Source organism: Chenopodium quinoa, unplaced genomic scaffold (genome assembly GCF_001683475.1).
Source record: "Chenopodium quinoa cultivar QQ74 unplaced genomic scaffold, ASM168347v1, whole genome shotgun sequence".
Classification (NCBI taxonomy): Eukaryota; Viridiplantae; Streptophyta; class Magnoliopsida; order Caryophyllales; family Amaranthaceae; genus Chenopodium; species Chenopodium quinoa.
In genome coordinates, this window is record NW_018743331.1 from 5,860,625 (window position 1) to 5,932,713 (window position 72,089).

General features: G+C 40.1%; 2 pseudogenes; both read right to left on the minus strand.

Annotated features, from left to right (window-relative positions):
* Positions 1 to 11,232: 11,232 nt before the first annotated feature.
* Positions 11,233 to 27,249, minus strand: LOC110737574 (annotated as a pseudogene).
* Positions 27,250 to 62,590: 35,341 nt separating this feature from the next.
* Positions 62,591 to 72,089, minus strand: part of LOC110737575 — a 21,673-nt pseudogene continuing 12,174 nt past the window's right edge.

The window sequence follows — 72,089 nt, forward strand, 5'->3', positions numbered from 1 at the left end:
CCTATCTTAAAGATGGAATTCTTCCAGACGACTCGAAGGAGAGCTGGGTGATGAAGAAAAAGGCGACATGGTTTGAGATGAAGGGCGAGAACTTGTTCAAGAAATTATTTGTTAAACCATATTTGAAGTGTGTTATGCCCGAACGAGGGCATGAAGTTTTAGACGACCTCCATCAAGGGCATTGCGGATCACATATAGGCGGACAGGCCTAAGCTGAAAAGGTGACCCATCTGGAGTATTACTGGCCGAGCATTAATTCAGACGCAAGAGAAATGGTGAAAAATTGTGATAAGCTTGTTGGCCATAAGTAGTCCACTTCCTTTTGCAAAATGGGGCATGGACATCTTGGGGCTGTATACTCCTACATCAGGGCAATGACGGTACGTGTTAGTAGCATTTGACTACTTCACGAAGTGGGTATAAGCCGAGGCCGAGGCTATCCGAGGGATCAAGTGGAAAGATGTATTTGTCTTCATCTGGAAGAACATAATCACATGTGGTGTTCGATAATGGGCCACAATTCGAGACCGATCATCTCAGAGATTGGCTTAGCGACCAGGGCATAACACACTGCTTTGCTTCGGTCGGCCGACCACAAGCTAATGACCAAGTTAAGGCCTATAACAAGTTGATTTCTAATGGAATCAAGCGAAAGCTTGAGAAAGCAGGCGGCCTATGGGTTGATGAGTTGGTCAATGTTCTATGGCCCATTCGAACAACAACCAAAATTTCAATAGGAGAGACCCCATTCTTTTTGGTCTATGGTGCCGAGGCCGTGCTCCTAATTGAGATGTACGAGCCCACTCTACGGGTGATGTTATATGATGAATCGGCCAATTGGGAGACCATGAAGACTGCCTTAGACTTCCTTCCGGAAGCTAGGGGCAATGCGGCGCTTAGGCACGAAATATATCGTCTAAGAACGACAAGGGCATATAATCATAAAGTGTCAAAGTGGCCGCTTAAAATGGGAGATTTTGTTCTGAGAAAAATGGAAGCGGTAGGTCGAGAAAAAGAAGATGGCAAGTTAACCCCTAATTGGGAAGGCCCCTACCAGATCAGAAAAGAAGTGCGAGATGGTACATACCGTCTCGAAGCCTTAAATGGCCGTCCTATTCCTCGTACTTGGAATACGGACAATCTCAAAAAATATTATGTATGAAGTTTTTTGTACTTAGATAAAAAGTTGTAAATACAACTAGGTCTAGCAACCGAGCTATGTAATTAAGGCCGTATGGCCAAACAATGTAATTTTGACCGAATTAATGAAAAATTCAAACATTGTTATTTAAATTTTTGCATAACTGTTGCGTACGTCTAACTAATATTAAGTAGAAATGCCGCCTAAAAACAGAAACAAAGGTTGCTAGCAACATAGCAGTTCGACCCCTAAAAGGGGAGAGGTTGAACGACCGGGAGAAAACCCCAACAAGGTCCCTTCCATCCTAGCAGTTCGACCCTTAAATAGGGGAAAATGTGAAAAGTCGGGAGAAAAGTCTATCAAAGGTCTTTCCCAGTAAAGCAACTCGGCCACAATGGTCAGGTTGTTATTCAATCCATCCGGCCATGAACCTCGTCAGACGGATAAGAAATAAGGTAGCCTAAAATTGTCAAAGGCATTTTAAGTCCAAGGGCAAAGGCATACCTAAGCTATTAAGCCATACAAATACTTAGAAATTATCAAGTTGAGATCATATATGAAATTTCATGAGTACAGCTAAAAGATAGCGTAAAAGGACGACTTAGCACAGATTAAATATAAAGCTAATTAAATGGGTGCATATAGAAATTCATTCGGCATTTTCCTAGTCCAAGGGCAATCATTATTATGATTTAATTAACTTAATAGCCGTCATACCCTTCAAGGTATAAGATCTATCAAGTTAATCAAACCTCTTTGAATATGGACTAGACAAAATGTCGGATAAAGGGGCATACCCCCAGTTGATATCCATTTGTACGCAAAAATGCAGGCATGAAAAATTACAAAATATGCTAAGTATGAATAAAGTGAAAAGAGAAAACTTGCATAAATAAAAAAATGCTTAAATAAGCGGCAAAATATAGAAGTAGTACAAGACCGCTCAAACAGGCGGCAGAAATAGAAATTATTTAGAACAAAGAAATAAAAAGCTAAGTACAAAAAGTTGATAAACTGCAGCAGAAGACCGGAGCCCTTCACTCAGCCGGCGCCATGTCACCATCAGCATTGATAGCCCCGTCCGTCTTGGCCGGCTCCTCTTACTCGGCCGGCTTCTTTCCCTCCTCCTCCTCCTCCTCCTCCTCCTTGTCATCTTTTACTTCATCCTCATAATCGCTTGGAAGAGGAGAGGAAGTCTCGACGAACTCGGGACGAGGTAGTTTGATAGCTTCGACCTCCTCCTTGAGGGAGACATGGTTTAGCCGATGAACAAAGCGTTCCTGATAGTAAGGCACCTTACTGATTGGAAACATCATGGAGAACGCTTCATAGAAACGGCTCTTCAGCCAATCCTCGGTCGCATGCTCAAGTGGGACCGCCTCATGAGGGTCAGTCGACCGTGACGCTTTAAGGTGTTCGGCCAAGTTCGCAATAGACTTGTTCAACCGCTCAATCTCAAGCTTGAGGTAGGGGTGAGCATGGGACGAGTACCCGTACCGTTAGTACTAACGATTCAGGTAACCAATAACCAATATCACTAAAAGTGATATCCATAAACCAAACCAATAAGTTCGGGTACCCGGATTTTCGAATCGGTTATCGAGTACCTAATAAGATATTCAATAATGATGATTAAACTTAATAATTTAGTTATTATGATATCATTTAACACTATTTAACAACAATGCCACATGATCTTGGCCAAATTATTAATAATATCACTAATCATTGATATTATAAAGTGATTATGAAGTAAAGTAAGAGTTTAGATTTTGGAAAAATAGATTTAAGTAGGAAGAAAAAAATAAAAAATTGCTTATCGGATCGGATCGGGTGACTATTAATTTTAAAATGATACCCAATAACCATAATTGATAACAAATTATCGGAACGGGTACCCATACCGTTATGGCTATCGGATTGGGTACCCTAATTTTCGGAACGGTTACGGATCGGGTTTTCGGTATTTAAGGTAGTTTTGCTCAGCTTTAGCTTAAGGGAGTCCACTTCGTCCAAAGCCACCTGAAGAGCCTGGCGGCCGGAGTCCAGCTCAGTCTTCAGCTTCTCAGACGCTTTGAATCCCTCCTTCCACTAAGAAGCGTTAGCAACCGCCTCGTCCTTTTCTTTTTGAAGGGCCTCCCGAGCGAGTCGCTCTTGCCTAAGGGCATCGCCCATTTTAACAGTTTCCTCAGTCTATTTAGTCGACTTCTCGGACAGTGCGTTAAGGGCGGCTTTGTGTCGGATCTCCTGCATTGCCAGTAAGTCGGTGTTCTCATCCTGGACCTTCTTGATCATGTTCCAAGCGGCCTTGATCTTCTCCTAATCCTTAGAGCGCCAATCCAGGAAGGCGCTGAGTCTGAGGAAGAGCTGCATTCGGACAGAAACAAGTTAACAAAAGCAAAAATGTGAAAATAAACTAAGTACCAAACCTTAGTAAGAGTATAGTTACCTCGGCGCTGCAGTTAAGCATGGGACCGAGGAAGCCCTGGCCAATCCCGCGGAACTTTTCCCGCTGCTCCTAAGGGACGGCCTGCAGCATGGCCTCCTTAATGGCCTTTCGGTCAGCGCCAATAAGCGACTGGTCGAGTAGCCGCATGTTCATCTCTTTGGCAAAATCTGTACCAATCATGAAGGAAGTTAGATTACTGAAATCGAAGTACAAGTACTAAACACACAAGTGCCATATATACCCGCCGAAAAGGATGGAGGAGATGGTATACGAAACTCGCCGAATGAATATTGTTTAGGGGATTTTTCCCCGCCACGTGGACCAGTCAGCACCTTCCATGTGTGAGCCACGTGGACCATTCAAGAGCTCCCACATGTCATGCTTCAGGAGGTCCAGCATGGACTAATCGCGCCACGCCACGTGGCCCACTATCTGCCAACTCGAAAAAACGACCACCTGGGCCCGAATCCCGAGGCAAGCCCAATCAGTCCTAGGTTTACCATTTAACCTAGTATTGAGCACGCACTTTGAGGCTATAAATACAGTAATCAGCCTTCATTAAAGTGATCCACAACTAATTAATCATCTCGCCTAGAGAAGCATAAACACTCGTGCATACTAATCGCTAGACCAGACTTAGCATTATTTGCACTCCCCGATCACTCCTCCCTTCTGAGGATCTAGATTACCCTCTTTACTTTCCGCACCTTTTACTCCACATACAAGTACTAACTTGATCATCGGAGGCGGAGCTCCCACCACCCGGAGTCTCCGTTGTTTTGCAGGTGAAGGCGCACGGATCCAGTCCCGGAATTGTAACTCTCCCGCAGGACATCAAAAAACCCCGAAACATTTTGGCGCCGTCTGTGGGGAGAGTACTTTCGAGATGGAATCACCGTTTGTACCGTTCTAAGTGAGAAGCGTCCCATCGACGACCCCCTGGTTCAGACGGACCAGGATACTGACAATGAAATTGAAGTCGAGACTCATACGGCTTCTGACGGGACCTTAAGAGCTCGACGCACCCGTCCCACCAAAAAGAGGGAACGGGAGGACTGCCTAGCTGGATCTAGTAAACCAGTCGACCCGCCGCTTGATCATCAATAGGCGGCCGTGGGATTTGCCCCCATCACTAAAAACGAACTTGACCTTCATGAATAGTTTCAAGGGGGAGATCCAAGAGCTTATCAACAAAAGGACGACCGTTCCACCAAAGGAACAGTCGGCCAAAAGACCCTCCCAATCTGGGAGGTAGAAGCTTGTAAAGGATCGGGAGGCGACTCCTTACCCTAAGCATAAAGAGAGGGAGACGCCAGTGATCGACCTAACAAAGTACCGCTTCCCCTCACCAGGGAAGAGAAATCCCATCCGTCATATTCAGCCGGACGGTTCAAAGAGAACATACTCTGATGTTTGAATGTTGCCAAGTATAGAAGACATCTTAGTGGGCATCACAATCGCAACCGACTGATATTGTTGCCCCTGGCCGACTGATTGGTTCTCAAACAGTCAGTCGTTCATGAGTTCAGTCGGCTTCCCATAAAAGCTTGGGATAGCAGACTTTCCAGACTTGGATTATTTTAGGAACATTACCCAGGTCGCCTGTTGGTTGCACTTGGGCACAGGCGGCTGTCTTGAGGGTTTTGAGCAATGGTCGTGGTAGGCGTAGTTCAGGTTGCCCAATGGTAGCCAGCGTTTGACTCGATCCATTGTGAGTGGTCGCCTAGTTGAGGAGCAGTCGCCCTATTTCAGTAGGTCTGGCGTTGTTTTTATCAGGGCTCTACCTAGGTGGTTGGGTCCCTATTTCTACTTTAATTGTTTTCCAAGTTTGGAGGAAACAGGCCGTTAGTAAATAGGACGCCTGGTTGGAGTAGCTACGCCTGTATTGGTTACAGGTGGTAACTTCTCTTAGATCTAGTAGGAATAGTGGTCGAGGGCCCCTGTTTGCCAAAAAACAAGCGGACCTCTTATACCTCTTAGGTTTCGTACTAGGGAGGGCGACTGGTTAACCTTGGGGTTAGTCAATCACCGCCACTTTGGTTTGAGTAGTAGGGAAACCCGGCGGCGGAGGCCGGCTGGTCCCCTTGATTCGCCAAGTTTTGCTTGGCGATTAACTCAAAGGTTGTTAACCTAGTAGGAATAGTGGTTTGAGTACCTCTATTTGCTAAAAATCAGGCGGACTACTCATACCTTTTAGGTTCCATGCCCCTCTAATGGAGTAAAATGCACTTTTGAGAGTAGCCACTTGATAGAGCTTTGCATCCTAGATTCCGGCCTATTGCTGCCATATAATTTGTGATTTGTTTGAGTAGTGGAGTTTAACGGCGTTTATATATATATATATATTATAATTGTAAATTTGTTATTAAAAAATGTTGTATATTGTTGTATATTAAGTAGGGCTGGCAAACAGGTCGGGTCGGGTCGGGTTCAGGTCGACCTGTTTACATAAACGGGTCAGGACCCCCCAACCTGAACCCGACCTATTTACTTAAACAGGTCAAAAAAACCAACCTGAACCCGACCTGATTATAAACGGGTCGACCTGAACCCGACCCGCCTAAACCTGATTTCTTTATACTGTAATTTTTTTAACCTGTAATTTGACTAATTTCTTTAACCTGTAAGATTCAAGTATTCAAGACTTCAAATTCAACACATAATTCAAGCAAACATAACTTAACAACATAATTCAAGAGTTACATGTCCAAAATACTTCCAAGTAGGCAAATAAAAGTTCAACTAGAAAACCAAATACATGTCCAAAATAACAGTAACAGTTTCATCAACTAATTTTAGAAGAAATTAACAACATAATCAGGTTTGACTCTCCATGACAGCAGGACTTTCTGGTGCACTTTGTGGAGGGCTGGGGCTGGGAGTATCCCCCACATCATCGTTGACTTTCATGGCCATGATTTTTCCACATAAATCTTGCAATTGCGGATCCATATTAGCTACAACCAAAAGAATACATACAAAAGTTAATTTCAGCCTTAAGCATAAATAAAATAGTACAAAAAAGAAACAAAAAAAATTGTAATTTTAAATACATAAACTATTTTCATACCTTCACCAAAAGTCCAATCTTTGAGGCAAATGATAGCTTCTGCTGTGTTTGGTTTCAAAGAGCTTCTATAGCAGTCCAAAACTCGACCACCAGTACTGAAGGCAGATTCTGAAGCTACTGTTGAAATAGGGATTGCAAGGATGTCCCTTGCCATCTTTGAAAGAATTGGATACCTCACAACATTTGTTTTCCAATGATATAGAATATTAATGTTGGTTGCACGAGGAATCAATGGCTCTTCCAAGTAGATTTGCAAGTCAGATTTAGCAGCAACATATGATTTGCTAGAAGAGAAGTTATCAAAGTCCTAAAAGATGTTTAAACAAAAATTACAATAAAGCATACAAAAAACAGAATTTAAAGTTGATTATCAAACAAAAAGCAAGTGTTCACAGTTACCATCATAAAAGAATCAGAAGCAACATCAACTTGCTCTTCATTAGGCTGTCTAGAAGAACGGCGCCTTGTTCGTGGTGTTGTTGTGGAAGCCTCAGTCACATAAGCACCATATAAATAATCCAACCTTTCCTTGAACTTCACCAACTCATTAGTACCCTCTATTTCCCCATACACCTTCTTAAAAGCCCACTCCACAAACTCATACTTAAATCGAGGGTCTAAAACAACAGCCACAGCCATGATTATGCTAAAGTTGGTCCAATATTTAGCAAATTTCTCATTCATTCTTGCTGCCATCTTATGCATGAAGTTATCAGAATTTTCAAGCTCCTCTTTCAAGAGTAAACGGATTTTCAACACATTTGGGAAGTATACATTAGCGGTAGGATAATTAGTACCCGAAAAAACATTTGTCACATCAAAAAAGACCTTCAAAAATCTAAATAACTTCTCTATTCTCCCCCACTCCTCATTTGTTGGACAATGAATGTAATTGGTATCAACCTTTTGAAAATGAAGAAAAGCTTTTTTGTAGTACAAAACATTCTCTAACATCAAATAAGTTGAATTCCATCTAGTAGGGACATCTTGTCTCAATCCTCTACTTGAGTCTAGTTCAACATGTGCCACACAAGTCAAAAAACGTTGCTTTCTAGCCTGAGACCCTTTACAATACTTCACAGTTTCTCTCACCTTAACAACAGCCTCATTAATTTCTTTTAACCCATCTTGCACAATTAAATTTAGGATATGTGCACAACACCTCACATGGAAATAATCCCCCCCACATACCAAATCAAGTTCATTTTTAATTACATCAGCAAACACATCATTAGAGGAAGCATTATCAAGAGTAATACACATGATTTTCTTTTGGATACCCCACTCTTTAAGAAAATCATAGACATGGTCAGACATATGGACACCGGTGTGAGGTGGAGGCAAAAAACGAAAGTTCAGAATTTTTTTTTGCAAATTCCATTGATTATCAACAAAATGGGCAGTCAAAGACATGTAACCATCAGTAGTAATTGAAGTCCAACAATCAGATGTAAGAGAAATCCTACCCTTAACTACACTCAACTCCTCCTTAAGTTTATCTTTTTCCCTCTTAAACATTTTCAGAACATCAGCCTTCAAAGTATTTCGAGACACAAGTTTAACATCAGGATTTATGTAATTAATCAACTTCCTAACAACACTATATTCAGCAAACTGAAAAGGCAAATCATGTTTCACCACAGCAATAGACAACATCTCACGAACAATATCATAATCAATTGTAGGAACCCTATTCATCATAGAACCAGAACTGCTTGAATCAATAATCATCTGACCCACATCTTTAAAGGTCCTTTTTTTACATTTCTTAATGTGGCGTTTTAAATTACCAGTTCCTTGCCTACTTTCAGCATTATATTTCTGCCCACATTTTTTACACATGCAAATGATGTTACCTTGTTCGTCAGGTTTATCAAGGAATTCAAAATTTGCCCACACATCTGAAGTGAGCTTTCGTTGGCGCTTGAAATGAATTCCAGGCTTATTCAGCGAGGTGACATTAGAGGTTTTCTTCTTTGATTCCGTTTGATGAGAATCAAAAACTTCATCATCTGAATCAGAATCCGGAAGATGAATGGGTTCATCAGGATTAGGGCTATTAGCCATCTGTGAATAAATTAAAAAAAGAATTACACTCATATCCGAAGTATAAACATGAAAAACAGAAGTATAAACTCATGAGTCATGACATAAAGAATCAAACTCATGAAATTGCAGAGTAAGAAAATCAAATCAGGGCAAAAAATCGCATAAACAAATCGCAAATAATCGCAAAATAAGTAAATAACAAATCAAATCTTCGAAAGAAATTGCAGAGTAAGAAAATAACAAACGAACAACATTAAATGATTAAATCACATAAACAAAGCATACATAAACCATAATAGCAAAAAATCGCTTAAAAAATCAAAGAAATCTGAAAATTGCATAACCAAATCAAGGAAATTGCATAAACAAATGACTCATGAGCAAACAAACTCATAAAAAATCGAATAATAGGATTATTACCTTCAGAATGTTTGAGATGAAGCTTCAATCTTCAAGGTTCAAGAATTTTTATTTCAATCTTCAAGAGTTAGAGAGAGAAAAGAGAGGAGAGAAGAGAGAGAAACTGAGAAGAGAGAGAGTTTGAGTGAAAGTCTGAAAGAAAGCGGCGAGAGAAAGAGGAAATTAGCTTAGGGTTAGATAATTTGGGCTTGGCCCATATTTTTAAATTAGGGTTTTAAGTTAAGCGGGTTGGGTTCGGGTTGACCCGACCTGAAACCGACCCAATTAAATAAACGGGTTTATGCGGGTTGGTTTCGGGTTGGGATTTTCAACCTGAACCCGACCCATTTAACTTCAGGTCGGGTTCGGGTTGACCCAATTACATAAACGGGTTGAAAATCTCTATCAAAACCCATTTATTTCGGGTTGGGTTCGGGTCGGGTTGTCGGGTCGGGTCAGCTTTTGCCAGCCCTAATATTAAGTCACAAATATTGTCACTAAGTTTATTCTAGCTAAGTTACTATATAATGAGTCTAAAATAATATCAAACAAAACGTTGACAAAAGGTAAAATTGGAAAGTGAAATACGAAGTATATAATAACTAGAGGTAACATGTAACTATTTAAGTGTCACTCCCACATTTGTACTTGGGATAAAGGGTCGCTTCCTACGGTTAGTGCTAAACAGTAATAGGATAATGTGAAAATGAATGGATAACTTGAGCACATGATCAATACAAACAATAGAAATATCATCAATGAAAATTACTACATATAATCTTTCCAAAGTCTTATGGTCCTATAATTAGTTAGCACTAATCAAAATAATTGCTCTAATGTTTGTCTTTTTTTGAAGGGGTAATGTGTGTCTTAAAACATTTTGATAGTTCAATGTTCTAATTTTGGGTATTGCTTTTAATTGTGAGTGGGAATTTTTTTAAATGGTAATTGTGAGTGGAAATTAGATTGTCTAACTAAACCATTTAATGAGATTGAGACGATGGACGTGCTTTATACAACAAATTAGATAAAGAAATTGATACCTTCACATTTTATATTCATATTTTGCAAGTCTCTTTTCATATTATATTCATGTTTAAATTTTAACTCCGATTTGAAGGACGGTGTTGAATTGAAATAAAAATGTATATAGTTTTTTTTTTTTTTTTTTTTTTGAAAAAACAAATGTATATAGATATAATATTATACAATATCATAAGTGATATTGTTTTAATTATATGTGTCTAGTTTTAGAAGATAGAATAAATGTAAATAAGTCTTTAAAGAATAAGGACATTAGTGAAATTGTATAAATAAATTAGTTAATGATTAAAGGTGGGACCATTATGAGACTTGGTATTGATTTCCGTTATAAAAAACTTTTAAATACGTAGTACTCCCTCCGTGTTTTAATAAGTGCTACACTTATTAAATATGGTCGTGTTTTAATAAGCGTTATACTCCTTTTTATGGCAAAAAATTACATTTTAATATTATATTTTCTCCTCTTATGATCCCACCCAAATGCACTACTACTTTTTTTTTTTTTTAATTTCTTTCCTCTCATATTCATTATTTTCAATAAACTATTAACCGCATTATCTTTACTTTAATACTCCAACAACCCCACTTACCTCTAATTTTAATTAAGTCAATAAAATTGCCTGAAATTAAGTGTCAGTTAAAGTGTAACACTTATTAAAACACGAAAGAAGTATGAATTTTACGTTATATCATATTAAATCCATAAAGCAGACAAATGAATGGCTCATTGAAAAAAAGTGTCGCCAACATATTTGTTTTTTTTTGGGTAAACAACTTCATTTTCTTTTTGAGTTATGTTCTTTTCATAATGGGTTTTCTTGTTAATCAATAACATGTTCTTTTCATATTATGTCATTAAGTAATACTCCGTACCGTGTTATTTCATGTTATTTTCATACCGAGTAATTTTCTATTTCATACAAGGTTATACTGTGTTCAATGAGGGAGACCCGCGTTTCGTCCGTGGGATTTTTTTTTGGGCATCATGCACCAATGCACGATGAACACTGTTACACACTTGCCTGCATATCTAATTTGTGCCTTACAGCTATATAAAGAAAGAGAAAACAAAATTAAAAATTTCTTAACTGTATGACCTACTTCATTTTTGGTCTATTTCTGTCAATTTCCTTGAATATACATTTGGACTTTTAATTAGACAGTGATCTCCTCAACAAACAATTCAACTTATCCTGAGGCAGTCTCCTGAGAACTCTGAATGCTATTACCACATTTGACAATCCGCGCTTGGACTGGTAGTACATAGGCCTGTCGAATTGCAAAGTGAAATCCAGAAATAGAGTAATGGTTTGTCTTTAATAAGGTTAAATAATATATGAAGGGGAAAAAGATCTTTAATGATAAAACAAATTATGATGAATCACTGGAGTAGTGTAGTATATGCAAAAGCAATATAATAGATTACCCAGTCAAGAAGAAATATGAACTCTTCCTTCGGCATATAGTTTGTGTTGCTTGTTCCGCTCACAAGCTCAAGTACGACAACTCCAAAGCTGTAGACATCTGCCTTATCTATGAGGTAACCCCTCATTGCATATTCAAGAGCCATAAATCCACTGTTCAAATTTGAAATAAATACATGAGTTGATTTCCATAACGTGTCATGATAAGTATTGAACTTATAAGCTATATTGTTCTGCCTACAGAAGGCTAAGATATCATTATTATCAATATTATGATTTGACATCCCAGAACCCTCTTAAGATCATATATCTAAATAATGTGTTATAATGGTTGATTTGTTGACAGTCTGCAAGATCTTGTTACCCATTGCCATGAAATCATGAATATGCTCTTTCTGAATTAAAAGTTTGAAGATTGGCCCAAAACCCATTAAGATTTAATAGAAGAGAAAGAAATACCGATTCACTTACAGTCTTCACAGCTAATTGCAGGAAGATGATGCTAAAAATGCACAAAGTATGGGAACATATGCAAGAAGCAAAAGGGAGAAATTGAACTTACATTGTTCCTGCGATTCTGGTACTGATATGAGTATTTTCCTCTTCATCAAGCTTTGCTAGACCAAAATCTGATATTTTGGTGCTCAAGTCCTTATCAAGCAACACATTAGTTGCCTTAATATCCCTCTGAACGATCTTTAGTCTTGACTCCTCATGAATATGCTAATCCTCTTGCAATTCCCAAGCATATCGTCATTCTTGTCTGCCAGTCTAAGTGCAACTTCCGATCCTCTTTACCTAAAATAAGTAAATAAAAAAAATACCAATTGGACAATTGATTAGTGTCTTAACAGGATATAGATCAATTTTACCATACAAAGAAATAACTTTCTACAACACATTGGGAAGGCACTTGCCAAAGAGCGCACGGGCAAGGGAGTTGTTTTCCATGTATTCATATACTAGCAATAGCTCTTTTCCTTCAATGCAACACCCATAAAGCTTTACCAGATTTGGGTGTTGTAGAGAAGAAATCATGCCTATCTCAGTGACAAATTCACGGTTCCCTTGTTTCCATTTAGAAGACAGCTGCTTTACAGCAATCACTTTGCCGTCAGGAAGTACACCCTACAGACAGAAAGTACGGCAAGTCACAATACTATTCCCATATATGCACTATTTACTTGTGCAAATAGACCATAGTTTACCATGTACACTGGCCCAAAACCTCCTTCCCCAATCTTATTTTCGTGACTAAAGCCATCGGTAGCAGCTTTTATCTGCCTTAAGGTAAAATAACCTGTATCTAGCCTCTGGAGTTCTGCAATATGCGAATAGAAACAAAAATTAGTAGCATTTTTAGATATTGGTTAGTCGAATGTAGAATTTTCTTTGTTTTCTGTAAAGCATCAAGAAGACAAGAATTTACAATTATGCTAAGACACTAAACATTATTTCTAATGTTGAGCAATTGAAAGAGGCTCAACTTTTTTCTTTCAGGTGGGGGTGGAGGCAGGGAGGGGCAAAGTTAGAAGAAAAATGTCCATTGTAAAAATAAAAGTATGTATGCTAGATCTTTTCAAACAGACACAAGTACGCAACATAAATTACACAGACCAGAACAACACAGGATGAGATAAGTGATACGCAGAGCTTTACCAGAATTATCTTTAAAATGTTACTGCACTGGAAGCAAAGACACTTTTAATTTATCACATCGGTACAAGCAAGAGAAAAAAAGGCTCTCATCTTCAAAAGTTTAATATTTCTTCAATCTCAAAAACAGTTTCACTTGAATTATCCCGAGTGAACTATAATTTTTATTAACTAGAGATTCCCGGTTCTCATCTAGTAGCTAAGGCTAAACAGAACTGTACCACTTCAAATTATAGAATAACAAATGCAGGCAAGAGTTCACAAAAATATTATTTAAAGAAAAGTACGAGCCACTCTAAAATAGTCATGGAAGTTCTGCTTTCACTCCCAAATAAAAACCACTATGATGTAGCCATATCTGGTATCCACTCTAAAATAGTGGCATTCCTGCTTTCACTCCAAAGAAAATTTTTAGGATTCAAATTCAGAAATCTTATACACAATATTTGTTTCAATTCAATGATAAAGAATAAGAGTAAGAAGTATTTTGTTTGTTTACAGGATATTATTATGTCTATTTAAAAAGCAAAGTAATTATGCAGGATCAGTCTCTTTAATGTTATTGAACAATCAATCTGACAAACGATGTTATCAATGAGGTCTTACCTTCATTTTCATGGTCTTTTCCACCTAATCTGTCATCCAGAAAATTACCAAGAGAGATACAAGAATGGTGAACGATGAAGCAAGTACTATTCCAGTAATGGCCCCAACAGACAATCTTGTTTCAACTTTAAAGTCTGCAAAGGCATAGAAACAAAAACATCAAAATTATTCCTTAAAATCTAAGCATGTTAACAGAGAAAAGGTAGTAATTTGTAATAGAATATAGACTAACTAGGTGTCACAGTGATCCCAGATATAAGAGGTCCATAGACACTTCTTAGGGGAACAGCCGTGGTCCCTTTTCCGGCCCAGTAGAAGAAGATTTCAAGTGTACCATCATTAACATAGACATTTTTAAACACCTTAGTGAGCATCTTGCCAGTCCAGTCCCTCCAGCTTCTGCCGCAATATTAAAATCATTAAGTACCTCATTTCCCCATCAAGCCAAACAAAAAAAGAAAAAGCAGAGAACAAAGCAGTTTATTAACACCATAAGAAGTCACATTTTTCAGTTATGAATACATCAGAAGTTGAATTCTTTCGTATAGAGCACATTTTGAAAATAAAACGTAAAATGAAGTTTCGACTGGTTTCTTGATTCACCTGAATTGACACATCAAAGATGCGTCTGCCATTGCTACTAAAAGTTTGGTCATCAGTGAACATAATTTCAGCAAAGTGTAGCTTCACTATGTAACTGCCTCGTTGCATACAAAAGCCATAATATTTGAGTGACAGAGGTGCCAATCGAGCTGTTTGGAAAATACCAGACACATTCGGATCAGAAGTCTGTGTTACAAAGTTGGCAGTGCCGTCAAACTGATAAGTTCCTGTACTGCTGTAAGCCCACTTTTGTCCAGATGCAAAGAAAATTGATGGGCCTTGAGAGATTGTATCTTCTTCATATACATTCCCTTTGAAGCTCATTTGGTTTCCTCCACAGTTAATAAACAACGAATGATCTGAAAAACACGTGGGAACATAAAACAGGAAGCTAACATTTCGAGTCAATTAAACAACAATGTCGATCCTTACACTGGGGTTTTGTGGAGCAAGGAAGGTCCTTCATCAAGCGCCAGTTTACCCTGCAGAATCAAAAGTTAAATTAGACCATTCTATCATTAGTTTTGCAAAATAAGATTTGCATAAATGAATTATTTCTCTAGATAAATCTCCCCAGCTACTCACTTCTGGATTAATGTGGTATATTGTAAATAATTTAATGACTTTTCTAATTGTGAAAGATGGAAGAATAAAATTTAATGAAAATGAGAACTATTCCTTGGGTATTAACTCAAATTTGTCTCCTCTCCATCTCATTATTAACAAGGTATATAGAAAATGAAATAACATTTGTTTTCGTGTCACTTTATTAAAAAGCTTATTACTTGAAAAATAAAAGAAAAAGATTTACTTGTGAGATAAGATATGTTTGCAGGTTTATCCCGGAGATAAACTTGGATTTTCTGATAGAAAATCTGACACAAATATTTGGTATCATAGGTAACCCTTGTTAAATTATAAATAAATATGTATTCCAACTTGGTCCAACCACAAGTCCACAAGTCTTCCATGTTGGGTATGGTGTATTGGTGTGGAGATGTTATTAATAGAAATGATTGCCGCGCCTATACATTTCTCCAAAACAATATTATAGACAAGAGTGATTAGGGTTGACTAAGTCTAACATTGTAATTAGCTAAATAAATATAAAAATACAATATTACAAAATATATACTCTTAACACACCCCCATAGTCACAACAGGAGGATTACGGACACTTAGGTTGTCTCGAAAGTCATCAAACAGAACGCGCGGAAGCCCCTCGGTAAAAAGGTCAGCAATTTGGTGAACACGTACCTCACCAAATTAGACATTTTCACGAACAAAATGAATGTCCATCTCAATGTGTTTGGTGCGTTAATCTATCATTCAAGCACATGAACCTATAAGCTGCACTATTTTTCAGCATAACTAACAAACACACCATCAAAAGTTTTAGGTCCAACATTTTCCTATTTGAAGGTAGGCTAACTTTAGCAATACGTCCCTACACTTTCTAAGTATTTATGACGCATAGCCTTTCCATAATTCATAGGGAGTGTATCAAGTTTTTTTATGGGGCACTTTGTTCAACACATAAGAAGCAAAAAGTATAGCCTCTCCCCATATATTATCAGACAAACCAGTACTAATTAACATTGCATTCATCATCACTTTAAGAGTTCTATATGCCATTTTGTTGGGGAGTATATGGAGCACAAAGTTCATGGATAATTCCATTTTCTCACAAAGTTCCTTTAAAAAGGTGGTTCCATACCCCCCCCCCCCTATCGGACCTATGTCTTTTAATCTTACGGTCCATTTAGTTTTCAACTTCTGCTTCATAAACCAAAAACAATTTTTCAGCCTCATCTTTGGTTCTCAACAACTACACTTTGGTATATCTAGAATGGGTCATCAACAAAAGTAATGTCCGTTTAACGCCTTTGCTATCGGTATTCTTAAAGTCAACTAAGTCGGGCAATTCAGACTGTCTATTATTTATTGCTTTGAAAGATGTCTTGGAATGTTTAGTTTCAACACAAATTTCACATTTATGACCATTATCGGCTAGACTAGGAATTAAGGACATGTATTGCAAGCGTTTTATTGAACCATAATTTACATGTCCTAATCTAGCACGCCAAAGATCAATAGACTTAATCATATAAGCAGAAGTAGAAGCTTTATTAATATAGTTAAAAACAAATTCAGTCTCTAAAATAAACAATCCACCAGGCACATATCCCTTCTCCACAAGTTCCCCATTACAAGATGAAACTAACTTATCACCTTCAAAAACATGTTTCAAACAAACTTTGTTAAGAAGAGCACCAGAAATTAAGTTTCTATGAAGGGAACGGACACACAAAACATTTAGCAAAGACTAAGTTTGTTATAAGGTTTTGATGATTGTGAACAGATGATGATTATCTAACTAATATGGGTATTGAGATGTGCATGAACATTGTGGAGTACGATTTAGATCATTGTTGAAGATGGTTCCCAACATACAATGTAACAATGTATAGATCGTGCTTGAGTTCCCGAGGGAGAACACGAAGAGAAGAAGAGTTCTTACAGGGGAACACAAAGAGAAGACGTCTAAGCGTACAAACGTATTGTTGGACTTTATATGCAGTCCCCAAGAAGAATGAGAAGCAATTCTTTGCAAGGAATAAGCATCAGTTCCTTCATGGGAATATTGGCCATGATTGTTCTTAGTTGAACAAGCAAAGAGAAGTTTCAAGAGGAACGCCGGAGCACATAAAGACAAAAAAAAAAAAGGAGTATATTTTTCGAGGAATCATGTAAGTATGTTGCTATATTGGAACTATATTGGAACTTCAGCTAGTAAGGAACTCAGTGTTGCTAACCAGTAAGGAAATTACAATCAGTCAGAATTCGTTTCTAGGAGGAACATGAGTTTACACAGCACTTGAAGTTAGTTTTCCACGTTAATGGGCATTGCATTATATATGCCTAGTCTCTAGGGAGTTAGTTTTGACTTGGTATTATTATTTTCTATTAAATTATATTTTATAAAGTATAAGTTTTTAAAATATAATCTGATTTTTTTTTGGTAAAAAAAAAAAAACTTATTTTCCTAGTTTCTAGGGATTTAGTTTTAGCTTAAATTATTTTCTAAAATGATTTTATTTTGTACAACAAAATTTTAAAAATAAAATCGTGGGAAAAAGAATTCCTAATGTAAATGTAACAAAAAAATTTTTGCCCTAATGTACATGTAACAATTAACGTTGATCAACTGTATTACTGATAACTCACAGATACTTTAAGTTTTCCAGCTTGCAAGGTTTGGGAAAGGTATACTTGCAGTATCGAGATCTAAAATTCTCCTGGTAATCAAAGTCAACTTCATCATTATTTTACCTTCCAGATGTATTTTCCTTAAGATAAGCAGATACTAGGAGATGAAAAGGAATTACTAGGGAAAAATTATAATAGACTATACTCACAAGATCTGCAAGTTTGTCAAAAGCGATAAGCTAGATGGAATAGGTCCCTCCATAGATGTACCTTGAATATCCCTAGACACAAAAAAAAAAGGTTACCATGTATCAAAATGAGTAGTATAGATATCAGCAAATGGAATCGTGCATGAGTAATCTACTCACAATGAGACCAGGGTGGTTAAATTGCCAATAGAATCAGGTATTTTTCTAAATATCATATTTCCGTTGAGCCTCCTGGAAAAAGCACAAAATTCTTAGCTAGCAGAGCTGGAATCTGGTTAAAGATTGAAATAAACAAGGGTGACTTACAGTTCAGTAATGTTCTTTAGATTGACGAATGTTCCAGGTATTGTTCCATTAAAGAAGTTTGAAGCAAGTACTCTACAAGAAGAAGCAAGTATTTTGCAAATGAATCTTGAGTTGTATAATATGATCATATGAAATAGGAACTAGGGCAACAAGAAATTAGTGCAATAGCTGCAACTTGAAAACATGACAAGTAGGTAACGACAAGCTGAATAATCCTATATTGAAACATAACAAGAATTATCTTGTACTGACACAATCTTAAAAATAAAACTTAGTTAAGTGCTTCAAATATTAGTTAATAGAGTTCACTGAAAAATAGACTCACAAGATTCTCAAGTTTCTCAAATTTCCGAGGCTCTTGGGCACAAATCCTTCTAGTTGGTTATCTTCCAATCCCCTGGAAAAGTCAAATTTGAAAAATAAAGAGGTCAACTATAAAGATTAGCTGTCAAGCCATTGGAATAAAAGAAACAGCCAGAAACAAGACTAACAACTTCTGAAGGGTGATAATCTGTCCAATTTCGTCAGGAATTGGACCAGTGATTCGGGTTTCTGAAACTGCTCTGCAACGCAAAAAGGATTCAGATAAAAACTTAGAAAATATTCTTGTAAAATAATGTCAAAACATGTGTTTAAAAATGTAAAACATACTTACCGAGTCACAAGCGGAATCTTGGACAGGTTTTTTGGGATTGTTCCATTAATATAGTTCCTGGTGAGATCACTGGATCATAAAGATAAACTCCTTAAAATCTTTACCAGTTAGGAGTGCTCAACTTGTAATTCACACTCGGAAAAACAGTTAACTATCTTTTGTTACATATAAAATGCAATAACTTACATTTCTTGCAGATGAGCCAGGTTTCCGAATTCTTCAGGCATAAATCCAGTAAGATTGAGACCCTTTAACTGACTGTAACCTCGAAGAAAAAGGAATCCAACAAGCCAAAGAAAATTCACAAGAAACCAACTAAGTTCGCCCCATCACAGCCAGATAGCTCTGACAAAAGTCTGCTGAATGCTACCACAATTATATACAGAATCAGAATATTATTGTGAAAACACCAACATGATTTAGAATTGCAATAAGTTAAAGGCACCGACCAATATGAGTCTCAAATTGTGAGTAAGAGATTGCACATTGGTATATACGAAAAAGAAGACAGCGTGATGGGGAGCGAGAGAACATATATGTTTGTGACATGGCATACAGTGCCCCTGTTAAATGAACAGTCACAAATGACATTGCTAAGAGCAATACGGTCAATGAAGGTTTTATTGAAACTCTGACCCCTATCACTGCAGGATATTCAGCTGATATTCCAATGCGAATTCTTCAGCTTTTGAGAGATTAGTTGAAGTATTTTCACTGCTAGGCAACAAGTAATAAAGTCAAGCAATATCAAATCGACAAGTTTGAACTACATACCGCAAGTGTGTAAAAGACCAAGTGACCCCCTAAGTTATGTTGGTAAGCAAAGTGACCATATGAACGGTTTAACTCAAAACTCGACCCAATTTAAAGTGCATTCAATTTTTTTAGTAATGAAATGATGGCCTACGCTTTATTTCATGTAGCCCTTATCATATAAAGCCAACATCATTATGTAAACTTAATTCATGATGGCACATGACATTTATTGTAATAACAAGTGTTCTTTTGAACTATAGCTGATTGTTCAACTATGCTCCATATGCAAATTCCCATATATTTTATAGCTTCGACTCTATATATTGTAATAGCTCTTTTTCCTTTTAGTAAAAGTTTATTCCCTCCTTATTGTCTTGCCCTCCCATGCTTTCCTACTTTCTCCCCCTTCCCTTTGCCCTCTTTTTCCCCCATCTCTTTTCCCCTTTTCACCCTATCTTTTATATTGCGAGTGATGAGCAAACATACGATAAGGTGGAAGAAAGATGGAGTGTAGGGTCATCGACAAGGATGAAGTTATAAATCTCTCTCAAGGATTGGTTAAAACCATATATGGTATGATTTGTTCACCAAAGTTACACTAATCTAATATTAATTGAACTTATTGGAACATATTGTATGCCTTATTTGAATTCTGGTAACCCTTATTGGCCCAAACGGTAGTTTATCTTACTGTAATGTGATAGTGTGATAACTAATAGTTTTAGGGAAACATTTCTTATTATTGATTGAAGTTAAATATGTTTATATCTAGGGTTTATATAGGAAAGCATAACCTTAGTGTAATAAGATGTATAAATACTAGTTCTCTAAACCAACAAAATTCTTGTTTCCTAAACATATCATAATTCAAAGACTACCTACATGCCCTCAATCAAGATCAAACCACCCGTAGTCTCATTTAACTTTTCATGTAATACCTAATATGGGACAATTTTACACAATTCCAAACAATATATGAACTTGCTTCCTATCATAACATTCGTTAACATGTTTACATAAGAGAAATACTACCTTTATGATTGAACTTGCTTCCTACTGGGTCACGTGACCTAGAGAAAAAAAAAAATCAAGTTCCAAATTTTATTAAAATAAAAAAAGAAAAAAAAATCCTCACACTGAACACTCTCTCACTGCCTCTCTTCCTCTCACGCTCCTTTCTTTCTCTCTCTGACCTTTTTTCACTCTCCTCTCTCTCTTCCTCCCTTTCTCTCTCTTTCCCTCTTTTTCACGCCCCTCTCTCTCTTCCTCTCTTTCTCTCTCTTCCACTTTAGGTGACTTATAAATAATACTTAATAATACCTAAAAGTTGCACATAATATGTAACAGAGGCAGTATTTTCTTTTAGTTTAGTTTTTTCTTTTTAATGGTTATGTAATTTATTGATTTTCATGTGATTATTTGAATTTTTTTTCCTTGATTCTTTTAATTTGTGTTGTATGAATTTTTTATTTTATGTTTGTATATTTAACTTGGGTATTTTTTACAATATTAGATTGTTTAATTTAATTAATATTGTGACTTAATTTTCATAATGAAAAAGGAAAAAAAAAAAAGTATGTTAGAACAAGTTTCATTAGTCCCAAAATGCATCATCCTCTATCACAAAATCATCCTTCGCAAAATTCACCTCCTGGACCGATAGGTATGCGGTCGATGGGTGATGAGACAGTGACCCAGTTGATACAAAATTATACAGAAAAGTGGGAAGATGAATATATCTTTATTGCATGTTCATATTACAAATTACAAACAAGACAAATTTATAACAACATTACAAAAAATAAGCACCTAGTTTTAAGGAATCTATAATTTTATCACCTATTAAAATAACCATTAATATTATTAGCATATCTTAATAAGGATGTGCTTTAAATAACCTCAACATTGCCTCCGCTGATAGTGGTACAATATCAGTTTAACATTCATTAGTTTCCAAAGAATGAACACCCAACAAATTTATGAGTTTTACAAAAAGATCTCTTTTAAGAGCTTTTGTAAAAATTTCTGCAAGTTGATCTTCATTCTTATAATGCACAAGATCAACTATTCCATCATTGCATAAATCTCTTAAGAAATAATAATTGACATCAATGTGCTTGTTTCTTCCATGTAGCACTTAATTCTTTGACAACTTAATTGTTGAGGTGTTGTCACAATATATTTTAGTGGGTTGAGCTTGTGTGAACTTTAGTTCATCTAATATTCGCCTTACCCATATGGCTTGACAAGTACAAGTCGTGGCTGCAACAAACTCTGCTTCCGTACTAGATAAAGTAACAATGGGTTGCTTTTTAGATGACCAAGATATAGCGCCAGTTCCGAACATAAAGACATAACCAGAAGTACTTTTCCTATCATCTTGATCTCCTGCATGATCGCTATCGGTATAATCCTTTTTGTAGTATAATCCAAAATGTCCGAGTTCCTTGTAGATAGCGAAGGATTCTTTTAGCAGCTGACAAATGTAATTCTGTCGCATTTTCCATGTATCTACTTATTAGGCTTACAGAATATTGTATATCGGGCCTTGTTGTAGTAAGATACATTAAGCTGCCTACAATTTGTTTATAAAGTGTACAGTTAACTTTCTTCCCATCAATGCCTCTATGTAGCTTTATTCCACATTCAATTGGAGTACTTACAGGATTACAATCCTTCATTTGAAATTTCTCCAATATATCCCCCACATATTTCTTCTGAGAAAGAAATATTCCATTAGCTGATTGCATGATTTCTATGCCTAGAAAATAGTGCATTAATAACATTTCAAATTCTTCCATCATGGACCTTTTAAATTCATGAAATGTTTTCTCATAACAATTTCCAGTGAATATTAGGTCATCAACGTATAAGCAAGTTATGAGCATTTTTCCATCTTTTCCAATTTTAATGAATATGGTGTGTTCATATGGACACTTCACAAAACTAGATTTAAGAAAGTAAGTCTCAATGCGACTATACCAAGCTCTTGGGGCTTGTTTTAACCCATATAGAGCTTTCTTTAATCTATAAACCTTTTCTTCTTTTCCAACCTTTACTTGTTCATCCAGGTACCCATTCAAGAATGCCAATTTGACATCTAATTGGAAGATAGACCAAGAATTTTATGCTGCCAAAGATACTACCATTCTGATTGTGTCATGTCTTGCTACTGGAGCAAATACTCTATATCATTAACCTCAAATTGTTGTTTATATCCTTTAGCTATTAATCATGCCTTGTACTTGTCTACCTGACCATCTTTGTTCAACTTTGTTTTAAAAACTCACTTCACACCTATGGTTGTATGTCCTTTGGGAAGATCACACAATTCCCAAATATTATTCTTTTCAATAGATGCTATCTCATCATCCATTGCTTTACACCACTTAGATTCTTTAATGGCACTTTCCAATCTTGTAGGATCACAATATGCAAATAAAGCAAAATGAGAAATGAAGTTCTCATCTTGATTAATTCCTGTTACGTCGTAATCTTTCATCCATTCTGGCCTTCTATGATTACGGCATGGACGTCCTTCATTTTCAGCATGATTGACAGGTGGATTTTCACTTGGTGAAGTTTCAGTTTGATTAATTGGTTCTTCGATATTATGTGAAGGAGGCTGCCTTGCTAGTTCATCTTCGACATCATCATCTTCATCGCCATCAAAAGGTAATGGGATAGATGACTTCTCATTCCAATTCCATGTACTTTCTTCATCATATACCACATCTCTACAAACTTTTATTTTGTGTGTGAAAGGATTATACAATTTATATGCCTTGAAGTTTCACTTACACCTAAAAATACACATTTTTCGCCCTTGTCATCGAGTTTCTTTCTTTAAACATTTGGGCATAAGCAACACACCCAAATACTCGAAAGTGATCAATAGATTGTTTTCTTCCACACCATTCTTCTTCTGGAGTCATGTTCAAAACAGCAAATGTAGGGCTTCGGTTTAAAATGTGAACGCTCCAATTTACTGCTTCAGGCCAAAATGTCTTTGCCATTCGCCCTCTTGCCAATAAACTTCTCACCATATTCAGAATCGTTCTATTTTTCCTTTCCGATACACCGTTTTGCTGCGGTGTATATGCTGCTGTAAGCTCTCTTCGAATACCATGCCTTTGCAAAAACCTTCAAATTCTTTTAAGCAATACTCACCTCCACGATCAGTTTGGAGGGTTTTGATAGTTTTTCCAGATTCATTTTCAACAAGAGCTTTGAAGCATTTAAAAGAAGAGAAAGCTTCTGATTTTTCTTGTAGAAAATAAATCCATGTTTTTCTTGAAAAATCATCAATAAAGGTAATCACATATCTTTCACCTCCATTTGTAGACGGATTAATGGGACCACAAATGTCTGAGTGTACTAATTCCAAAACAATTTTTACTCTCCAAGACTTGCCTTTTGGAAATTAAGAACAATGTTGTTTGCCAACAACGCATTCTCACAAACTTGAGAGGGAGCCGTGATATGAGGAAGTCTTATCATCATTTCTTTTTGTTAAACTGTTTTATATCCGCTAAAACTTAGATGTCCATAGCAAAAATGCCAAAGCCATATTGGATCTTTTAATTTAGCCAACAAAGAAGAATGAATGCCTTCAATCTTCAGAGGAAACAACCTATTAGAGCTCATTGGAATTACTGCAATAATAATGTCTCTAGTAGGCAAATAATTTGTATGGTTATTTTATAACCCTTTTCTTGTAATTGTCCCACGCTCAATAGATTAGTTTTGAGGTCTGGAACGTACATTGCATTTGAAATTGTTTCAATTGAACCATTCTTGGTTTTTATCTTTATATCACTTTTACCCATAACCTTTACTGGAGAACAATCACCAAACGTTACTGTAGAAAGAAAATCTTCATTTAAATGTGAAAAAGATGACTTACATCCGCTCATGTGGTTACTACAATCTGTATCCACATACCAAATGTTGATATCTGCATTTAATTAGCCACCAAAAAAGTTTCCACTTCTTTGTTTTCAACAAAATTTGAACTTTCTCCTTTTTCCCTATTATTTGTGGGTAACTTCGTGTAACATTCAGAAGCATAATGACCAAATTTATGACACCTATAACATTCAATCGTTGATTTTTCTGATTTTGATTTTTACCTCTTGAAGATGGTCATGATTTGTTTTATAATTCCTACCATCATCTTTATATCCACGATCTCCTCTACCTCTTCCTCGACCTCGACCTCTACCTCTATCTCTTCCTCAACCCCTTCCTCTGAAGTTACTAAATTGGGTATTGGTAGAAGCCTTTAATGCTTGATCTTCTTTAGATGAATTTATATTCATCTTTTGTTCATACACTAATAACGAGCTTTGCAATTCATCAATTAAGAGAGTATCAATGTCTTTTGATTCCTTAATTGAACATACAACATAATTGAAGTCATTTGTCAATGTTCGTAATATTTTTTCTACGATAGTCGTATCTGTCATAGTTTCTCCATGAAAACGCAACTTGTTGGATATTTCCATTTTACGAGAAAAGTAGCTAGTGATAAATTCGTTCTCCTTCATTTCTAATATATCGAAATTACATTTCAAGGTTTGAAGTTGTGCTCGCTTCACCCTTACAGAGCCTTGATATTTCTTTTTCATTGAGTCTCAAATATATTGAAATTACATTTCAAGGATGGATCGATGATTAGCCTGAAATAGAAATTTTTTTGTTTTAAATCTAAAAGCTTTTTAGCTTCAAGTTCCTTTTTTTCAGCGTCCGAAAGAGCAGTGCCTTTGGTTTTGGAACTCCGGACTCCACAACCACCCAAAATCTTTGAGCGCAAAAAAAATTCCATTAACATACTCTAATGATGATAATGACCATCAAAACGAGGGATGGCTGCTTGGACAAAACTGGGGTTCGTGTCAAATGCCATTGAATAATATTGTGTTTAATAACACTTTCTTTCTCTCTCTCTCCCTTAAAATAACTTGGCTCTGATACCACTTATACAAAATTATATGTAAAAGTGGGAAGATGAATATATCTTTATTGCATGCTCATATCTAGGATACATACACTTCATCCAACTGTCGTGTTCATATTGGACACCGTGTCAGATACCGACACTCGTGGGACACACGACGATACGTCGCGGACCATATCCTATTATGATATGGATTGTTTAACTTTTTTTTAATAAGAAAATTTAAGTAAAGTAAGATAAATAAGGTAATTGTTAAATAATATGGGTGCCTTCATATATAGCTCATTGTTAATATGATATAGTATGATCTAATAAGAGGACAGAATGACAAATATATGGTCAAATTTTTTTAAAAACATATATTATATGAATTTTAACATCCCGTACATGTGTCCCTTATTTTAAGATAGACGTTTTCCCGTATCCGTTTCATATCCATATCCGTGTTAGTACCCGTTCTACTTCAACCTAGGCTCATATTACAGATTACAAACAAGACAAATTTATAACAACATTACAAAAAATAAGCACCTAATTTTAAGGAATCTATAATTTTATCACCTATAAAAATAACCATTAATATTATTAGCATATCTTAATAAGGATGTGCTTTAAATAACCTCACCACCAGCACCCTTAAATCCGCCACTGTAAGTAGGTTTTGCCACCTAGGGCCTCTAACATATCGGTTATGCATCAAGTTTAGTTTTATGGGAAAAGGGTTACTTTTTATCACTCATGTTATCCTTATTTAGTATACAACTTTAAACCATTCCCACGTCAATAAAACTTCAATACAAGCACTATCTAGCAATAAGAAAAGATAATATTCCCTGTGTCTCAAAATGATTGACGTAATCAAAATTGACACACCTGCCAATGTAATATTTTGACTATAAATGTATAATTAAATATTAATAAACAAATATAAAAATTTAGATAATATGAAACATTATACTAGTAATAACAGTTATTTATTAACATATAATATGATAAAATTTGTTTTTAATAAGTTACTAAAAAAACTATTGTCAAAATTAGCATATGATTAGTGAAAAAAAAATTCTAATGTGTCAATTATTCAAATGAGTAACTTCGATTTCAACTAGCTTAGTCAGTAAATTTCATGAGCAGGTAGCTATCACTCTTGAAAAAAATATGGAAAAAAAAAATTAAAAAAACATGATTCATGGGTTTCTTTTGAAATAGCTAACAAGCAGATAAAAACGAAAAGAGAGTGATGAAATCAACATACCTTCGTCTTCGGGAATAAGTTGAGCAATAAAAGACCCATATAGGCCATATTGAATGAAGCAATTGCTGAAATTGATTGCGAGTAGGATAATTGGAAGATGCTTTCTTAACCAAGCCGCCATTAATAGATACTCCGTCCTTTAACTTTACCAAAGCAGAGAGAAAGCGAAAGAGAAGAGGGAGTGTTAGTGCAACAGAATTAAGTAAAATGAGGGTGGCTTGACCATTTTAAATTCGGAGTGGCTAAATTTCTGGTTCATCAAAGTCTGCTTTGGCTATCAAATTAAGATGGGTTCCATCTTTTGAGATGTTGAAAAAAAAAAAAAATCTATACTTATCCTTTAGCTACATATAGAATAACAAAAAAAAAATGAGTTCAAAAATGAATAATTGCTACAGTACTATATCGTCTGTCAATTGTATCCTTTATTTAGCTAGGAAAAACAAATATGAAGTAATCTTGGGCACCGTGCCGTGTCGGGCTGCCACGGGCCGTGCCTGACGGGCCACGGGCTGGTTCGTGCCGTGCCGGTCGTGCCGGCGGGCCCAGGATTTCGTGCCGTGCCGTGCCGGCCATTTTCACAGGCCAGCCCACGGCACGGCACGGCCCTCGTGTCTGGCGGGCTCGTGCCGTGCCGGCCACGTGCCGGCCTGCGGGCTGGTGCAGTTTTCATTTTTTTTTTTTTTTTTTTTTTTAATGGCAACATTATAAATTAATAAGTTTATAATGTATATAAGTTATAAAATTATAATTATAAGTTTTATAAGGTAACTTATAAGTTTATAACTTATAAGTTATAAGTTATTAAGTTATGAATTTTATAATTATAAGTTGAATATTTATGTTTTATAATTTGTATATTCAATATTTATATTTATATATTTACTTTATACTATTACTTTAAAATTTAATGTTTATGATTTATTAGTAATTGGTATAATTTTATTTTTTTTTAATATGAATTTACAAATTGTAACAAAACGGGGAAAAAAGGCAAATTGGACTTTGGATGTGAATAATGCGTACTTTATATTATTATTACTTGAGTTGAGAAAATTGTACAATGATAACAATGATAAAAATCATACAATGATGGTATTAAACAAAAATTGGAAAATGATAAAATTGATATTTTTAAAATCGTACAATATACAATAATTGTCTATTCTTCTTCTCCTTCTTCTTGCTCGTCTTCGTCTTCGTCTTCGTCTTCGCCTTCGCCTTCAAGGTCATCGGCTAGTTGCATAGATTGGGAACTAGCCGAACCCGAACCGGAAGCGGAGGTTCCTTCTTCGTTGTCGTTGTGGTCGTAAGAACGGTCTTGTGAGCGATTTTCCGCATCCAACCAATCTTTGAAACACACGCACATTTCTAGTGTTTCGGGTTTTAGACTTGTTCTTCTATCGTCTAAAACCCTTCCGGATGCGCTGAAAGCTCGTTCGGAGGCGACGGAGGAAACTTGGATAGCAAGAATGTCTCGTGCCATTGCCGCCAAAGTTGGATGCTTCGAGCTTTGTTGTTTCCACCATGCAAGGAGGTCGAGGCTGTTTATCTCATCGTCGTCCATGCCTTTGGTGAAGTCGTAACTCAGGTACATCTGCAACTCCGAGACGTCGCTTTGCGTTCTCCTGATTGATGAATCACCTGAAAACCTTGAAATCAAGTTAGTAGCTTGTGAAAATAAATGTTATGCCTTCTTACTTACGTTTTTGGATGGTTGGGAAGGCCCTGAGCGAGGAACGGTGCCATATTTGGCTTCATAGACTCTATATAAAGCAAAAAACTGATCCTTCACATTAGTCTTATAGTTTTCTACATCATCGTCAAGAAACATGCATTGAAAGTAAATGTCAACTAACATAAATGTGTTTTCATACTTTTGCCTAGGATCTAATATGGAAGCAAAAATATAAATCAAAGGAATCTCACTATAATATTTACGCCACTTTTTTTCCATTGCTGGAAGATACTGATCATAATCACTTTGATCGCGATGATCAGCGAAAAGTTGGGCGAGTAAGCATGCATTAGAAAGAAAGTTTTGAGCACAAGGATTGTAAACAGTAGAAAAACAATACGTCATGTTATATAATAACTGTAAAAATTGCATATATCTTTCACAGTTTTTCCAATCATCATCATACAAAGCATTTTGTGGAAATTTTTGGTTGTAAAATAATGTTAACGGGCCCTTGTACTCAATTGCCTTTGTTAACATGTCATAGGTGGAATTCCACCTAGTTGGGCAATCGGTTCTAATTTTTATTACCCTTATCTTTTGTTGTTTTAGAAAACTCTTCCATTCTTGGTATCTCATGTTAGAGCTATTAATAGACATAATAGCATCTCTGATTTTGCTGTAGTATGGGCCAATTGCCCGAACTCCATCCTGTACACATAAGTTAAGTACATGGCAAACACATCTAGTATGAAGAGCTTCACCGTCTAATAGTACATCGGTTAAGTTTTGTTTGATAAGATTAGCTGTGTATGTCATAGAAGTTGCATTATCAAAAGTCATAGACATCATTTTATCTCGAAGGTTGTATTCGTCTATTGCTTGCATTAAATGGTGAGCAATGTTAATGCCGGTGTGTGGGTATTCCAGCATTTTGAAATGTATTATTCTTTTTTGTAACATCCATTGATCATCTACCCAATGGCAAGTCACACATAAATAGTGATATTTATAACCACTATCCCAAGAATCGGCTGTTAAAGATACTCTACAGTTAAGGTTACTCAATTCGGCTTGTAACCGGACTTTGTACTCTAGGAAATTTTTCATTGCGGCGGAACGAACGGTTTTCCTAGAGATTCTTTTATGTTGGGGTTGTAGTACTTTGTTAATGTAGGTGTTGAATGCGTCACTTTCCGAGAAAAGAAAAGGTTGTTCGGCGTGTACTATCATTTTTCCTAGTTCATCCCTATCCCTCTCATAGTTGTATGTAAAGTCGTATGGATGGAATTGGGAAATTTTGGGCTGGGTTGGATCACTAGCTGGTTTTGCACAAGCTTTCATGTGTCTAGATAAGTGTCCCGTCCCGTTTTTGGTAACTGCCGTGAATACACTATTACATGTTTTACATTTTGCCCATTGTTCACCATCTTTACTTAGGACAAAATAACGCCATACCTCACTCCTTCGGTTTTTCAAAAGTAGCATCTCAGTTTCGGTTAACCATTCATGATGTGTGTGATGGTTAGTAGTGGGACTAGTGGGAGTGGCAGTAGAAGGGGTAGAACCGGAGGGAATTCGGGTACTTTCTTGGCTACCTTGGCTAGAACAATAGTTTTGTTGATCACCGATATAATTAGGTGGAAATTGGTTTAGTGGTGGTGAGGGAAATCCCGACGTATTATATGGCTCATAGCCCGGGGGAAGTAAATGGGGTCATTGGTTTGACTCGTAATTTGGGGGCTCGTTGTATTTGGTGGTTCCCTAGAACTACTACTACGGATAAGTCGGCCTTTCCCCCTAGACTCTAGGAAATTTTTCATTGTGGCGGAACGAACGGTTTTCCTAGAGATTCTTTTATGTTGGGGTTGTAGTGCTTTGTTAATGTAGGTGTTGAATGCGTCACTTTCCGAGAAAAGAAAAGGTTGTTCGGCGTGTACTATCATTTTTCCTAGTTCATCCCTATCCCTCTCATAGTTGTATGTAAAGCCGTATGGATGGAATTGGGAAATTTTGGGCTGGGTTGGATCACTAGCTGGTTTTGCACAAGCTTTCATGTGTCTAGATAAGTGTCCCGTCCCGTTTTTGGTAACTGCCGTGAATACACTATTACATGTTTTACATTTTGCCCATTGTTCACCATCTTTACTTAGGACAAAATAACGCCATACCTCACTCCTTCGGTTTTTCAAAAGTAGCATCTCAGTTTCGGTTAACCATTCATGATGTGTGTGATGGTTAGTAGGGGGACTAGTGGGAGTGGCAGTAGAAGGGGTAGAAGCGGAGGGAATTCGGGTACTTTCTTGGCTACCTTGGCTAGAACAATAGTTTTGTTGATTACCGATATAATTAGGTGGAAATTGGTATGGTGGTAGTGGAAATTGGTTTAGTGGTGGTGCTGGAAATCCCGACGTATTATATGGCTCATAGCCCGGGGGGAAGTAAATGGGGTCATTGGTTTGACTCGTAATTTGGGGGCTCGTTGTATTTGGTGGTTCCCTAGAACTACTACTACGGATAAGTCGGCCTTTCCCCCTAGACTTAGATGATGGGTTGTTCGATGCCATAATTAACAATTAATTTTTTAATAAAAAGTGGTTAACTATAATAATAATAATTAATAACAACAATTTTAACAATAAAAATATCAATAATAATAATTAATAACAACAACTATAACAATAACAATAACAACAAAAATAAATAATAACAACAATTGTAACAATAATAATAATTAATAACAACAATTATAACAACAACAATAACAATTAACAACAATAATAATTAAACAAGATTATTCTAATAATAACAATAAAACAATAATAAATTTAAGATTAGTTTAGATCTTACAACCGTGCTTCAACGCTCCACTAATTACGATTACGAACTTTTTAATTTTTTCCGATATTAGGAAAATAATTAGAGAATTTAAGAGAATAATTAGAGAATTTAAGAAAATAAGGATTATTAGAGATTTAGAGAATATAAGAGATAAGAAGAAGAGATTGTGATTTTGTGATTTGGGAATGAAATGGAGGTGAGTATTTATAGAATTTTTGGCAAAAAACTAGCCGTTTTATAGCCGTTGGCCCGCGGGCCGTGCTTGCGGGCCGTGCCTGCGGGTCGTGCCTGCGGGCCAGCACGGCGGGCCATGCCCGTGCTCGTGCCGGGCCGTGCCTGGGAATTCTCCACCGTGTCCGTGGCACGGCCCGTGGCACGGAAGTTGAACTTCGTGCCGTGCAGTGCTTGACTTCGGGCCGTGCCGGGCTGCGCCGAACGGCGGGCCGTGCCGGGCGGCACGCGGGCCAACCCGGCCCGTGCCCAGGTTTAATACGAAGTATGTACTATAATTACTTCGATTTCTCTTCCGACCCTTATAAAGTTATTATCAAAGTTGGCCTAATAATTGATACGGAGTATACATTCATAAATTTTTATATGTGACTGGCCACAACGTATAGTCGGATTATTTATAGGGTTATTTATTCTGAGGTTACTTATTCATGGATTACTTGTTTGGTCAGGAATTACTTATTCAGGAGTTACTCGTTTGGTCAGGGGTAACTTATTCAGGGGTTACGTGCAGTGAGTGAATAGCTCAGTGGAGCTACACTCACATTACGTGGTCTCGACCCGGGATCGAGCACACCCCCGGGCACTCCCACCCACAATTTCCTCCTGTGACAGGATGGGCTGTGTGGGCCCCGCTTACCTCTAAGAAAAAAAAATTATTCAAGGGTTACTTATTCAAGAGTTACTCGGTCGGTTAGGGGTTACTCTCACACAGAAAATGCGCTAATCGACTGAGTAAAAGAATAAGTAACTCCTGACCAACTGAATAACCCCTAAATAAATAACCCCGAAATAAGTAACCTCGACGAAAACGCATTAACCAACTGAGTAACCTCAGAATAAGTAACCCTTGATCGACTAAGTAACCCTGAATAAGTAACCCCGCCCACATGATGTGGTCGACCACACAGAAAAAACACTAATATACGTTATCTTCAGCTTAAATGATCTCATTTTTTACCTAATTTGTAATTTTGTATAGTACTGTAATTCATAAGATAAAAAATTATCAAATGAGATATCACTAGATTAATATTACTATAATATATACTTTTTCAAATATTTCTTCAGTTCCTGAATAATTTACACAATTAAATTTGACATATACTACATATATATGATTAAATATTAGTAATATATATATATATATATATATATATATATATATATATATATATATATATATATATATATATATATAATCAGCGCAAAAGAAAGCTAAAATCGAATCTTTAACAACAGCTGAAGGAAAAAGTACTTGTACCCGCCATTTTGGCCAATTTTCTTGCGGTTTTTTGCCATGGCTAAAGCAAAGAAAGGAAAGGGGAAGAAAAATTATTCCTCTAAATCTAAGAAGAAAGCCAAACAGAAGGAAAAAGTGACTGCCAAAACGAGGGTTGAGGATGGAAAGCAAATTGATGACTCTAAGCTTAGCTGGTTTGATGAAGTGCCTATGGAGGGAATTCCTGTCAAAGATGGTAACAATGATGATTTGGTGATCCATAGACAACAACGTAATGAATGGATTGAGGTAATTCATCGAAACTCAGCTAATCTGTTTAATGGGAAAACAGGGGATGATGGGTATGGTCAAGATTCTGTTATTGAGGACAATCCGGATTGTTGTGATGATTTCTTGAATGATAAGGTAGTTAATACTACTCCATTAATGATGATTTGTGATCATCGCGATAGTTTTAACTCGCCTAAAACCCCCAATTTGCATTGCCCTGTTTATGAGATTTCTAGGTCTGATTGCAATAAGAACTCGAATCGTGGTACAGCTTGGCGTGATAAATTTAGAAATATAACGGATCAGGGTGCTTGTTTTGATCATAATAAATCTCCTAATCCTATAAATTTGGGTCAATCGTCGAATTTACTCAAATTATCAATGGAGGATGTGGCTACTGAAGTTGATTTTTGGAACACTGCTTTGATTTGTTATGTTCTGGGCCTAAGCCATCTTTGTTTGTGTTTAATGGTTTCATTAGACGTATGTGGGGAAGATTTGGCATTGATAAGGTTTCTATGAGCAATAATGGAGTGTTTCTGGTAAGATTTAAGGATACCAGTGGTAAGGACAAAGCCCCAGTTGCTAGGCCGATCTTCTTTGATAAGAAACCTGTAGTAGTGAAACCATGGGAGAGAGATGTATGTCTTAATGACATCAAAGTGGATTATATTCCTGTTTGGGTTCGCCTCCATGGACTTGATTTGAAGTTTTGGGGACAACAAACATTGATGAAAATTGGGGGTTTAATTGGTAAGCCCATAAAAATGGATAGAGCAATAGCAAACAAGGATATGTTAGCTTTTGCAAGATTGTTGATAGAAGTGAAGATCAATGAGTTGATTGATAAAATAGAATTTGTGGATGAATTGGGGCAAATTGTGACCCAGGAGGTGGTTTTTGAATGGAAGCCAATTCTATGCATGAAGTGTAAGGGAATGGGACATGATAGCTCGTTGTGTACTGCTAGAGGGAAGGAGAATGGGTATACTCAGACCAGGAAGGGACCAAGACAGAATGGTAAGAGACAAGTTCAGAAAGGGTGGAAACCTGTTCAGCAGCCAGCTATGAAGCCTGTGCAGAATCCACCTACCAGACCTGATCAGAACCCAATTCAGAAACCAGTGTGGCAAGTTCAGAAGCCAGTACAGGAGCCTACCCAAAGCATCGTAGGAGGAAGGTTTGCTGGCTTGATGGTTGATGAGACTGAGATTGAAATTCTAAAGCAGAACAGTGCTCTAGGGAAGAATGACCTAGCACCTGTGGAGAGAGTGGTGTATGGCAGTGAGGAGGGGGTTATATACCCATCACCTCCTCATGGATAGATGGGGCTTCTGGAATACTAGAGGCCTTAATAACTCAGGCAGATACTGTGATGTCTTAAACTTTATAAGACAACAGGATATTAGGTTATTTGGGCTTCTAGAAACAAAGGTGAAGGCCAAGAATTTTGCTAAGGTCTTCACTAATTTTGATGGTGATTGGTTAGTATGTGCTAATTACTCTAAATGTATTAATGGTAGGATATGGGTGATATGGAAACCTAGTGTCTTTCAACTCAATATCATTAGAATTGAAAATTAGTGTATACATGTACATGTGATACATAGAGCTTCTGGCTTGAGTTTCTATTGGACTGTTGTTTATGGGTTTAATGAACCCATTAGAAGGGAGGATCTATGTTCTGAATGTTGGAGATAGAGTTGGTTCACCTGTGACCCTTGCTGAGGTTGATGATTTTAGACAGTGTTTGAGGAAGTGTGGCTTGACTGATTTTAAATCTAGTGGCTGCTTCTATACTTGGAATAACAAACAGGAGGGTGATAGTAGGGTTTTTTCCAAGATTAACAGAATTCTGGTTAATGATTGGTGGTTGGAGAAGGTAAAACCAATTAATGTTATTTTCTTGCCAGAAGGTCTTATGGACCATTGTCCTTGTGTGATGAATATGGGCGATGCTGATGGTGGTTTTAAGAAGCCTTTTAAGTTTTTTAACTATTGGTCTACTTTGCCTTGTTTTCAGGAGGTGGTAGCTGAGACTTGGAACTGTCAGATTTTTGGCACTCCTATGTACATTTTAGTTCAGAAGCTTAAAGCTTGCAAAGTTGCTTTGAAGAAGCTCAACAATGGGTATGATTCTGACGTTTTGGCTGCTGATGAAAAGCTGGGTGTTGAACTTAAGAAGAAACAGGAGCAACTTAACTGTGATCCTGGTAACCTCAGTTTGATGGCTAGTGAACTTCTGGTTAGGCAGCAGTATATTGAAGCTCATAAGAGGAAATTGAGTTTCCTTAAACAGAAGGCAAAGCTGCATTGGCTTAAGCATGGTGATATTAATTCTGCTCATTTCCATGTCAGCATTAGGAAGCAAAGATTGCAAAACAGAATTTGCAGCATTCAGAAGGAGGATGGGGTGGAAATGCATAGACATGAAGAAATTGCTGGAGCTTTCTTGGACTTTTACAAAGGGATGCTTGGTACTGCTACCCCTAGCCAGCATAATATTCATCAATCTGTCATTGATGAAGGACCAGTGATTGGTGAGGAGAAAAGTAGAGAGCTGTGTAGACCCTTTGGTGAGGATGATGTAAAGAAGGCTTTATGGGATATTGATGATAATAAAGCCCCTGGTCCTGATGGCTATTCTAGCCATTTTTTCAAATGTGTCTGGGATATTGTAAAAGAGAATGTGTGTGAGGCTGTCCTGGATTTCTTTCGAAATGGCAAGCTCTTAAAACAGATTAATTCCACTGTGATTACTTTAGTGCCTAAAGTTGAGCATGCTACTAAGGTTGGGCAATTCAGGCCAATTTCTTACTGCAATGTCATATATAAAGTCATCTCAGATGATTTGCAGTAGAATGAAAGAAGTGCTTCCTAATGTCATTTCTTAGGTGCAAGGTGCTTTTATAGCTGTACGTTCAATTTTGGACAATATTCTGTTACGTCAGGATATACTCAAGGATTACAATAACAAAACCAAGCCTCCTAGATGTACTGTGAAGGTTGATATTAAAAAAGCTTATGATTCTGTCAGTTGGGATTTCATCAGGGACATGTTGCATGCTTTGGGGTTTCCTGTGCAATTCTGTAATTGGATTATGACCTGTGTTAGTTCACCTTCTTACTCTTTGATGATCAATGGGGGGATGTGTGGTTTTTTCAAGGGTGCTAGGGGCTTAAGACAGGGGGATCCCATGTCTCCTCTTCTGTTTGTCCTGGCAATGGAATATTTTTCCAGGTTATTGAGGAAAGTGGGTAAGCTCAGGCAGTTTAGATTTCATTCAAGATGCAAGAGGATTGGTCTAAATCATCTGATATTTGCTGATGACTTGATGTTATTTTGTTATGGTGACTCACAGTCCATTTCTTTGATTCATAGGGATTTAAAAACCTTTGGTAATTGTTCAGGGTTGCAAGCTAACAAGGCAAAAACTGCAATCTACTTTGGCAATACTTCTATAAGTTTTAGAGAGCAGACCTTAAGGCACACTAGTTTCAGTGAGGGTTCTTTCCCTTTCAGGTATTTAGGTATTCCCTTAAATGCCAAATACTTGAGATTTGTTGATAATGATGGTTTGGTTGATAAAATGCTTTCAAGAATTACATGTTGGGCAAGCAAAAATTTGTCTTATGCTGCTAGAGGTGTCTTGATTAACTCTGTGCTAATGAGCTTGCATGTATACTGGGCTCAGTGTCTCCTTCTGCCAGCTTCTGTTTTGGATAGAATAACTCAGATTTGTAGAGCTTTTCTATGGGATGGAAGTGCTAATTTGTTTAGAAGTCCTCCCATCTCCTGGGATTGGGTGTGCAAACCCAAAGCAGCTGGTGGTTGGGGATCAGAAACTGTAAGTTGTGGAACAAAGCTGCTCTAGGGAAATATGTTTGGAAAATTGCTAACAAAGAAGACTCTTTGTGGGTCAGATGGGTGCATTCAGTTTACTTAAAAGATCAAGAATGGTGGGATTATAAACCAAAGAGTAGTGCTGGTTGGGCATGGAAGAAACTTTGCAAAGTTAAAGATGATCTCCATTCAGGATTCTTGGAGAAAGCTTGGGCTCAGCATAAATACAAGATTTCTGAAGTCTATGATTGGTTGCAAGGAAATAATCTGAGAGTCGTTTGGCATACTTGGATCTGGAATAATTTTAATTCCCCCAAGCATACCTTCATTTCCTGGCTTGCAATGCATAATAGGCTTAAAACCAGAGATAGGCTTGAGAGATTTGGTTTTTGTGAAGACAACAACTGTTTATTGTGTGGAAATCTTACTGAAACAAGAAGCCATCTCTTCTTTGAGTGTCCTTACAGTAGAAGATGCATTGATATGATTGCAGTTTGGCTAGGAATCAAGAATAGCTGTTATAATATAGACGTGGCCTGGTTGCATTGGAGAAAGCAATTTAAAGACCCCATCTGCAGGAAATTGGGAACAGCAGGCTTGGCTTCTGTTATTTACCATTTGTGGTTTGCTAGAAATCATGCTTATTGGTTCAAATATGTAATTCATCCTAAGATCTTATGTAGAGGAATTTGTATAGAAACAATGGATAGGAGTAGGCAACTCATTACAGGGAGTTGGACTAGAAAACAATGTAAATGGTTGTATAGCCTTAAAGGTTGTATTCTTTGATTGGGGTTGATGTAGTTAGGTGGTGAGGGTTTACCCTCTTGTATTTTGAGGGCTTTCCCTCTTCTCTTTGGTATTAATATAATTCTTACTTACCAAAAAAAAAAAAAAAAGTATATATATATATATATATATATATATATATATATATATATATATATATAGTAAAATATACATATATATATATATAGAGTGTGGATCATGTGAAAATAAACCTATGGCTGAAAACTGAAAACGGGCAACCAAGGCTGTTAGATTATAATGTACACTAACTCATCAAATCTCAGCCGTTGAGTTTTTTTCCCCTCAATTTGCACGCTCTTCTCTCTTTCCTCTATTTTCTCTCTCCTACTTCAGTTCCACGTTCTTCTCTCTTTCCTCTATTTTCTCTCTCCTACTCTCTCTCTCTCTCTCTCTCTTACTTTCCCAATTCTTTTGTAAATTTCATGCTATTAAGTGTTGCTTGTATCTTAATTTTTTCCAGTACGCTTTCTTTTTTATTATCTTTTTAAATTTCTCTTTCTTCGAGGTTGATAATGGAGGTTCAGACAACGTTCGGCGGCAAAGATGCGGCGGAGATGGTGACAGTCGGCGGAATTTCGTGAGCGGTAAAACTTGGAGTTACGAATGGAGAGTTACTCAATTGAAGAGTATTGCCAAATTTGTTGAAGAACGTGAGACTGAGATTGTTGATGCTCTTCGTTCTGAAAGTAATAAACCTGACTTAATAGAGTTTGCGTCTAAGGGTTTTAGTGGGTTTGTGGGTGGTTTCGATGATTTTTGGTGGGTTTGTTGGTGGTTTCGGTGATTTTGGGTGGTTTGTGGGTGGTTTCGCTCGGTTTGTGGATGGATTCGGTATTTTTGGTGGGTGTCGGTGGTTGTGGTGGTCTGGGTTTAGGGGTTTTGGTGGTGTCGGTGGTGGTGGTGATCTGGGTTTAGGGGTTTTGGTGGTGTCGGTGGTGGTGGTGATCTGGGTTTGGGGTTTCGGTGGTGTCGGTGGTCTGGGTTTGGGGGGTTTCGGTGGTGGTGGTGGTCTAGGTTTGGGGGTTTTGGTGGTGTTGATGGTTGTGGTGGTCTGGGTTTGGGGGTTTCGGTGGTGTCGGTTGTGGTGGTGGTATGGCATGGAGAGAGGTGGAAGGGGAAGCTCCTGCAAGCCTTGGAAGCAGTAGTGGGTATGTCAAAATTGATGTGGTTACCTTATTTTTATATATAGTGACCTTTATTTATGTATATAGTGACCTTTATGTAAATGATGTCAAAAACTCGGTCAATATAGTTACCTTATTTTTTTATATAGTGACCTTAATATAAATGTTGTAAAAATTGATATAGTTACCCTATTTTTTTATATAGTGACCTCTGTTTTTAGTTTTCACCATAAGCCCTATTTTCACCATAAGTCCTGTTTCAACGGAATGTCTATATACATACATATATATATATATATATGTGTGTGTGTGTGTGTGTGTGTGTGTATAGTTTTAACAATACAGTTCTTGTGTGCAATTTGGTCACACCACCCTATAACACTGATCAAATAACTCTATATCACTAACGAAGTAACCCCTGTAACACTGACCAAATAATCCTTATAACATTAACGAAGTAACGTCCATAATGGCTAATTTAGCCACATATATAAAAAAATTTATGATCAAATTTATTTTATATATGTAACTAAAAAAAGGTCAAAGTTAGTATATAAATGGTTGCTTTATAACAATTTTTCAAGAGTAATAATGGAGAAGTTATGATGACAAGGTGATAAGAAGAGTTGAAGGAGCAGAGAAGCAGTGGAGATAACAAAGGGGAATGACCGAATGAGTGCATAGTTAGTAAATTTTTTTTCAAAAAGGAAAAACTAGTTTAGTTTTTGAAAGGAAGACAATGTTAGTTTTAATCAAACACATAAAAGTATAAAAACTGTAATGATCTATCTGTCTGTGGCATTTTTTTTTTTGAAACAAATCAATTCATTAATAAAAAGCCATACGGCATTTATAAATGAAATCTTAATCAATAAATACATAAAATTGAATCAAATAAGGGTTTCCTTTATCAAAGCTACGATCGTTGAATAAATCTTACACTGTGGTACATCTCTCGCACACATCGCTGGAATATACAACCTTTTTGGAGAGACGGTCTAACGATTTGTTGCAACCGTAAGGATGATTTTCATCTGATTCACTTGAACACCTCCTGGACAACTCTTTACCAACGAATTGATAATAGGGGAAAAGATGATTACCTTTTTAATAAACCCTAACACACAAAAAAAACCCTAACCAAAACAAAAAACAAAACTAACAAAAACTAACGACTCCACCATAGGGAGACACTCCACCATAGGAAGACGGACGAATATCTACAATACTCGTGTAGATTTATTGAAAAATAAAGAAAATTAAGGGAAAAGGGACGAAAATAGTCTAATTTCCGAAGAAATTAGACTATTTCCGGCCTAAATGGCCAAGATTTGGGAGAAACCCTAGAAGAGAGGAGGAGAGAAGAGGAGAGGCGTCTGTGGCATTATTTGATAGTAAAAATTAACCGTTTGTAAAAAAAATATCAAATAATACATGAGATAAATATATTTACTGTTTCGAGGTTTTTGTGTCCCTCGAGAGAGTTACGTCACCAAGACTGATTTCCCGCCGGCTATACCTGCGAAACAACGGAAGCTCCGGGTGTTCGGAGTTCCGCCTCTGACGATCAAGTTAGAAAGTGTTTGGAGTGATGTAAAAAGTGCGGAAAGTAAAAGTAGATCTTCTCGGATCCTGAGATTAGGTGTCTTCTCTGATATGAGAGAATTGATTGTGTGTAATAAATAAACGTGTCCCCAAAGTGAGTGGAAATCTCCCTATTTATAGGGTCGTTGGTAAATGTGCCCCTACCTAGGTCATTCTGACCTAGATTTGGGGGGCTGTGCTGTTTTGCGGCTTTTCTCAGGAATTTGGCCTTGAAGGCCGTCTTTTTCCCTACTGATTGGGAGTGCCACGTGTCAGTTGAGAATTGGTTCATTTTGAACCTCTCCTAAGGTGACACGTGTCACCCTCTGATTGGGCCACGTGCTTGGGAATTTTTACCCAAAATATTAGCCCCTCATATGGGTGACGTGGCGTGTCACGTGGCACCTGTGACACTTGTCACTTAGGCATTGATGAACTGTTTTTAACTGTTCACCTTCTGGGGAAATTATAGGGATGCCCCTGAATTTACCCTTCTATAAATAGAAATTTACCCCCCCTCATTTTTGACATTTTAAAAAAAAGTCTAGAGAGAAAGTCAAACGTTCTAGAGAAAGAAAATCTGACAACCGCCTGTGTACTTCTCAGATAATTGCCTCATTTCATGCCCGCCTGTTACAGCCGGTCAACGCTTGACTCTTTCCAAAAAAACACTTTAGGTACCGTCTTTATTCCCCTTACTCTTTTACCATTTGTGTATATAGCATTGAATAAGATGGACTTACCATTAGCACACACGGCACAACCTAGGTCAGTAGTTAGTCGGTCTCCTGGTACGGCTGAGTCTAGGACAAGAGGTGCCGCCTCTGGGTGTTTGGACCACCCTTGTTCTTCCCCAAATTCGACCGTCTCTATGTCTGTGCAGGACACTATGGCTTGAACAATGAGGACGACATCTGATCCGAACTATAGAGAGGAAGATACAGACGGTGTTCTGCCTGATGAGGTGGAACTGGTTGGCGAGGAAAGAGAGTCTCCTTTAGGTGCACCTAACACTCCTAGTGATAGTATCTTGGAGGAATCTGATGAAGTTGAGTCCGAACAGAGAGACGGTGAAGAGACCAGCTCTGTACCCGGCTCAGATATAGACGGTGGAGAGACCGCCTCTGGTTCTAGCACTGAAGAGAGTAGTGGCTCATTATCTTCGCTTGAGGATAGTGAGGATGAGGAGCAAAAAAAGTGGAATAAAGAGACGGACCCTTTCCGAATCCATGTTTCCGCCAGGGATAGGGCCAACATGGAACAAGGTTTGGAGAACTTCAGGAAGAAGCGTCCTCTTGGGGAGGGCTATGTCATACGGGTGCCGCCTGAGCTTGGCACCATTGCTTGGAAAGATAACCAACCAAATGCAAATGAGTACTTTGGCTGTTATGAGGCGACGTTCCTAGCCGGTCTCCGCTTCCCCCTCCATGATGCAATAAAGGCAATCATTTGAGGATACGGCCTTGACGTGTGGAAGTTGACCCCAAACTCCTGTCAACATTCTGGGTTACATTGCCGCCAGTGAGATGCAGAACCTCCATCTCGGCTGGGAGGCTTTTTCTCATATGCATTACTTTAGCCGTAACCCAGGCGGCTGGAGGGCTCGGTACACCTTGACAACCCATCCGGAGTACCTCATGACCTTAGACAAACCGTCTAAGTGGTCTGATTGAAGGAACATGTTTTATCTTGTTTCTGCCCCCAAACGGCGAGAAAACTTTGAGTATCGCTGCTACAATAAGAAGCCGGATCTGTTGGGCCAAAAGTGTGCCAGGCCCAAGGTTCCAAACGCCGACTGGGAGGCAATAATAGAGCCGAATTTCTTCGAGGTAACTACCATGCCCCTAGCAACCGGTGAGTTAATAAGCGTACCTAAAAACTGGGTACCCAAGCATGAGTGGTTGAGAGACGAAGCGTTCTTGTCCGCCTGCGGTCTAAGCACCATGTTCGATAGACGTACGTAGAATAAACATTCGGCAGTTATATGTCGTCTCTATTGTTTTTAACTTGTGAACTCTTGTTTGTTTGATGATCTGACAGACGGTTCTCTTTGCAAAAACCGGCAGAAGGATGCTTCCCGAAGGCAAGACGCCTGCCCACTCTGTAGCTTAAATAATAAAGGAGAATGTAGAGAAAAAGAAGGCCAAGCTAGCGGCCAAGGGTCAGGTATGAACCGCCTGCACTAGTCTTCTCTTTCTTTGCGTATAGAGACGGTTATGACCGACTGTATACTTATTTTTTGCATTTTCCTGTGCAGGATGGAGACAAGGGGGCTCTTAGATCCCTTACAAGATAATCAAACGGAAACCGAATGATGAGGTCACAAGCTCGGCCAAGTCCAGAAAGGTGTCTTCTATTCAGACGGCTCCTAAGTTTCCACTTGGGAAAGGTTGTTTGACCATCGACGGGAAGAGTATCAGGAACCTTGGTCTTGGGATAGACCTCTATAACAAGCCGGGTGCCTTTGAGGTGCTGAAGGGTGGTGAGCCACCCAAAGCTGCAAGCGGTTCTGCAGCGGCCGTGGGCGATCTTAGCCTTCAGCAACATCCCTAAGGTATGGATGACCCCTTCGACTCCCCCTTTGAGCTTGGTTGGCCCATGCAGGTTAAGTCACGTTCTTAGCTACAGTCGGAGGGTTCCTCAGGCAGCCGACAGTCTGTTGGTGGCGCATATGTAGCTTTCTCACCAAATTTACCTTCTGCTGCAGATCAATCCCCCCGGTGCCCGGATGTGCAACAATTCTCCAAGACCATGCTGAGATCTATACCCAAGGAGGATAATGAGCCATCCCTGGGATTCAGTCATTCAATGTCAAACGCATCCTCACCTTGTTGTCTGAGGTATAGTAACTTAATTTTGATTCTTTTGAGTATAATGTCGGTTGTGTTTCTAACATACCATTCGCATTTATACAGGCGATGTTGAGAGTTGATGGGCTGAAGAAGTCGTATGCTTGCAAGCAGGAAGAGGTAAGGAGGGCCAATAAACGGGTGAATGAGTCCGATGACGTTACTTAGTATCAGAATACCATAAATGATCTTGAGACTAAAGCTGAGCTAACGACGCTGGCGGAATCCATAAGGCGGCTGACGGCTGCTCTTAATGAGGCTAACCTGAAAGCCATTCATTTTGAGGCGGCGCTCAAGAACGCCTAGGCGCACGTCAAAGCTTTAGAGGGCGCTGACAAGGAAAACACCACCCTCCGAGCAGATGTTAACCGTCTAAAGGATGAGATGGCTGCTTCCCAGGCCAACTTCAGGGTAACTTTGGAGGCTGAGAAAAGCCACCTCATTGAGGAGAATAAACAAGACTGCGAGGACCGGATGAGGATGGCATAGGACCTTGTGCATCAGGGTGCTGATTATGGCGTCTGGGCTTTGGTCTACCAGTACGCAGATCTTGTTCATTCTGCCAGGTCTAAAGGGAAGCCGAAGCCTGAACCGTTTGAGGAATGAGCAAACAAGGTGGCCTCAAACGGTGAGGAGCCAACTCTGGTTGCTGGGGAGGGAGAGGAGGAAGATCAACAGGCAGAGGATGCACAGTTGAACTCTGCTCTACCTCCGCCTGGGAAGGATGTGTCGGTTGCCCCACCTCAACAAAATTAGCTTTTGTTTCTTTCTTTCGGCCTTTGACCGTCTGCATTTGCAGCCTGCGTGCCGAGTATTTCTGATATATTATCAACATTTCTTTTTATTTTCCTGGATGTAAATCCAATACGACAATCACCCCCTCCCCCACGGCCTTTTGGTCGAGTTTTATTCATGAAATGACCGACTGAGTCGGTTTCAATTCTTGCAATTTATGACTCTTGCTATATATATGCTTCGATTTTTCCCAACTTATTAATTGCATGCGGCAACTAACAAACCGGCTGGCCTCTTACCCCTAGGCAACTATGTGGTTGGTTTCAAAATAGATGTTTTCCCCAAGCCAAATACACAGCCGTCCAAGATTCAGGCGGTACTATCTGCATCACCTAGACGTTCACCGTTTGGGTCATCTATGAAATTGGACTTGATTATTGATGAATATACTCAAGCGTCATTTTTCCCTATTAAGGGGATTTCTCGAGTTATAAAATTATTATAAGTTGTTAATCTAAGTTGGAATAACGGCCGGATACCGGGTGGTGTCAATAGGACATGCGGTTTTCTTACGCTGTCTAGGTTCCATTTTATATTATTCAGGTCAAACGGCTATGAACTGGCCACTATTGGGTTAGTTAGTCTTTGCCATTTGTGTTTAAGTCTATAAAGAAATGTGTCACCAAAATGGGAGATGCTCTCTGCGACGAAATCACCCGGAAGGGCATCGACGGATGTCATACACATATTGGAGCAAACGGTTGGTTTATATTTGGCCGTCTTCACATTGCACAGGCGGTGTTCCCATAGGGATATATCTAATAAAGCATAAGTAATCAAAATTGAAAACAAAAAGCAATTTTTCATTGACAGGCTTTTCATTTACAAAAAATTTACAAGTCTTAGAAGTAGTACATCTTTAGATTGTCTACATTCCAAGTTCTGGCTAGCGTCCTGCCGTCTGGATTTTCCAGGCGGTAGATGTCGCCTCTTACTTCTTTATAGATCTGGTAGGGACCTTCCCAATTGGGTGTCAACTTGCCTTGCTCATTGGCCCTACCGGTTGCCTCCATTTTCTGTAACACAAAGTCCCCTACGGGTCGTTTGTGCACACTTTTGTTGTAGGCTCTTGTCATTCTCAGACGGTATATCTCATGACTCAAGGCAGCATTGACCCTGCGTCCTGGAAGTGAGTCCAATGCTAGCCGCATGGCCTCCTTTGTCTCTTCATCATACAACATGACTCGAAGAGTTGGCTCATAATGTTCAATAGGCAAGACGGCTTCAGCAACATACACCATGAGATATGGGGTTTTGCCGGTTGCCCCTTTTGTTGTTGTTTAGATGGCCCATAGGACATGAGTTAAGTCTTTTGCCTATAGACCGCCAGCCCTTTCAATTTTCTTCTTAATGCCGTCTAAGATTAGCTTGTTGAAGGCTTCAACCTGGCTATTTGCTTGGGGGTGGCCGACTGATGCAAAACAGTGGGAGATCCCTTGGTCTCCCAGCCAATTCTTGAGGGTAGGCATCTCAAATTGAGGGTCGGTGTCAAAAAACATAGACATAGGTACTTCAAACCGGGTGATGATATTCTTCCAGATGAAGGAAATGACATCCTTTGTCTTAATTTTTTGACCGCCTTTGCTTCTAATCACTTGGTGAAGTAGTCAACGACAACTAGAATATACCGCCGTACGCCTAGCGCAGGCGTATACGGACCCAAAATGTCCATGCCCCATTTGACAAATGGTACTGGGGTATGAATGGCCGTTAGATTAGTGGCCAAACGGTGTATGAGTCTAGCGAATCTCTTACCCTTGTCACACTTCTTCACCATTTCCATGGTGTCTGCCTCAAGAGTGGGCCAGAAGTAGCCTTGCCGCCTGACCCTTTCTGCTAGAGACCTGTCGCCTATGTGTGAGGCACAAAATCCCGAGTGCAGATCTTCCAGAATCTCTTGCCCCTTTTTTGGGGTGATGCATTTCAAAAGAGATTGCATTTTGAAAAGCTCTCCATTGTGGATCTTAAAGTTGGCTGCACGTTTTTTCATTACATCCATTTCTGGATATGTATCCGGCAAAGTGCCGCCTAGCAGATAGGCTCAGATGCCATCCATCTAGGTTGAGCTTCGGTCCAGGACTCCAATGGGATCTTCTTCAATACTTCATTTTTCCATTACCTCCCAGAAGACTGACCGAGGCGTATCATAGAGGCGGATGATGCCAACTTAGAAAGAGCATCAGCCTGATTGTTCTCTGAACGGGGCACTTGAGTTAGATGAAATTCATCAAGTGTCCCAACATTTGCTCTGACGGCCTGCAAGTATTTGATCATAGCCGGAAGGGTGGACTCATAGTCACCATGGTATTGGTTAACAACCAACTAAGAATCAGAGCAGGCTTTAATTTCTCTTGCCCCTGTTGCCTTACAGAAGTGTATACCGGATAGCAGCTTCTTACTCAGCCTCATTATTTGAGGCTTGAAACTGAACCGTAGTGCATATTCATACTCGTCCCCTCAGGAGACTGACATATAATCCTTGCACCACAACCATTCATAGTAGATCTCCCGTCTACATACACTTTCTGTTCCTGGGTTTTTTTATGTCCTACGGGAGAGTTACAATTCCGAGACAGGATCTGTGCGCCTGTACCTGCAAAACAACGGAAACTCCGGTTGGTGGGAGCTCCGCCTCCGACGATCAATTTAGAACGTGTTTAGGAGTAAAAGGTGCGAAAAGTAAAGGTGATCTGGTTCCTCTAAGGGGAGGAGCGATCAAGGTGTGCAATTAATGCTAAGTCTGGTCTAGCAAGCAATATGCACGAGGGTTAAGGCTTCTCTTGGTAAGATGATTAATTAATTCTAAATGTCTTTAATGAAGGCTAATTACTGTATTTATAGCCTCAATGTATGTGCCCAATACTAGGTTAAATGGTAAACCTAGGACTGATTAGGCTTGCCTTGGGATTCGGGTTGTGTTAGCCGCTTTCCAGGTTGGCAGCCTAGGTGCCACGTGGCGTATGACACGTGGCAGTCCCTAATTAGTCCACGTGGATGACACGTGGCAAGTGCTCATTGGACCACGTGGCGGGGAAAAATCCCCTAAACATTTGCCCCTCACGGGAGTCATGTGACTTGTCACGTGATGCCTGTGACAGGTGTCGACTCGTAACCAGGCGTCGGCCTATGACAGGTGTCGGCCTGTGGTAGGCCGTCTGATTTTTCCCGCCTACTTGTGAATTTAGGGTGTGACCCTTCAAATTCTTAAATAACCCTATATAAAGGCATTTTGACCAAGGCCTAGTTCACATTTGTGAACTTTGCAGGAGAACTCGGAACCCTGAACTTGTGCTCTGAGACTTCCGGACGACTGATAATCGACCGACTGTTTGCGCTTAGCAGACTGTTGGTGACTGGCTGCTTCAGACTTCCATCTCCTTTTCTTAGAAAACATACTTCAGGTAACTGTCTGTTTTGCTCTTGCACTTTTTCATTTCTTTGCATTTTTCTTTTGAAATTATGGTATCCCAAAAGCACCCGGCACGACCTAGGTTAGTGATTAGTCGGTCACCGGGGACGGCTGAATCTAGGACTAGGAGTGCCGCCTGCACCTTTTTGGACCAAACTTTTCCATGCGTTCCAAGTCCAATTGTCTTTGTGTCTTTGCAGGACACCATAGCCAGAACTAAGAGGACGATTCCTCGTAGTATGTTCAAATGAGCGAGCTTTCGGACTGGCCACCTGGTTCCCTTAGCACTCCAAGTGATTCAATTTTGGGAGAATCTTAGGAGGTTCAGGGGGCCACTCCTATCCTTGTTGATATGTCTGGACAAGAACCGGTCCTTTTTGAGAAAGAGAAGTCATCCTCTTCTGGGAGTTCAAGCGACTCTGAGTCTAGCTCATCCAGCCGGCATTTTCTAGATTCAGAAGAGAGGCATTCTCGTCTTCATGAGGCGAGAGCGTCTCATGCTATTGAAAAGGGGGATGGCTGGGATAAGTCGTCCGCTTCTCATAGGGAGTTAAACACTCCGTATTATTGCCATGTCCCAAAGGGCAAGATTAAGCCCATGGTCGAGAGAATAGGGACATTCCAAGCGGACCATGTAATGGGCCCTGGTTATTTTCTAACAGTGCCGGATGCTGAAGATATAGTGGTCTGGCCTGAGGGAGCCATCTATGGGGACGCCTGTTTTGGCTGCTATGAGGCGGCCATTAAGGTTGGACTAAGATTCCCCTTGCATCCGTTTGTTCAACAAACCCTGGATGGGTACGAGGTGGGGCTCTGGCAGTTAGCCCCAAACTCGTGGTTCAACATACTGGGCTACGTGGCCGGCTGTGAAATGCATGGGGTTGAACCAAATTTTGAAGCGTTCGCCCAAATGAACTACCTGAGTCAAACCCCTACAACAAGCGGTGCCGACTGGTACCAGATTTCCAGCCATAAGGGTTATTTGATGACCAGGGGGAAGGAGAACAAATGGAAGGACTGGAGGAACACCTTCTTTATTGTCTCCAGCCCCAACAAACTTTTAAACAAGAGGTACAACAGGTGGAACAGGAATCCACCTCTCCTCGCAGGGGGCTCTGGCCTGCCGCCTGTTCTTCGTAAAGCTAAGGAGGAGATCCTTGATCAAGGTCTCTTCATAGTAGAAATCAAAGCCAACTCTGCTACGGGGGTACAAGAGTTAATCCCCCTAAACTGCATACTCAAGTTTAGTTGGTTGTATGACGAGTACTTCTTGGCCGCCTGTGGCCTTAGTGAACAGACCACTAGAGGTTGTCGGCCCTTTTTATGTTCTTGCATTTCTTGATTAGCTTGTACTTTTACTAACTATGTGATGCATTGTTTGTAGGTGAAGCCATGGATAAAATCACTACTTCCAAGAAAGCAGCCGCCCTTCTACGCGCTGCCATTCTTGGCCAGAAGCGGCCTTCCTCTGAGTCGCCTTCAAAGGAGGCATCCAAGGTGAGCTTCTGAAACTTTGCCAAATTCCTTGTGATTTCCCCTCTTTGATCATAATAACTTTTACTAGCCGATAAGCAGGCGCGAACCCCCCAAAGTAGGGCAAAGTAAACAGCCGTCCCTAGGGACACTCAGCCTCCAAGAGGTATAACCGGATTTCCTTGATTCTTTGCCTATTTAAACTTTCTTAGATCAGGCGGCCTGTTGCTCCCCCCTTTATCTGATTAATTTTTTATGCTTTCTATTGTAGGCGCCCCTCAGGAGCCGGACTTGGTCCAGATGACCAAGTCTATGGTCAAGGCCATTCCCTTGGACGAGAGGGAATAAGTTAGGGGAGTCGACACCCTTGACTTGGACTCTATCATGGGTCTACTCTCCGAGGTAGACTTAATGGATTTTTTTTTCTTTTTGATTTTGGACAACAGTGACATTATCTGCCGGCTGTTTTTTGGAGATTTTGACGCCTGTTTTGTTGTTTCGCATGCCTTGCTTCGTGTACATGGTCTCCACAAACCTATCAGCGACAAGAACAGGAGGTAAAGGCTGCAAAGGGCATGGTCGCCTCTGATTGTGACCGGGCAATGTTTCAGATTGCCCATAATGAGATTTTGACTACTGACATTCTGTAAACCAGGAGGCGGCCCTCACCCAGCAACTCAATGCTAAGGCCGAGGCTGATAAGATAGCCCTTGCTGAAGCCATGATGGAGGAATCCGTTGTCATCATAAAGATGACCTGGGCTGGAATTTTCCCAAACTCAGCCTATGAGCAATAGGGGGACTGGTTTGCCGCTTGTACGGAGCAATATAATAAGAACATCATGAACCAAGCGCTCAATGAGGAGGAACAGGAGAATGAGGCGACCGAGGATAAGGTTGAGGATGAGGAGGAAGAGGAGGCGAATGCCGAAAAGGGGGAGACCGAGAAAGAAGAGGCGGATGCCAATCAAGAGCAGGCGCCTGCTAACGAGCCTCGACAAGGGAATGTGCTAGAGGAGCAGGCGCCCAATGTTGAAGCCGATCAGGCGGCCGCCATTAATGAAACCCCCCTCTCCAATGCTTAAGCTGTTTATTATTATTATTATTACTATTACTATTACTATTACTATTACTATTACTATTACTATTACTATTACTATTACTATTACTATTACTATTACTATTACTATTACTATTACTATTACTATTACTACTACTACTACTATTACTACTATTATTATTATTATTATTATTATTATTATTATTATTATTATTATTATTATTATTATTATTATTATTATTATTATTATTTTCAACTCTTCTTCGGCCTGTGTGCAGTTTGTTTTTTTTTTTTTGTATCTCTTTACCCGACCAAGGGGTCGGGGTCTATGAATATTTTGCCGGTCTTCTTGGCCGGTTGTTTAGTTATGAATGTGACGACTGTTTTGTCGTCTTGTCCAGCAATCTTTATTTTTTATTTCAATTTTCCAAGTATAAGATGTCTTCAATAGCCGCTTGTTTACCATACCGACTGTTTTTGCATCAAATTTTGCCATTTGAATGTTGCTAAGTATAGAAGACATCTTAGAGGGTGCTGCAGCCGACTATTATTGCTGCCCCTGGCCGACTGATTGTTTCTCTAATGATTAGTCAGCCATGAGTTCAGTCGCGCTTTGAACGAAAGCGTACGATAGCAAACTTTCCAGACTTTCCAGCTAAATATCACCTAGGCCGCCTGTTGGTTGCGCTTTGGCTGAGGCTGCTGTCTTGGAAAAAGTAGGCGTAGTAGGCGTAGTTGAGGAGCTAAGTGCTTAGATCTTAGCAAGATTGAAGGAAACATGTCGTCTGTATAGGTTCCAAAGAACGACGGGACGCCTGTTTTCATGGGATCCGCCTGTATCGGCTACAAACGTTCCCTTATTAGGTCTAGATGGAATAGTAGTTGACGGCCACCTATTTTCAAGATCTGGCGGTCCTTTCATACTTTTGATTCCTTTTAGGGAGGGCGACTGGTTGTCTGGTCACCTCCTCTTTTGTTTCAGTAGTAGGAGGGTCAAGCGGCGGAGGCCACTTGACTTCCTTTATTCGCCAAGTTTTTCTTGGCCATTAACCAAAATTATGCCAAGATGTTTTGGCAGTTTACAGGGCGTTGGTGTATGGTAGAAACAGGCCGCCTATTCATGTGGACGAGGCGTCTGGTCTGTACAACTGCGCCTGTATTGGTGGACCTAGTTGGAGTAGTGGCCAAGTACCCTTGTTTGCCAAAAAAACAAATGTTCTTGCACCTTTTAGGTTCCAAACTAGACTATGTGGCTATGAGTCTCCCTTGGGGCTACGCAGTCTCCGCCACTGATTTGAGTAGTAGAGTACCAAGCGGCGTAGGCCGGATAGTCCCCTTGATTCGCCAAGTTTTGCTTGGCTATTAAATCAAAAGGTACCGTCTACATTTATTCCAAGTAATGACAGGTGGTCTTCCGACTCAGATGTGAACTGACTTACCACTAGTTCGGTTAGTAGTAGTAGTTATCTTTGTCTCAAGTGTAAACGGTTACGTGATTGTCCTTGGGGACAGTCGTTAGGGGCCGTTTGTTTGGTTTATAGAGCATTATTCCGCCCAAAAGGGAGCTTCTCTCTGCGACGAATCTCATCCGGAGGGATGTTGCCGGACGCCTGCTATGATGTTGCGACAGGTCGTATTAGTTTCATTTTAAGATAGGATCAGTCGGCCTGGTGCCTGGGCTGATCATTTGGCCATTGGCCTTGTTTAGTTCATGGTGAACGTAGGTACTAAAATACCTTAGACTTAAGTATAGAAGAGTAGCCGTCTGTTTGGGTTCAGGCGACCCTCTTCTTTGGAGAGTAGTCGACTGTATGTTCAGACGACATGCCTCTCTAATAGAGTAAAATACACATTGGAGAGTAGCCGACTGCAAATGTACAAGCGGCTTGCCCCTCTAATAACAGTACAGAGTATTGAAATAATTGCAAGTTTTATTAACAACTCTTGTTCAATCACATTATTCAGAAGTAATACTTCTTCAAATTGTCTACATTCCATGTTCTAGGTAGAGGTCGGCCGTCTAGTGTTTCCAGGCAATAGGTGCCGTCTCTGAACTCTTCAAAGATTCGGTAGGGTCCTTCCTAGTTGGGAGTTAGCTTTCCCAACTCATTAGCCCTACCGACTGCTTCCATTTTCTATAGTACAAAGTCCCCCACTTTCAGTGGACGCCTGTATACTCGCTTGTTATAAGTTCTTGTCATTCTCAGACGGTAGATCTCATGGTGTAGGGCTGCGTTGCCCCTACGCTTTGGAAGTGAGTCCAATGCTAGGCGCATGGATTCCTAATTGGCCTCCTCGTCATACAGCATGACACGAAGAGTCGGCTCATAATGCTCTATGGGTAGAACAACTTTTGCCCCATAGGTCAGGAGGGATGGGGTCTCCCTAGTCACCCTTTTTTCAATCGACCTTATGGCCCAGAGAACATGTGGTAATTCGTCTGGCCATAGGCCGCCTTCTTTCTCAATCTTTTTCTTGATACCGTCAGAGATAATCTTGTTGAAAGCTTCTACCTAGCCGTTTGCTTAGGGTCGACCAACTGATGCAAAGTTGTATGAAATTCCTTGATCCCCCAGCCAATTCTTGAGAACAGGCGTCTCGAACTGAGGGTCATTATCAAAGACCATAGACATAGGCACCCCAAACCGTGTAACGACGTTCCTCCAGATGAATGAGATAACGTCCTTGGTCTTGATTCCTTTGACAGCCTCGGCTTCTACCCATTGGGTAAAGTAGTCGACCGCTACCAAGATATACCTCCGTCCGCCTGTTGCAGGTGTATACGGACCTAGGACATCCATGCCCCACTTGGAAAATGGTAGGGGACTATGTATGGCCGTCAGATCAGTGGTCGGACGATGGATTAGCTTGCCAAACCTTTGACACTTGTCACATTTTTTCACCATCTCCATAGCGTCTGCTTCCAGGGTCGGCCAGAAGTAACCTTACCGCTTATATGAGAGGCACAGAATCCTGAGTGTAAGTCTTCTAAGACCTCTCGCCCCTTTTCTCGGGTGACACATTTGAAGAGGGGTTGGAGATATCCTTTCTTGAAGAGTTCTCCTTTATGCATTTCAAAATTGGACGCCCGTTTTTTCAGTAGGAATGCCTCTGAGTGAGTATCCGGCAGGGTGTTGTCTGTTAAGTATGCCCGGATGTCATCCATCCAGGTTGAGCTTCTGTCTAGGATCCCAATAGGGTCCTCCTCAATACTCCTTTTATCCGTCACTTCCCAGAAAACCGTCCTAGGTGTATCACAGGAGGCTGATGATGCCAGTTTAGAGAGGGCGTCTGCCTGGTTATTCTTAGATCTGGGCACTTGATTTAGGCGAAACTCTTCAAGTGTCCTGGCCTCCTGCTTTACCGCCTGTAGTTACTTGATCATGGCAGGATGTGTGGCTTCATATTCACCATGGTATTGGCTTACGATCAGTTGCGAGTCAGAACAGGCGGTTATCTTCTTTGCCCCGGCCGCCTTACACATGCGGATGCCAGCCAATAGGGCTTCATATTCCGCCTCATTGTTGGAGGCTTGAAACTTAAACCGTAGCGCATACTCGTACCTGTCTCCTTCAGGAGACTGACATATGACGCCTGCACCACAACCGTTCATTGTAGAGCTCCCGCCCACATAGACTTTCTAGACTTGCTCACAGTTCTCAAGATCAGTCGGCCCCTTCACTACTTTCCTTGGCTCAAAAGTGATCTCTAGACTTTGGATCTCGATGGCCCATTTGATCATTCGGCCTGACGACTCCATAGTTGTCAGTGGTCGCTTGATTGGTTGGTCAGTGTAGACCACAACCGGATGTGCCAGAAAATAAGGCTTCAATTTTTTAACTGCCATGAAGAGGGCAAGGCCAAATTTCTCAACCATAGGGTACTATAACTCGGCGTTCTTCAGGACGTGACTGATGAAGTAGACCGGGAGCTGGCAGTCGTCCCTTTTAGCAAGAAGGACGGCACTAAGAGCATGGTCAGAGACCGCTAAATACATGTATAGCACTTCCTTGTGCAGAGGGCTAACCAGCCTTGGCAAGGAGTGCAAGTGTGGTTTCAATCTCTAGAAGGTCGCCTCTGCATCTGGCCCCCATTCAAACATGGTCTTCTTCTTGATAGCTTGGAAAGAGTAGAGGCAATTGTCCCCCGACCGGCTGAGGAATCTCCCCAATGCCGCCAGGGAACCCGTAAGATTTTAAATTCTCGGACTGTGTGGGGTGACTGCATGTCTATGACCGCCTGTACCTTCTCGGGGTTAGCCTCTATCCCTCTTTGGTTGATTAGAAATCCGAGGAACTTCCCAGACTCAACACCAAAAACACATTTCTAGGGATTGAGCATGACCCGGTGCCGCCTGAGTATGGTGAATGTTTCTCGGAGGTCAACTAGGTGGTCCCTCTGGAGTTTTGATTTAACAATCATATCATCTATGTACGCCTCCACATTCCTTCCAATCTGGTTGAAGAAGACCGTATTTATCATTCTTTGGAAGGTTGCAGGCGCATTCTTTAGTCCGAACGGCATGACAATATAGCAAAACAATCCCTGATCTGTGACGAAGGCCGTCTTCTCTTGATCTTTCTTCCACAGGGGTATCTAATGGAAGCCAGAGTAGGCGTCCATGAAACTCATCAAGGCATGGCCGACTGTAGATATATCTTTGAATTCCCTTAAGAGTTGGTGCAGGTCAGCACCAAGTTCAGCAAAAGCAATCGTGGGGCGAGAGTCGTCCAGGACGAGGTCTACGTATTCACCAGCCGGCTGAGGGCGGAATTCATCTGACCGCTCCTCAGCTAGTGATTGCTATCGTTTTTCTTTTCTCTCGGCCTCCAGATGGGTGGCCTTTCTCTTCTTGCCGGTTGTTGATGGGGCAGGCGCGGCGTCCTTGCTTTGCTCAAAGTCCGTTGTCTCTCCACTGGGGCCGAATGCTGCCACAGTGGGCTTGATATAAGAGAGGTAAAATTCCCTGGCCATCTTTTGGTCTCCCCTTAGGGAGCCGAGTGTTCCATCATCTCTCTCAAGTTTGAGAAGCATGAGAGAGGGAATGATGACAGCTTTCGAATTATTCAGAGTGGGTCGTCCTAAGATCATGTTGTAGGCCAAAAGTTCGTCAACCACCAAGAACCGGACCACCATGTGACGCCCTCCCCTTTCTCGCCCAGGTGGATAGGCAGATCCACCAGTCCAACTGGGTGCACGATCCCTCCTCCAAATCCTACTAAGGGATGGGAGACCGGGTGCATGCTCTCGGGCTTATACTTGAGCTTTGTCAAGCACTTCTGACTGATGAGATCGGATGAGCTCCCAGTATCAATGAGAATCCGACCAACTCTCTGGTTGGCCACCTTGCATTCAATTACTATGGGGTCGTCATGCGGCCCCCTGATTTCTCCTAAGTCGTGTTCAGTAATGACAACTTCAGGAAACGAGCTCTTGGAGGCCCGTCCCTAGTCGACTGAGTTTATACCCAGCCACCTGATGTTGTTCTTGTTGCCCAGGATAGTAGGACCTCCTCCTGCGAAGCCGCCTGCTATAATATAGATTTGTGCTTCGTCAATGTCCGAATTATCAGCAAGTGTCGACCTCTTCTTGCCCGCCTATTTCTGTTTGGGTTGTTGGTTACCCTTTGATTTTTTAATATAGGAATTGAGGTCCCCCTTGTCTGCCAGGCGGTCAAAGAGGCGCTTGAGGCTGATGCACTCATTGGTGTCGTGACCAATGTCCTCATGGTAATAGCAATATTTATCTTTGTTCCGATTGTTGACGGAACTCTTCATGACAGCCGACTTCTCAATTGAGATCCGGTCCTTGATTTCCTTGAGGATAGTATAGCTATCCTTGTTAAACTCATACTTAGGGGAGTATGGTTTGAATTCCTTCTTCTTCTTCTAGGACGGCTACTCAGAAGAGTCAGCCACCTAGACTTCCTTTCTTTTTCTTTCTTCTTTATTGGCCGACTGCTTTGGTCGGCTCTCTCTTTTTTCGGACTTCTTGTGGTCCGACTGCTTTCCAACATTGCAAAGGTCGGTCGCCTGAATGAAGGCGTCCGTCTCTATCATTTCTTCTTGGAGGGTAGTCACCCTATTTCTGACGAGGTCAAATTTGAAGTTCGACCCGTCCTTCAGACCTTTGAAAAAGTCCGTGTAAGCTACTTCATCAGGTAGTCCCTGTATCTGAATTCTCATCAGATTAAACCTCTTGATGTAGGAGCGCAGTCCTTCCTTCTCTCCCTACTGTATGACCCCCAAGTCAAGGGTGGTCTTTTTAGCAGGGATGTTCATTGAAAAGTTTGAAGTGAACAGGTAAACAAGGGTCTTGAAATTATTAATACACCCGGTCGGCTAGTTGTCGAACCACTGCTAGGCGATGCCCTTCAATGTGGCCGGGAAACACTTACACCATGTGGCGTCATCCAACCCTTGGAGGTACATAGGGTTGGTGTACGCCATCAATTGGTCTTCAGGGTTGGCAGTGCCATCATGGGCCCCTACCAACACATTCTTAACTTTGGCCGACTGGGCGGCCTCTGTTATTTCCTTGGAGAAGGGGGATGGTTATTTCCTTGGAGAAGGCGGATGGCTGTTATTTCCTTGGAGAACGAGAGGAGATGCCGCCCGTCTGGCTCTCATAGTTTGATTTTGAATATCTCATGGAGGTATTGTGTAGACTGTCTTGAAAATCAGACGTGGAGGCCGACTCTGACAGTCGGTCATTCTTCTTCTACTCGAGCAGCATTCGAGCATTAGAGTATGTTTTCTTTAACCCGTCCGGCTGAACATGACGGATGTGCTTCCTCTGCCCTGGTGAGGGGAAGCGGTACTTAGTTAGGTCGATCACTGGCGTCTCCCTCTCCCTAGGCCTAGGGTAAGGAGTCGCCTCTCGATCCTTTACAGGCTTCTTTCTCCCAGATTGGGAGGGTCTTTTGGCCGACTGTTCCTTTGGTGGAACAGGCGTCCTCTTGTTGATAAGTTCCTGGATTTCCCCTTTGAAACTATTCATGAAGGTCATGAGTTCATTTCTGGTGATGGGGGCAGATCCCTCGGCCGCCTGTTGATGATCATGCGGCGGACCGACTGGTTTACTAGATTCAGCTGGGCAGTCCTCCCATTCCCTCCTTTCGGTGGGACGGGTGCGTCGAGCTCTGAGGGACCCATCACGGGCCGTGCGAGTCTCAACGTCAGTTTCATTGTCCGTATCCTGGTCTGAGTAGACCTGGGGGTCGTCCATGGGACGCTTGTTACTTAGAATCGGTACAAATTGTGATTCCATGCATCTCGAAAGTACTGTCCCCACAGACGGCGCCAAAATGTTTCGTGGTTTTTTTGATGTCCTGCGGGAGAGTTAGAATTTCGAGACTGGATCCGTGCGCCTGTACTTGCAAAAAAATCGAAATTCCGGTTGGTGGGAGCTCCGCCTCTGACGATCAAGTTAGAACATGTTTAGGAGTAAAAGGTGCGGAAAGTAAAGGTGATCTGGTTCCTCTAAGGGGAGGAGCGATCAAGGTGTGCAATTAATGCTATGTCTAGTCTAGCAAGCAGTATGCACAAGGGTTTAGGCTTCTCTTGGTGAGATGATTAATTAATTCTAAATGTCTTTAATGAAGGCTAATACTGTATTTATAGCCTTGAAGTACGTGCCCAATACTAGGTTAAATGGTAAACCTAGGACTGATTGGGCTTGCCTTGTGATTCGAGCCGTGCTGGCCGTTTTCCAGGTTGGCAGCCTAGGTGCCACGTGGCGTGGCTTGATTGGTCCATGTTGGACTTCCTGGAGTATGAGATATGGCAGTCCCTGATTAGTCCACGTGGCTGAAACGTGGCAGGTGCTAATTGGACCACGTCGCGGGGAAAAATCCCCTAAACACTTTCCAAACCTGATCAAGATTTTCCGGTTCAACCGGCCTTGTCATTTCAACAATGAAGTCGGCAAACGCCTGACCCTTCACTGCCTTCCTCGGTTCGAAAGTGATTTCAAGACTTTGCATTTCAATACCCCGTTTAAGTATTCGACTAGATGATTCTAAAGTTCTCATTGGCCGCTTGAGGGATTGGTCTGTATAGACTACCACTGGATGTGCCAAGAAATAAGGTTTCAACTTCTTGACTGCCATGAACAAGGCGAGACCGAATTTTTCAATCATAGAGTACCTGAGTTCTGCATTTCGAAGCATATGGCTAATGAAATAGACCGGAAGCTGATTGTCGTTTCTCTCAGCAAGGAGAACAACACTAAGAGAATGATCTAAGACGGATAAGTACATGTAGAGCGTCTCCTTGGGAAAAGGGCTAACAAGCCTTGGTAAAGAGTGTAAGTGCTCTTTCAATTTTTGAAAGGCCGCCTCAGCATCATCCCCCCATTCCAACATGGTCTTTTTTCTGATTGCTTGGAAAAAATAGAGGCACTTGTCACCTGACCGGCTGAGGAATCTCCCCAATGCCGCCAAACAATCGGTTAATTTTTGAACTTCCTTTACAGTGCGGGGAGACTTCATGTCAATGACCGCCTGTATCTTTTCTGGTTTGGCCTCTTTCCCCCTTTAATCAATAAAAAATCAGAGAAACTTCCCAGACTCAACACCGAAGACACACTTCTTGGGATTGAGCATGACCTTCTGCCGCCTGAGTGTAGTGAAGGTTTCTCGGAGGTCAGCTAGATGACCCGTATGTAGCTTGGATTTAACTATCATGTCATCAATGTACGCCTCTACATTCCTTCAAATCTGATTAATGAAAACCAAGTTAATCATACGTTGGAAAGTAGTAGGCGCATTCTTCAAGCCAAACGTCATCAAAGTATAGCAGAATAACCCTTGATCAGTGACGAATGCCGTATTCTCTTGATCTTTTTTCCACAGGGGTATTTGATGGAAGCTGGAATAAGCACCATAAAACTCATCAAAGTATGTTTGGCTGTAGAATCGACCATGATGTCGATCTTTGAAAGCGGGTAACAGTCCTTCGAACATGCCTTGTGCAGATCAATGTAATCAACACACATGCGCCAGGTACCATTCGACTTCTTTACAAGGACAACAATCGAAACCCAGTCTGGGAAGTGACATTGCCGAATGAACCCGGCGTCTAACAACTTCTTGACCTCGGCGGCTGCCGCGTGAAATCTCTCCTTTCCATGATTTCTTTTCTTTTGCCTAACAGGCTTCTTCTTTGGATCCACGGCGATCTTGTGGACAGTAAGATCCGGGCTGATGCCTGGCATCTCTTCCACTTCAAAGGCAAAAATGTCCTTGAATTCATTCTGCAGATGGTGCAAGTCTGTACCCAGTTTTGCAAAAGCAACCGTCCTAACCTTTATAGTACACTCCGGACGTGTGTCGTCTAGAGAAATATCAATGTGTTCACCAGCCGGTTAGGGACGGAGTTTATCTGACCGTTCCCCGATCAGTGATTGCTATTGCTTATCTTTTTTAACAGCCACCAGCTGGTCGGCCTTTCTATTCTTACCAGCTGCAGGTAGGGAAGGATCTTCCTCTTTGACATCATCTATTGGCTCCTCACCCTGGCCGGCTGCGGCCACTGTGGGCTTAACGTCTAAGAGGTAGCACTCTTTTGCCATCTTCTGGTCCCCGTTCAAGGAGCCAACATAATCGTCATCTCTTTCAAATTTCAGTAGCATGAGGGATGGGATGATGACGGACTTAGATTCGTTTAGAGTTGGACGACCCAAAATCAGATTATAGGCGGTTAGCTCTTCCACAACCAAAAACCGGACGACCATGCGGTGCCCTTCTCCCTTTTCTCCCAGCTGGATGGGTAGATCTATTCGGCTGACTGGGTGCACAACTCCACCCCCAAAACCAACCAAGGGGTAAGTGACCTTGTGCATGTTGTCGGGCCTGTACTTCAGCTTAGGCAGAAACTTGTAGCTGATGATGTCAGACGAGCAACCGGTATCAATGAGGATCACCTTGCATTCAATGACAATGGGGTCATCATGCGGCCGACGGACTTTGCCCCGGTCCTTTTCAGTGATGATGACCTCAGGGAATGTGTCGGTAGACGCATGGCCCTGACATGGTCCTTGGTGCTTAGTGACATCCAGTCGTCTAACATGTTCCTTGGTGCCCTTGATTGTCGGGCCCCCTTCTAGCAAAGCTTCCTAGGGTCCGTCTTCAGAGTTACCTTAGACTTGAGGATGTATGATTTTAACACCCCCTTATCAGCCAATCTATCCAACACCCGCTTGAGACTATAACAGTTGTTGGTGTCATGGCCAATATCATCATGGAAATGGCAATACTTGTCTTTATTCCGATTTTTGGCCGGACATTTCATTGTTGCGGGCTTCTCTATAGTCACCCGGTCTTTTATCTCCTTGAGGATGGAGTAGCAGTCTTTGTTAAACTCGTACTTTGGGACGTACGGTTTAAACTCTTTCTTTTTCTTCTGGGACGGCTGATCAAAACCCTCAACCGCCCAGATTTCTTTTCTCTTCTTGCTCTCTTCAGCTTTGAGAGCCGGCTGTTCTTGTCGACTCCCTTTTGTGTTTTTCGGACTTCTTTTAGTCCGACTGCTTGCTGGTGGAGCAGAGCTCGGTCACTTGTATATAGGCTTCCGCCTGCATTAGTGCTTCTTGAAGAATGGAGATTCTCTTCCGGACAAGGTTGAACTTGAAAGTCGACCCGTCTTTCAGGCTCTTGAAGAAGTCTATGTAAGCAAAATTGTCAAACAGTCCTTGGATCTGGATTCTCACCAGATTGAACCGTCTGACGACATAAGAACGGAGCCCCTCTCTGTCTCCCTGTTGTACTGCACCCAATTCAAGGCTTGTCTTTTTGGCGGGTATGTTCATGGAGAAGTTTCAGGCGAACGAGAACGCAAGCGTCCTAAAGTTGTTGATGCACCCAACCGGCAAATTGCCGAACCACTACTAAGCAACGCCCTTTAGTGTAGCTGGGAAACACCTGCATTATGCGGCGTCATCCAGCCCCTGTAAGTACATGAGGTGGGTGTATGCCAACAGGTGGTCTTATGAGTTGGTGGTACCATCATAAGTACCCACCATGACATTCTTAACCTTGGTCGGTTGTGTCGCCTTGGTTATCTCCTTGGAGAAAGCAGAAGGTTGTTCTCCAAGTTTTAGCTGACGGACCTGCCAGTCTAGTGGCTGGACGTTATATGCCGCCTGACCCCCGAAGAGAGCAGGCTGCATGTAAGGCTGGGCATACGGCATGTATGGCTGCTGGGGGCATATAAGGGGCTGAGCCAATCATTTGAGGACCTCTGTCGTAGGCTGCTTATTCTAGGAGGTAGTACAGTCTCTTGAGAAACCATCTTAGAAGTACTCTCCCCACAGACGGTGCCAAATGTTTCAGGGTTTTTTGCGTCCCTCAGAAGAGTTACGTCACCAAGACTGATTTACCGCCGGTTGTACCCGCAAAACAATGGAAGCTCCGGGTGTTTGGAGTTCCGCCTCCGACGAACAAGTTAGAAAGTGTTCGGAGTGATGTAAAAAGTGCGGAAAGTAAAAGTAGATCTTTTCGGATCCCGAGATCAGGTGTCTTCTCTGATGTGAGAGAATTGATTGTGTGTAATAAATGAACGTGTCCCTAAAATGGGAGGAAATCTCCCTATTTATAGGGTCGTTGGTAAATAAGCCCCTACCTAGGTCATTCTGACATAGAATTGGGGGGGTTGCGCAGTTTTGCGGCTTTTCTCGAGAATTGGGCCCTAAAGGCCGTCTTTTTCCCTACTGATTGGGAATGCCACGTGTCAGCTGAGGATTGGTTCATTTTGAACCTCTCCTAAGGTGACACATGTCACCCTCTGATTGGGCCACGTGGCCTGGGTATTTTTACCCAAAACATTTACAACTAACAAAATTAATCATGAACGTTTCATAAGCCGAAAATAGCCAAATTTCTTCGGAAATTTGGCTATTTCTGACCCTAAATTGGGTAGTAAGTATCCCTATAGTGGGTTTGAGTGTCGAAAGTGCCCCTATGGTGTTTTGTTTTTGTTTTTGTTTTTGTTTTTTGAGTTTAGAATGATACAAGTTGTTTCATGGATAAAGATTTATGCGAGATCGAAAAAGAGGTTAATCCTTTGATTACAAGATGAATCAGACGAAAATTTTCTTCACGACTACAATAGATCGATAGACCCCCTTGTCGAAAAAAAACTGTAAATCACAGTGATATAAAAAAGGGTATGAATAATGTATGATTTGCAATAACGATCTAGCATGAATCAATCTTTATTCAAAAAAAAAAATTAATCATACATGAAACTTTTTTTTTTTTTTTTTTTTTTTTTTTTTTTTTTTATGGAATGGTGGATATATGCTGAGTAGTTGATTACTCCATAACATATAAACTGGCCATCTGATTAATTAAGTCAAAGAAAAAGATAAAAATATGAAGATGAGGATAAAAAAAAAATAAAAAAAATGATAAATGACAATTTGGATATATTTTAGAATTTTTAGCTTATTAGACATCGTAAAACTATTTCATCTATAAAACCAAGGTGATAGAAACTCCTCCTTGATCGTAAGCTCCTTCTTGATCTTTGTAATAGAAACTCTAGCAACGACACTAGCAACTTAGGGTTTATACCAACAATTGGTCAGGTTACTCTGGCTTTACATCATCGGGAAGCAACCTTGAGGGTGGCTTTTCACTAATCTCCTTGCTTTGCACTTGGCTAGACATCGAGCTCCATGAAACATGAGTTTGATTGTCATTTGACAGTCTCTCGAAAGCTTTAAACCTTAATTCATCATTCGTCCCTGTACGTTTGACAATTGGTGCTTGGACAGGGATTTGGCCTTCACTCATGCTTGCAACTGAAGACATTGAAGGTCTAAGACTATGAGATGGATTGGTACACATAAGAGCTATGTTCAGCAATCTCAATGCTTCATCTTTGGGGTAACTCGAGCCTAGAGTTGGATCCACAAGTTCCAACAGGTTTCCTTGTTCTTGTAATACATAGGCCTTCAAAATCCCAAATGGACAACAAGTCTCAGAAAAAATACTATATAGATGATTGATGAAATACAGGAAGATTCTCAACATAACAAATAATTAGACTTATAAAAAGTAAATGATACATAGAATCTGTTTATTAACCAATCAAGAAGATAAACAAACTCTTCCTTCCGCGTATAACTTGTGTTGCTAGTTCCATTCACAATTTCAAGTGTGACAACCCCAAAACTGTACACATCTGCCTTATCTGCTAGATAGCCTCTCATAGCGTATTCAGGGGCCATATATCCTCTGAATAAAGTATGAAAGATGAGAATTAGTTCCCAACAACAGTTATTACGAAGTACTAAAATTTTAAAAAGCATGATAAAAAACTTTATAACCTTCTTACAGAACATTATGCTTCAAAATCAACAATACATAGAGTTGCAGTCGGATAATGAACTGACTCACTGACAGTTAATGTTATTATACAGAGTAGTTAAAAAAAAAAAAAAAAAAAAAATTATTTGATTTGGTTAATGTCTGAAATTCCGCTGTTTCTTAATTCTCTAGTCTATACCACTAAGATAAATTTAGGTATTCGATACGGTTTAAAGGATAACAGTTTAAACAAACAGTGTAGCGAAACAAATTGTAGCAGACGCTAAATATCAAACACCTTAACTTTTGTATGGTTTCATACTACAAAATTGGAGGAAGAATGGAGATGGGGAGCAAGAAATGGAGGGGTGAGAAACAACAAAGGATGGTACTAAAATGAGATGAGTACTTCTTTCTAAACAAACCAAACAAGGAAAATGGTAATGCTAAATTTCCTCTTTATTTTTCAGGCAAAGGACTTTACCCCAACCAAACACAGCCTAACTCTTAGTGGTGTGGTATTTACTCTTTGAGCATTTGAAAAATGCAGTATACATCAAAATGGGATATCATTTTTCTTCCGTTTTCATGAACTTTTTCGTGAAAGTAACTACTTCATGGTTCTAGATATATGGCAAATAATAAAATTAGTTCTAGATCCTATACATGACACATTATGTTTATGTTGTTAAGAAGAGGTATTCGACTCACATTGTTCCAGCAATTCTTGTGCTAATATGCGTATTTTCATCTTCATCAAGTTTAGCAAGATGAAAGTCTGAAATTTTAGCGTTCAAGGCCTTATCAAGCAACACATTTGTTGCCTTAATGTCCCGGTGAACAATCTTGAGTCTTGACTCCTCATGAAGGTATGCTAATCCTATTGCGATTCCCAAGCATATCCTCATTCTTGTTTGCCAGTCCAAGTGCAACTTCTGATTCTCTCTACCTAGAAAGTTGGCAATAAAATTTAAAAAGGGCATAAATTGGTTAGAAATCAAGTTTTCTAGTAAAAGAAGCAACTTAATACAAGATGCTAAAAAAGCACTTGCCAAATAGTGCACGGGCAAGGGAGTTGTTTTCCATGTATCATATACAAGCAATAGCTCTTTTCCTTCTATACAACACCCATACAGCTTCACTAGATTCGGGTGTTGTAAAGCAGATATCATGCCTATCTCATTGACAAATTCGCGATTTCCTTGCTTTGATTTGGAAGAAAGCTGCTTGACAGCAATCACTTTACCATCTGGTAGTACACCCTTACAAAAACAAAAATAAAATTAGAAAATCTCAATGGTAAAAATTAAGAATGAATGCCAAGACACGCTTTTTACATGCGTCTGTTTCTTTTTTAAGCGCAGACCATTGGTAAGAAAATTATGAACAATAGTTACCTTGAATACAGGCCAAAAACCTCCACCAATTTTGTTTCTGTGATCAAAGTCATTGGTAGCTGCTTTGATCTGCCTCAAAGTAAAGTATCCCGTACCTAGCCTTCGGAGTTCTGCCATATGTACATTAGATAAGACATATCCAATTAGTGGTAGTACTTTCCAAAACTTTATGATCATTTTAAAAAAAAACAACTACACCAGCAAATTATAATTAGTTTACAGTCCCAAGCTTTAATACTGCTATCACAAGTATTATGGCCAATTCAGAGCAGAATAGAACACATGATTACCTTCATTTTCCTGGCTTTTTCCACCATGGCAACCCTTCATTCACAGAATTACCAGAATAGACAAAAAGATGGCACATGAAATAAGCACAATTCCAGACTCCAACAGACAAGCCTTTGTGGACATTGAAATCTACAGATAAAGTGATACTTTCAAATTTGCTGACAATTTAAGCTCCACAAACTAAGTCCGAAAAAACAGTGCTTAATAATAAGACGTTGACTCACTGGGCGTCACTGTGATCCCAGATATAAGAGGTCCATATAAGCCAAGGTCAGGAGGCACCGTAGTTCCTCTTCCAGCCCAAAATAAAGAAATCTCAAGGGTGGTACCATTGACATAGACATCAAAGGCCTTGGTTATCTCCTTTCCAGCCCCTTCAGCTTCAGCCTCAATATTGAAGTCCTTCAGCTTTATATTCCCCTACAAAACCAATAAAAATCAAGAAAACAAACAGATGATAAATACGAATAGCGGGGGAGGGGGTGAGTTAAGGAAATTTTGTTGAATTACCTGTATTGCAACATCAAAGAAGCGCCTGCCAATGTTGTCAAAAGTTCTATCATCAACAAAGATTATCTCCGCAAAGTGAAGCTTCACATTGTAACTTCCTGGCATCAAGCAAAGGCCACAATATTTAAGTGACAAAGGTGCCAGACGTGCTGTTTGATAAATACCCGTTACATTAGGGTTGGATGTTTCCATTGCCAAGAAGTTCGCGTCAGTATTATAAAGAAAAGATCCTATGCTACTATAAGCCCACTTTTCTCCATTTGCGAAGAAAGTGGAAGGGCCTCCAGGAGTAGTGTCCTCGTCATAATCATTCCCTCGGAAACTCATCTTGTTTCCACCACAATTGATAGACAGAGAATAATCTGTAGAAACATGGGAGCATGACAAAAGAGTTCTAGGAATAATGTCTTTTTATTTCTTGTTTTTGATGATACTAGTAGGAAATAATAAGGTGATGCTAATAGCAGGATCTAAAGTAATCATGTCAAAAAGATTGAGGTTAGAGTTACTATCTACAAGAACCTAGTAAATTCTTACATTGGGGCTTATTGGAGCAAGGAAGGTCCCTCCTCAAGCACCAACTTACACTGCATAATCACAATTTAATTTGATTATGACTCAAATTTATGTGAGCATTGATGGACTTTTTTCGTTCAATATAACAAGAATCTGTAGTAAAAAGAGCTTACTTGTTGCTCTTTGCAAACGAATAGCTGGTGACAAGATTCCTGTTTCATAATTAATAGAAAACTGGATCATATCACTAAGAAAAAGCTTCAAAGAAAAAGCTACAAAGTATTGCTGATGATCTTACACATTTGACTGCTGACAACTAGCTGGGGATGATCCAGTGAAATTGTTATAAGACAAATCACTGCGACGATAATATAGGAATAATAAGATTTATGTTCTTCAGAAAATGGCACTACTACAAACAATAGACTAAAAAATAGGAGAGACAAAAAAAACTAACAACTTTTGCTTGCTGTTCAATATCCAACCTGGCAACGATCCAGAAAGTGAGTTGTTCGTAAGGAACCTACATTGAAGACATGATTAGAATCTCAATCCAGTGATAGTAGATAAAATGGATGATCCAAAACACTTTTTTTTACTTACAGAAATTCAAGTTTTTGTAAGTTCTGAATAGATTCAGGAATCTGACCACTCAACTGATTGTAACTTAGGTCTCTACAAATAAGACTTAATTACATTAATTGCAATGTTTCAATTAGTAAAATTACTATGTGAATGATACAAATTCTAAAATTTACAACATGGTTCATTTTACAAGTTGTCAACTTTAAATTATGGAATATAGATGCCCAAACTCACAGAAGCTTCAAATTTCAAAAGTTTCCAATAAAGTCAGGGATTGGACCAGTAATCGTGCAATTTCGGAGTACCCTCAACACATTTTAAAACAAGAATCAGTACATTTGACTAAAATTAATTTAAAAGCCCAAGTTTTGCAGTAAAAACTCACAGATGCTCTAACTTTTCCATATTTGTCAGGTTTCAGGTTTGGGAAAGTGATACTGCTCATATTGAGATCTGAAATTCTCCTGAAATTTAAAATGAACCAATCAGAGATTTTTCGCTAACTAATACTTGGTGTTTTGATTCCAACTTCACTTAGTAGCGGCCTAAGTTATGTACTAGTATATCTTTTCACTCTAATTACAATGAATAGATAGTTTCTTCAACCAAGGTTAGTTATGTTAGTTGATCTATAACAATCTTGACTTTTCAGCCATGCAGAAAGCATGCACATTTGAAGTAATAGGCTTATATGCCACTTACAAAGTTTTCATATTTGTCAAACTGGAAAAGATAGACGGAATAATCCTTCCAATGTCGTGCCTTGAATATCACTGTAAGGTTCATAAACCACTGAAAGGATTAAGTGCTCAACTCACTTGCAATCAACCCACAACAACAATGAACAAGCAAGCAAAACAATCAAGAACAACCATGAAGAAATTTTAAGCAAGTAAAAGGGAGACAAAGTTACCGTGGAAAAACCCGAGAACCGGGAAAAAAACCCACCCTTGCACTATGGAGTAATATTGATGATGAATGAAATCAAGAATTGCAAGCATGAATTGTATGGAATTCAAATGCTCCTCACAAACCCTCTCTAAAACCCTCTCTTTGTGTTTAAATGTTTGTGAATCCTCAATAAAAAGGCTTAATTAAGGTATATATAGTCTAGGTAGAAAATACAATCCAACGGCTAAAAATAGAACAAATCGCACAAGCCGAAATCTAGGGCAAGGAGGTTCGGCCGAACCTACCCAGAGTTCGGTCGAACCTCCTAGCTGTTCGTCCACTCCTGCTCTACAAAGTGAAGTCGATGATGCTACTGCCTTAAAACCGGGTTCGACCGAACTTTTCACCTGGTTGAACCTTGACAACAAAACAGCTTCTATGTAATACACCTTATGCCTCCATGGATTGATCATCTCCACACTAATCTTAACAATCTCCCACTTGGAGATAGGATCAATCATGCACCATAGACAACCACATATACACCCTTTTCTCAAAAACACTCAACACATTCATCAAAACAATTTTCACCATAGCGCAACACTCCTTCAAATTAATGATGGAGTCCAATTTGCATACTAGTTCCCGCAATCAACATATCATCAACATACAAAAGTAAATAGATATAGCCATTGTCATACCTTTGAAAGTAGCTACAATGGTCACCTTCCGCTCTCACGAAACCATTGCCTAGCATGAAATTGTCAAACTTCTTGTACCATTGTCTAGGAGCTTGTTTCAACCCATATACACTCCGTTTAATCTTGCACACCAAATTCTCTTAACCCGGAACTTGAAACCCTTCTGGTTGCTTCATGTAGATTTCCTCCTCCAAATCACCATGTAAAAAGGCGGTTTTTACATCTATTTGCTTAGGAAATAAGTCCTCCGAAACCACTATAGCCAACAAGATCCTTATAGTGGTTAACTTCACAACCGAAGCAAAGATCTCATGATAATCAATGCCCTCCTTTTGTGAAAAACCTTTTACCACAAGTCTTGCCTTGTACCGAATTGTACCATCCGGTTCTTCTTTCTTTCGAAAGATCCACTTGCACAAGAGTGCTCTCTTGCCCTTGGGCAACTCAACCAACACCGAAGTGTTGTTCTTCTCCAATGAAGACATCTCATCTTCCATTGCTTGCTCCCACTTCAACGAGTCACCCATGCCCATTACCTCTTGATAACATTCCGGCTCACCGGAATCCGTCAACAACAAATAATGCAAGGATGGAGAATATCAATTTGGTGGCTTGATTGTTCTTGATGATCTCCTCACCGTTGGTGGTGTAGAAGGCTCTCCTTGAACCACAACGGGATCACCCATAACTACTCGCTCATTCGTTTCCAAGTGATCATCATCATCCGAATCACTTGAATCCGAATCCACCGGAACATGAGCACCATGTTGAGGAGATGCATGTTGAATTGGCACCTCAACTTCTACTCGTTCAACCTCTTTGCCACTTCTAACTTCACCATCTAGTTCAACAAATTTTCACTCATTTCCAATGGATTCTTTCTCAACGGTTTATACAATGAGCTCTCATCAAAAGTGATGTCACAATGCCTAACAATCTTTCGATTCTTAGGATCCCACAATCTATTACCATATTTCTCACATCCATACCTGATGAAGTAACATTTGATGGCCTTTGGGTCTAGCTTGTCTCTCTTTTAATATTGCAAATAGGCCACACAACCAAAGGTCTTCAAGTGAGTGTAGGACACCTCCTTACCACTCCACTCCTCCTCCGGTATCTTGAATTCCAAAGGCACCGAAGGTCCACGGTTTATCAAGTAAGTCGCGGTACTAACGGCATCCGCCCAAAAGCATTTTGGGAGGCTCGCAAACAACCTCATACACCTTGCCCTCTCAAGTAAGGTCCTATTCATTCGCTCCGCTACCCCGTTTCGGCGAGGTTTACCGGGAATGGTCCTCTCCAAAACAATGACATGCTCCTTACAAATGTTCTTGTAAGATTCCAACTCATGCTCTCCTCCATTGTCGGACTTGATTGCCATAATCTTCTTACCCGAAACATTTTCAATCTCCGCCTTCCAAGTCTTGAACTTCTCATTCACTTCCGACTTGTGCTTCATAAAATACAGCCATACTTTTCGGGTTGAATCATCAATGAAAGTAACAAAGTAGTGAGAACCACCAAGGGACTTGATGGGGTATGGGCCCCAAACATCTGTGTGCACAAGTTCTAGCTTCTCCTTCTTCAAGAACCGTTTGGTTTTTGTGAAAGACACCTTTTTTTGCTTGCCAAAAACACATGTCTCACAAATTTCATGTCGATTGATTTCAACCCCGACAACTTACCCTTTGAAGCTAGCATTTTCATCCTTTTCTCACTCATGTGACCAAGCCGAGCATGCCATAGCTTAGTCTCATCATTTGCGATTCTAGCAATCATGCTTGTACACCCTAAGGTAGTGTAAAAAGTACCAATCTTCGTGCCCCGAGCCACCACCATGGCTCCTTTCGACACCTTCCAAGTACCCTCACCAAACATGGTTCTAAAACCTCTTGAGTCTAGTTGACCCACCAAAATCAAATTCTTCCTTAGCTTAGGTATGTACCTAACATCTTCAAGCTTCCATGAGCTTCCACTTGAGGTCTTGATCATGACATCTCCCTTCCCCACAATATCCAACGGTTCATCATCCGCAAGGTACACCTTTCCAAACTTGCCACTCTTGAAGTTTTGGAGAATCTCCTTACACGGAGAAGAATGAAATGAAGCTCCCGAATCAAGGATCCAAGACTCAATGGGACTATCAACACTCAAGATCAATACATCACCGATTTCATTGCTTGTTGCCAAGCTAACCAATGAACTAGCATCATCGTGGTTCTTGTGGTTTGAACCACCCTTCTTCTTGGGATTAGGAAATTCCCTCTTTGTATTCCCTTTCACACCACAACCCCAACACACAATGTTCACCTTCCTTTTCGACTTACTCTTCCCTCTAGACTTCAATCTTCCTCTTTGAGCACCTCTTTATTGTCTTCCACGTCCCCTACCTTCACTAGAATAAGCACCACCTGATGACTCACCTGAGTTCTTCCTTCTCAAGCTCTCACTCAAGATTAAGTCCCTCACATCATCACACCTCAACTTCAAATTTCTTGAAGAGTTGCTAATGGCGGCTACAATGGTGTCCCAACTTCTAGGCAACGATGACAACAAAATCAAGGCCCTCACTTCATCAAAAAACTTGATCTCAACCAAAGTTAGTTGAGAGATTATCGAATTGAATTCATATATATGTTCGGGGGAGGAACCACTATCATTCATCTCAATTTCAAACAAACGACGCATCAAGAACACCTTGTTCATAGCTGATGGCTTCTCATACATATTGGACAATGCTTTGATCACACCAACCGTCGTTGTCACATCTTTGACATTGTAAGCAACACTCTAAGCCAATTTCAATCTAATCACTCCAAGGGCTTGTCTATCCAATACTTTCCACTCCTCTTCCTTCATACCCGATGGTTTACTAGTAAGGGGCAAATAGGTTCTTTTGATACAAATAGTCATCCATTTGCATCTTCTAAAACCCAAAATCCTTCCCATCAAACTTCTTAATTTTGAACTTGCCTTCTTCCATTGCAATTCAACCACACAAAGTTCACAATAGGTTTTTTAACAACAAAGAATGCAACTTGACACCCAAGACTCAAACTTTGAACACCTAAAGTTCCAAACTTTGTAACTCAATCACAAATTCAAGTTTGACACAAACCCTAAATCATCAAAACACCAAAGATTCAACCTGGCTCTGATACCATTTGTTGGGCTGCCGATACTTGCTCACACACACACTAGTACAATATTGTCCTCTTTGGGCCAAGCCCGCACGGTTTTGTTTTTGGGCTCCTTCCCAAAATGCCTTGTACTAGTGTATTGAGCATCACATTATAAATAACTCCTTCCCTTGCTATTTCTTCCATGTGGGACTTGGGATACAATTCCCAACAATCCTTCCCTTAGACCAAGGACCACATCACCACTCATGGCCTTCCCTCAAACGATAAACCCGATCTGATACTCGCCTCTTTTTTCAATACCGTCAATGCACTATCGGAACTTGCCGCCTTGATTACACCATCATCTAACCATGGTTTGCAAACCACCGAGCCATGCCCACACGCTCCAACCACGAGTTACAAGGCAACCCCACCGATTACAGGACCACCGCAAACCACCGCACCATGCCCACCGGACCATGCCCACTCGCTCCAACCACGAGTTACAAGGCAACCCCACCGGTTACAGGACATCCCCTAGTCCACCAGCTTGAACACCATCAAGAGGACTTTCGACACAAAGGGCACAGATCACCATCTTTGAGGACACACGAGGAACACCCCACATACCCCACGGCAGCCACCCGCCCCAGACCGAATAGCCCGGCTCTGATACCAATTGAAAGGATTTCATATCTGTCAAACTAGAAAAGGTAGACGGAATAGATCCTTCCAATGTCATGCCTTGAATATCACTATA